The sequence below is a fragment of the Saccopteryx bilineata genome, chromosome 9 (assembly GCF_036850765.1).
Source record: "Saccopteryx bilineata isolate mSacBil1 chromosome 9, mSacBil1_pri_phased_curated, whole genome shotgun sequence".
NCBI lineage: Eukaryota > Metazoa > Chordata > Mammalia > Chiroptera > Emballonuridae > Saccopteryx > Saccopteryx bilineata.
In genome coordinates this window covers 22,074,900-22,146,988 of record NC_089498.1, presented here as the reverse complement: position 1 = coordinate 22,146,988, position 72,089 = coordinate 22,074,900, and positions in this window count along the sequence as shown.

Here is a 72,089-nt window from a genome sequence, read left to right as displayed (position 1 = left end):
CCTGACTGGGGGTTAAACCCAGATGTCCACACACCGAGCCAATGCTCTATCTACTGAGCCAATGGCCAAGGTGAGAATAGATTTAAAAAAGATAATTGTTTTAAGGTAATTATTCTGCATTTGAAGATAAATGTGTACTCCAGAAAGCATAGGTAGAGCTCATTTCTTATAATGCATTTATTATGTTATAAGATGCAACTGGGTCAGTATGTGCTATTTTACCTAATAAAGCCCTCTATTGTTTATTCTTGCAATACATTATAAGAATAACATACTTATAATGCTAATAATTTTGCTTCTTTTTTTTTAGTGGTCTTAGATCATAGCTCTTTAAGGAGATCAGGTATTTCATGAATAAGAACAATGGCAACAGAACTATTGTTTTACCAAAATAATATAGAAAAGAATGTTTGCAGTCAGTTTTCATGATTAAAAACATTAATGAGGGATGGGTAATGAGTACATTTAAATATTTTAAATACAAATAAAAGGTAAACAGGCACTCTACTTAATTTCTCCCAAACAAATAACTTCAAAAGCCACCCAAAACATACAATCCTTTCTTTTTTTTATTTTTTTATTTTATTTTATTTTTTATTTTTTATTTTTCTGAAGCTGGAAACGGGGAGAGATAGTCAGACCCTCGCATGTGCCCGACCGGGATCCACGCAGCACACCCACCAGGAGGCAATGCTCTGCCCCTCTGGGGCGTCGCTCTGTTGCGACCAGAGCCACTCTAGCGCCTGGGGCAGTGGCCAAGGAGCCATCCCCAGCGCCCAGGCCATCTTTGCTCCAATGGAGCCTCGGCTATGGGAGGGGAAGAGAGAGACAGAGAGGAAGGAGAGGGGGAGGGGTGGAGAAGCAGATGGGCGCTTCTCCTGTGTGCCCTGGCCGGGAATCGAACCCGGGACCTCTGCATGCCAGGCCGATGCTCTACCACTGAGCCAACCGGCCAGGGCCACATACAATCCTTTCTAAAGGGGAAAATGTACAAGAAATGGTAAGAGATTAGAATCAGAGATCTTCAATGGAGAACATGTGACATTGCACTATAGTAGTTACTATGAAAGTTACAATAGTAAATTTCAAGTAAGTTTAAGTTAATGATTATTCCACATTAAGTGATTAAATAAGGGTAGTTTGAAATGGTATAGCTTATGATTAGTTCATTTTAATGTATTAATTATTTTTCATCTTAATTAGTTATGAAAATGTGTTCCTTTCCCTTGAGGAGTACACACATATTTATTAAAAGAGAAGATAAAGCTAATGCCTAGCAATAAACTTTCTAATTAATATGGCCTCTCTCCTACCTCTTTAAATATAATATTACATAATAGCAATTCAAAAATGGGTAATAAGACAACATAAATTTCCTTTGGATTCTTACAGACCAACGATTTTCAACCAGTGTGCCGCAAGAATTTTTTTTTTAAGCTCTTTTTTTTTTTTTTAAGTTTTATTTATTCATTTTAGAGAGAAGAGAGAGAGAGACAGAAGGGGGAAGGAGCAGGAAGCATCAACTCCCATATGTGCCTTGACCAGGCAAGCCCAGGGTCTCGAACTGGCAACCTCAGTGTTCCAGGTTGACACTTTATCCACTGTGCCACCACAGGCCAGGCAGCAAGAATTTTTAAAACATGCAATACCAGACTATTTAGTCAGGGGCACTGACCTCTTTCCCTTAGATTGTCAAATAAAGAAATGACAACAGCCAATACTACAATAGCTCTTCAGTGTGAATAAATCAAAGTTATACTTATTTTTTTGTCAGATGGGCAAAAAATATACTTTTTGATGTGCCGCAGAATTTTAGTAATTAGTTTATGTGTGCCATGAGATGGAAAACATTGAAAATTGCTGTTATAAACCATTAAAAATTTGCTCAATCTTTATCACTTGACGTTATTAATCAGCCATTCCTGTAAATAAAGATCTCTTCCTTTTGCCCTCTATTGTTTTCTTTAACCCTCAGCTCTTTCTACTCAGTTTGCTGTCTCTCTCATTCTCATCCAAAGAACTAACCTGTTTTTGTTTCAAACATTGTTTCTTTCTGATAATCTAAATCTACTTTTACAGTCCTGTACTACTCTAAGATGTCTACTGCGTATTTCCAATTGTCTACTAAACAGCCATATTTAGCCATTCCGTGAGGAATTCTATTATGATATGTTTAAAGTTTATTCCAAAGGAATGCTTATGGAAGACTTAACTAAATTTGGGTCACTGTTCTGGGTGCTGGGCCTTATAAAGATCACAAGGCATAAGGAGTTCAGAATTAATGGGGGAGAGAGATCCATAAACAAGTAGTTAGGGTACAATGTGAAGAGTGCTGAGAATAGAGAAATGTACACAGTGTGCTCTGCATGCCCAAGAAAGCTGGCTAATTCTCTGAGACCCCCATCCCCTTACTTCTACTCATTGGAACTCAAGACACTACAGTTATCTTTGACTCACTTTTTCTGTACTCCATGTTGCCAAATTAGTTATCAAATAAATCCATTTGTGATGCTTCCAAAAACTCATAGAAATACTATCCTCCTTGATCCTCCACTCCTTGCTGTCCCTATTGCCACTGCTCTGGTCCAGTCTCTTTCAATTTCTCATGAATTGTTCCAATATCTCATTAACTAGACTCCCTGTTTAAATCTCTCCTGATCCAATCTTTCCAGTATTAAGATGTACTTTAATCATATTATTGTATTTCTTTTTTTAAATTTTATTTTATTTTATTTATTGGGTTTACATAGATTCTAGTGTCCCCTTGAATACCTCCTCCGTCCCCCGTGTTCCCCACCTCATCCCCCTTACCATCCTCCCCACAACGCCCTCCCCCTAGTTTTTCTTTTCTGCTCTCATCCCATCCTATCTTCCCCTGTCCCTCTGTCCGCTTTCCCTCTGGACCCTCTGATTCCGTCTATTCCGTTCCTCAGTTCATATTGTTCATTGTTCATTGGATTCCTCAAATGAATGAGGTCATATGGTATTTTTCTTTCTCTGCCTGGCTTATTTCACATAACATAATAGTTTCCAGGTCTATTCATGTTGTCGCAAAAAGTAAGATTTTCTTTTTTCATGGCCCCATAGTATTCCATTGTGTATATGTACCACTGCTTTTTAATCCACTCATCTACTGACGGACACTTGGGCTATTTCCATATCTTGGCTATTGTAAACAATGCTGCCATAAACATGGTGGTGCATTTCTCCTTTTAGATTATTGATGTGGTGTTCTTGGGATATATTCCCAAAAATGGGATGGCTGGGTCAAAAGGCAGTTCCATTTTTAATTTTTTGAGGAATTTCTGTACTGCTTTCCACAGTGGCTGCACCAGTCTGCATTCCTACCAGCAATGAAAGGAGGGTTCCCTTTTCTCCACATCCTCACCAGCACTTATTATGTGTTGTTTTGTTAATAAGCACCATTCTGATTGGTGTGAGGTAATATCTCATTGTGGTTTTAATTTGCATTTCTCTAATGATTAGTGATGTTGAACATTTTTTCATATGCCTGTTGGTCATCTGTATGTCCTCTTTGGAGAAGTGTCTATTCATTTCTTTGCCCATTTTTTGACTGGATTGTTTATTTTCCTGGTGTTGAGTTTTACAAGTTCTTTATACATTTTGGTTATTAACCCCTTATCAGATTTATTGTTGAATATGTTCTCCCATTGTGTGGTTTGTCTTTTTATTTTGTTCATATTGTCTTTAGATGTGCAAAACTTTTTAGTTTGATATAGTCCCAGTTGTTTATCCTGTCTTTTATTTCCCTTGCCGGTGGAGATAAATCAGCAAATACATTGCTGCAAGTGATGTTGGAGAGCTTACTGCCTATGTTTTCCTCTAGGATGCTTATGATTTCATGTCTTACATTTAAGTCTTTTGTCCATTTTGAGTTTATTTTTGTGAATGGTGTAAGTTGGTGGTCTAGTTTCATTTTTTTTCAGGTAGCTGTCTAATTTTCCCAACACCATTTGCTAAAGAGACTGTCTTTACTCCATTGTATGCTATTACCTCCTTTTTCAAATATCAATTGTCCATAAAGGTGCAGGTTTATATCTGGGTTCTATGTTCTGTTCCATTGATCTGTATGCCTGTTCTTATGCTAGTACCAAACTGTTTTGAGTATAATAGCCTTGTAGTATAACTTGATATAGGAAGTATGATACCACTCACTTTATTCTTCTTTTTCAAGATTGCTGAGGCTATTTGTGTTCTTTTTTTGGTTCCATATGAATTTTTGGAATATTTGTTCTATATCTTTGAAGCATGTCATTGGTATTTTAATAGGAATTGCATTGAATTTATAAATTGCTTTGGGTAATATGGACATTTTAATGATGTTTATTCTTCCTAATCATGAGCACGGTATATGCTTCCACTTGTTTGTATCTTCCTTGATTTCTTTTATCAATGTTTTATAATTTTCCGAGTACAAGTCTTTAACCTCCTTGGTTAAATTTACTCTTAGGTACATTATTTATTTTTTGTTGCAATAGGGAAGGGGATTGTTTTCTTAATTTCTCTTTCAGACAGATCATTGTTGGTGTATAAAAATGCCTCTGATTTCTGAGTATTAATTTTATATTCTGTCACCTTGCTGAATTCATTTATCAGGTCTAGTAGTTTTTTGGCTGAGACTTTAGTGTTTTCTATGTACAGTATCATATCATCAGCAAATAATGATAGTTTTACTTCTTATTTTCCAATTTGGATGCCTTTTATTTCTTCTTCTTGTCTGATTGCTGTGGCTAGGACTTCCAGAACTATGTTGAATAAGAGTGATGAAAGGGGGGTACCCCTGCCTTGTTCCTGATCTTAAGGGAATTGCTTTTAACTTTTGCACATTGAGTATGATATTGGCTGTGGGTCTGTCATAGATGGCCTTTATCATGTTGAGGTATGTTCCCTGTATTCCCACTTTGCTGAGAGTTTTGATCATAAATGGGTGCTGGATTTTATCAAATGCTTTCTCTGCATCTATTGATATTATCATGTGGTTTTTCTCCTTCCTTTTGTTTATGTGATGAGTTACATTGATTGATATGCAGATATTGTACCAGCCTTGCCTCCCCACAATAAATCCCACTTGATCATGATGTATGATTTTTTTCATGTATTGTTGGATCCGGTTTGCTAATATTTTGTTGAGAATTTTAGCATCTAAATTCATCAGGGATATTGGCCTATAGTTTTCTTTCTTTGTGTTGTCTTTGCCTGGTTTTGGAATCAGAATTATGCTCACCTCATAGAAGGAGCTTGGAAGTTTTCCCTCCTCCAGAATTTTTTGAAATAGCTTGAGAAGGATAGGAGTTAATTCTTCTTTGAATGTTTGATAGAATTCGCCTATGAAGCCATCTGGCTCAGGGTTTTTGTTTGTTGGGAATTTTTTGGTAACTGTTTCGATCTCATTTGTTGTAATTGGTCTATATGGGTTTTCTGATTCTTCGAGATTGATTTTGAAAGATTATATTTTTCAAGGAATTTGTCCATTTCACCTAGGTTGTCTAATTTTTTGGCACACAGTCCTTCATAGTGTTTTCTTACAATCCTTTGTATTTCTGTTGTGTCAGTTGTTACTTCTCTACTCTCATTTCTAAATTTTATTTATTTGAGCCCTCTCTTTTTTTCTTGGTGAGTATGGCTAAGGGTTCATTGATCTTGTTTATCTTTTCAAAGAATCAGCTCTTGGTTTCATTGATCCTCTTTATTGTTTTTTTAGTCTCTATGTCATTTATTTCCACTCTGATCTTTATTATTTCCTTCCTTCTACTTCCTCTGGGCTTTACTTGCTGTTCTTTTTCTAGTTCTTTTAGTTGCTGGGTTAAGTTGTTTATTTCAGCTTTTTCTAGCTTCTTAAGGTATGCCTGTAATGCTATGAACTTCCCTCTCAGGACTGCTTCTGCTGTGTCCCATAAATTTTGAGTTGTTGTATGCTCATTTTCATTTGTTTCAAGAAAGTTTTTTATTTCTTCCTTGATCTCATTGTTGACTGATTCATTACTTAATAACATGCTGTTTAGTTTCCAAGTGTTTGAGTGTTTTTCAGTTTTTCTATTGTAGTTGATTTCTAGTTTCATGCCATTGTGGTCAGAGAAGACGGTTGAAATGATTTCAATCTTTTTAAATTTGTTGAGACTCATTTTATGCCCTAATATGTGGTCTATCCTAGAGAATTGTACCATGAACACTTGAAAAGAATGTATATTCTGCTGCTTTAGGGTGAAAGGTTCTGAAGATATATTAAATCCAGCTGATCTAGTGTGTCCCTTAATTTTCCTGTTTTTTTGTTTATTTTCTTTCTTGAGGATCTATCTAGTGATGTTAATGGGGTACTGAAATCCCCTACTATTATACTATTGCAGTTGATTTTGCCCTTTATATCCATCAAAGTCTGTTTTATATATTTAGGTGCTCTTATATTAGGTACATAGATATTTATAATGGATATCCCTTCCTGTTGGATTGTTCCCATTATCATTATGTAGTGACCTTCTTTATTCCTTATTATAGTCTTTGTTTTAAATCTTTTTTGTCAGATATAAGTATTACTACCCCAGCTTTTTTTTCATTTCCATTAGCATGAAATATTTTTTTCCATCCTTTTACTTTCAGTCTATGTGTATCTTTTGTTTTGAGATGGTCTCCTGTAGACAGCAAATGTACGTGGTCCTGTTTTCTTGTCCACGTAGCTACCCTATGTCTTTTTATTGGAGCATTTAATCCATTTACATTTAAGGTTATTATTGATATGTAGTTGTTTATTGCCATTTTTTCCTTTAAATCTATATTCCTCTTTTACTAGATTTCTTTTTTGCTTTCTTTGTTCTATCCACAGCAGGCCCCTTAACATTTCTTGTAGCATTGGTTTGGTTGTGATGAATTCCTTGAGTTTTTTTGTCTGGGAAGCTTTTTATTTCTCCTATTTTAAATGATAGCCTTGCTGGATAAAGAAGGCTTGGTTGTACGAGTGCTCCCTTGTAGGTGCTTGCTTGTTTTTCTCTTGTAGCTTTTAGTATTCTTTCTTTATCTCTTAGCTTTGGTATTTTGATTATGATGTATCTTGGAGTGGGTCTCTTTGGGTTCTTTCTTAATGGGGTTCTCTCTGCTTCTTGAACCTGTGTGACTCTTTTCTTCATCAATTTAGGGAAATTTTCAGCTATAATTTCTTCAATCAGGTTCTCTATTCCTTGTTCTTTCTCTTCTTCAGGAACCCCTATTATGCAGATATTGTTTCTCCTCATATTGTCATAGAGCTCTCTTAGAGTTTCCTTAGACTTTTTGATCCTTTTTTCTTTTTGCTGTTCTGCTTCTGTGCTTTCACTTATCTTGTCCTCTGAGTCACTGATTCGATCCTCTGCTTTATTCAGCCTGCTTTTAATTCCTTCTAGTGTAGCCTTCATTTCTGATATTGTCATTTCTGTCTGGTTCTTTTTTGTGATTTCAGTGTTCTTTTTTTTGCTTGTTATCTCCTTATTTAGGTGTTCATTACGTCCATCCATTGTTGCTCTAAAATCTTTGAGCACCCTAACAATCATTATTATAAACTCTGCATCTGGTATTTGATTATTTTCATCTCACTCAGTTCAGTTTTGAAGATTTCTCTTATTCATTTGGATTACATTTCTTTGTTTTCTCATTTTGTCTGTATATACACTCTTCCTTTGGGTGTGTTGTTTGTGTAGCTAGCTGAGTCTAGGGTTGGTATTGTCTGCCTCCAATTTACAGTTGTGTTGCTTCTAGGTCTTCTTCGGTTGGCATCAACTGTTGTTTGTAATCTGCTATGGGCTACTTATCTGCTATCACTATTCTTTTTGCTGTTTGTGTTGGCATTTTTGATATCTTAGCTGGGTCAAGTGTGAGGAACCCTTCCTTAAGATACCACTCTAATAAGGTTTGTTAGGTCGTGGCTGTTGGATGTGCCTGTCCTGGACCTCCCTGGCAAGAGCCTGGTGAAGATCAGTGGGGGTCATTGCCTATGACTGGCTCTTATTTTTTGGAGCTACAGGCGATCCAGATCTTGTGGCTACGCTGGGCCCAGGTAAATATCAGCTGCACTCCTAGCCTAGCTTTTATCTACTCTTCGCCTGGGGAAAGTTTCTTTAAAAGTTCAAGTTCCCTTGAGATCTGCTTTCTGCTGCCTCTTATTGCTGGCTACTTGTTGGGCTCAGTACTGTAATTCAGTGATTTGGTACAGTATTGGATGTGGCTTGCCCCTTAGCCTCAGATGTCTTTCTAACCACACTTTTTATTTTGTTTTTTTCTTCTTTTTCAGCACTCAGAGGATGTGGTCTCAGGGGTCCGGTGGATGTAGTCTCTGTGCTCCCTATGAGTGATCTGTCCGCTGGCCCTGCTGCCACTGTTGCCACTTCTGTGGTGGCTGGGGCTTCTGCCGCCCCTGGTGGGCCGCACACGCCCACTCAGACCACTCACAAGGTCACCCAGGCCCAGCCACCGCCAAGGGCAGGTTCACACTGTGGGTGGGATTGTGTGTTAACTCAGACCTCCACAGCAGCTGCCATGGTTTCCGCCTCTGTGGGCAGCCCACGGCAGCTGCTCGGACTGCCTCCACTATCTTCCTGGACCCCCTCCGCCTCCAAGGGCGGGCTTACACTGCCAGCGGGATTGCACGTGAGCTCGGACCTCCGCAGTGGCTACAGTGGTTTCTGTCTCTGCTCCCACCTCTGTAGGCAGGCCCGCATGTGCCGGCTTGGACTGGCTCCGCAGTTGCCTGGGCTTAGCCATGGGTAGGTTTGTGTGCTCACTCTGACCCCTACAAGTGGCTGCTGCGGCTTCTGTCTTTGAGGGCTGGCCTGCACGCGCTTGCTCAGACTGCCCTGGATCCTGCAGCTGTGTGCCGCCACAGCCGCCCCTGGCCCACCTGCCCCCAGCGAGCACTCAGCAGTGTTGGGGTGGGGGGCAGTGTAGCTCAGACCTCAGCACTTACTACCTGTGTCCCTAACCTGCTGCCTGCCTCTAAGCACCTCTTTGTTGTGACTGGAGCAGGAGAGCCTCTGGTGGGCGAGGTAATTTCTTCCCTTTGCAGGTATTGCTGCTCTAAAGAAAAATGTTCACTTTAGATTTGGGGAGTGATTCAGCCCAGGGGTTAGGGTGTCCATCCATCAAAGTGTCTCCTCCTGTGCCTCTGAGACCACATTCTCCCCTGGCAACTCCAGTCCTCACAGTGCTCCCCACTCCCGGAGCCCTGGGCAGGCAGCTGTGAGCAAGGCTCTCCATGCGGTCCCTTTAATATGGAGCCTGGGTTCGGGAGTTCTTTCTCCTTCTCTCAAACAGTATCTAGGCTCCTTTTTCAGCCAAATACAGGCCATTTGTCCCTTCCAGGTTCCAGGGCTCTAGGCTGGGACTCCAGTTCTGGGGCTGAGGACCCGCAACCCACAACTTGCCAGGCAATCCTCCCCAACACAAGAGTCCCTCTGGGCCGCCGCTAGCTCCCAGGAGCAGGGCAGCCCTTTCCACGTCTCCACCTTTCCTACCAGTTTCAATGTGGGTTCTTTGGTGGTCCTTGGCTATAGAATCCTCTTAGTTTAGTCATAATTGGTCTTTCAAGATGACTGTCTTCAAAATTAAGTTGTAATCCACTTGGTTCTGGGATTTGGGAGTTGGAACGTCCGCCTACTCCGTGGCCATATTGTCATCCCTCTTACTGTATTTCTTATTGAAGCAAGGTCTACTACCTGATAGCTATAAATCTTACTCAAGTTTAACTTCTCTAGACCTCTTTTCCTAATCTATACAATGGCTTGTATCTCAAAGTTTACTTTTTTAAAACTGAAGTGTCAGTATAAAAATCAGTGCTTAGCACATGGTAAAAATGTAGCTCAGTATTCCTTTGATATTTCAATACATTTATAACATTTTTATATATTTTTGAAGCTTTCCTTATATCTTCTCTCTCCCTGTTAAACCATATGCTCCTTGAAGGCAGGGACTAAATCTTATTTGTCTTCCAGCATGACTTATGAACCAATATTGCTTGGCCTATGATTTGTCACCCAATAGGGGCTGACAGACTCCTGTTTGATTCAGAGTTTATGGGGAGAAAAAGCACCAGAGTTCAATTAAAATGATCTTGAAAGATACCTGATATCACTAAAATCTATGGAAGTATATATTAAATGGTCCCCAAAGAACCAGCTATTTCAAAAATTAAAAATTATTATGAAGAGCTTAATACATCATGTTATATCATATATCATATGCCATAAAAATGTCAGAAGTAGCTTTATTTTACATTACTGTATTTCTTGATGGTGATCTATCTGGACAAAATAGGCTTGCTGAATTTAAACATGGGTAATAAAGCTCAAACTCTAAAAAATGTTTAAAATATGAAATAGAACCAGAGATGGTGGCACAGAACTCCTTGCGAGAATGCAGTTGGGGGGGGAATGTCTTTGAATCTCAACAGTTCTCAATTATTTTCACAGCACATAAATGATTTAACAGTAACATAGAGTGGCTAGAAGTAAATATTTCCATTTCTATCACTGTGCACTTATAATAAGTAACCAGATACAATGTTGAATGGTTATATTGTTATGATGTATGCTGATCTGATCTGTTTTTTTTTCCCCTGTTTTGTGTTGTTTTGATTTCTGATGCCTTGGATCCTAGACAAATTATTAAGCAAGTCACATCCAGCTGAAGCTGGTTTGAACAGCTTCAACATAACTTGCAAAGGCCAGTTCATCAAAACTCTTAGGATCACACAAACAAGGGAAAATACCAAGGGACCTCTCCTATTTGTCTTTCTGGCTATCGGTGTTCCATGGGAAGGAAAGAAAAATAACACGAACAAAATTTAAATGCTCTGTTTTGACAGGTTATTAAGATTCCAACCACAACCTGTCTACTCCCCCAGAACAAGCCAAGTCCAGAAACATAGCAGAGTATCTCTAAAGCAGCTACACATATCCATATATATAAAACAAAATATGTTGGAAAGAAAGAAAGGGCAGAAAAATCATGTGAACATGAATAATTTGGTAGAGTTGAGGGGGATTTAAAACCAAGCCACATGCTAGTATCATAGGGTAGATCAGTGTAGTTGACCAGCACAAAAGTTCCTACAAAGAATTTAGATACTGGTGGCTGAAGTGCTATCAATCACATCTTGTTCTACTGTGTAGTCCAGTGTTTTTCAACCAGTGTGCTGCAGCACACTAGTGTGCCATGAGACATGGTCAGGTGTGCTGTGGGGAAATTAAACATGGGTCCCCAAACTATAGCCCGCGTGCTGAATACGGCCCGCGGAGGCTATATATCCAGCCTGCCGCCAGCCGCCTTCATCCGAACATAAACATTCCCCTCACAATCCCTCCAGCTATCAGCGACAGGAAGAGTGGAGGCACAGGGAACACTCACTGACCAATCACCTTCTAGGATTCATCCCGACCACTAGTGATGAACCAATAGTAGGCTGCTTCTCAACCACACCCAGGAAGGTCCCCACTCGGGCTGCCTCACACTTGTCATTGTGTGGCCGTGGCGAGTAGTTGAAGCTGCTACTCCTCCCCATGGACCCGATTTCTAATCCTGGTCAGGACTGGAGGTAAATGTTGCCACCACTAGATGAAGCCTCAGCCTCAGCTGGTTATGTCTATCCTGATGGTGTATATAGATATTTGACCTTTTTCTTTTTAAAAGAGGCCCCCGCAGAGGGTGATATACAATGCATCACATTATCTATATTGTATATGGCCTCCTGAAGGGTCTTCTTAAAAAGCTCAAATCTCTATATACACCATCAAAACAGACAGAACCAAGGCCCCTGAACCCAGCTGACCATGGGATTTGAACCCACAACCTCAGGGAGAACTCTAGTATTTTCAGAATCCTTACCTAGAAAACAAACTTCTCAATCTGACAGCAGAGATGCTCTGAGGAGTTATGATGTTACACAGTACCCAACATTTTCTAAAATTGATTTTGTCCAGTCTCTATATAGAGAGAGTATTTGCCAAATTGATTTGAACCCACAACCTTGATGAAAGCTCCAGCATCTATTAGCGGGACTGTATATATGAGGGGATACATGGGACTGTATATATGAGGGGTTACATGGGACTGTATATATGAGGTTACATGGGACTGTATATGAGGGGATGTTACGTGGGACTGAATTTATAAGGGGATGTTACGTGGGACTGTATATATGAGGGATGTTACATGGGACTGTATATATAAGGGGGTTATCCTTTTTTATTTAACTTTTATTAAATAAATGTAATTTATTTAAACGTTAAATAAATTCTAACAGTTAGAGTGTCATTTTGTGTCATTTTGGTAGGTGGTATGCCCCAGGATTTTGTAAATGTAAAAAGTGTGCCACGGCTCAAAAAAGGTTGAAAATCACTGGTGTAGTCAATAGTTCCAACTGAGACCTCAATGGGAGGCCGGGTTCTTAATCTCTGAAAGTAGAGCTCACCCTCTGTATGAGGTTTCCTACCACGGGGCCAGCTCTAATACAGGCAGTAGGGCACCAACTCTGACTTCTTTAAGGCTCTTTATAAACATTCTTTTAATACCACAAATTTTACTGTGACGGACACAGGCTTGGCTCCTTGTTTCACAGCTTCCTCTCCAAGGCTGAATTTAACACTCATGGCTCTTTTTTGTGTGCGTGTTTTTCTGAAGTTGGAAACAGGGAGGCAGTCAGACAGACTCCTGCATGCGCCTGACCGAGATCCACCAGCACGTCCACCAGGGGGCGATGCTCTGCCCATCTGGGGCATTGCTCTGTTGCAACCAGAGCCATTCTAGCGCCCAAGGCAGAGGCCACAGAGGCATCCTCAGTGCCCGGGAAAACCCTGCTCCAATGGAGCCTTGGCTGCGGGAGGGGAAGAGAGAGACAGAGAGGAAGGAAAGGGGGAGGGGTGGAGAAGTGGATGGGCGCTTCTCCTGTGTGCCCTGGCCAGGAATCGAACCTGGGACTCCTGCACGCCAGGCCGATGCTCTACCACTGAGCCAACTGGCCAGGGCCTAACACTCATAGCTCTTATCATAAGGAAAACTTCCTGTCAGACAACTAGATATCTACTATGTCTTCTACCATAGTTCTTTCCAAGTTGACCCCAGTAAAATTTATTAACTCAAAGGTTATAACTAAGTTGGGATTAGAATCCAGGATTTTTGCTTACCAGGCAAGTAGATTAAGCTTCTACTGTTGTAGAAGTTTGGTTGTTCAAGGCTCTACTTCTGACGGTTTTCTGTCCATCAAGACTATTGTGGAAGAAAACATTTGAAAAAGGATAAAAGAGTCATAAGGTAAGAAGGCAGTAGAGAGTAAAAAGGAAGAAGAAAGAGAGGCCATTCCAAAGACCCTCAACCAGAAGAGTGGCTTGAGAGTGGGTCACTCACTGCCCAGGAACTGTCAGAGAAAAGTCAAAGACAGATCCAGGAGAGGCACACTACAAATGCCCAAAATTCCCTAGGCTCAGATATTTGTCTTCAAATTATCCAGTTTCTAGCTTGAACTTGCTGAACGGCCACCTAGCCACCTGGGAATGGGCCAATGCCTCACCAGTGCTATAGTCCTCGCTCTGCCACATTTTCTCTACCTCATGAGGACATCTCTCTGCACTAGCCCCCAGGACACTGGATACCAAGGAGGGCAGAGTAAAGGAAAAGCCTTGGATATTAGATATAAGAAACGGATCTATTCATTAAACCAGTTTCCTTTTACTAAATATAAACAATTACTTAAGGATTCAAAAAATTTATAATTAAGAGTCAGCTAGATAAATAGATCAATACAAAGAGCTCAGAGACGGACCCAAGCATATACGGGAACCTCACATTTGAAGGAAGTGACTTCACAAATCTTTGAGTGAAAAGAACAGCTTATTCAATAAATGGCTTTGGACAACTGCCACCTATATGGAAAAATAATAATAAAAATAGATTTCTTACCTCAAAGTCCACACAAAATATTTTCCAGATGAAGTAAAGCCTAAAGGAAAAAACAAAAACTATTAGGGTTACTTCAAAGTAAGGAAGGCTTTCTTCAATAAGATGAAACCATAAAATTTGAAAATCATCAAAACTTCTATAAAACAAAAAATTTCAAAAGTTACTAGATCTGTGATAGACTAGAGGCTATTTATACCCTAACTTAAAAGAAAAAGGCTTGGTACTAAAGTATGTATAAATGTATATCTCCTATACATCTATGAGTGGAGAAATAACAAGCCACTAACAGAACAATGGCAAGGGAAATGAAACAGCAGCTCACAGAAGAATAAATCTGCATACTCCAAAAAATGTTTTCCCTCATTAAAAAATAATGTGATACCATTTTTATCCAGACTGTCAGAAATTTAAATGTCAGGCAATATTAAATGTTGGTAAGATTATGGGGACTTCATGCATCTCTAGAGGGAGTGTAAACTGGTACAACCACTTTGGAATGCACATGGCAACACCAATAAAATTTGGAAATGCACATCCCTATAACAGGTCATTCCTTTTCATAGATATGTCAGAGAGAAACTTTCATATATGTTCTGAAGGAGACATGTACATGTATGTTCATTGCGGCATCGATTATAATATCAGACATTTGAAAATAATCCAGAAATCCACAAAACAGAAAATATATGATGGAATTTTATACTGCAATGAAAAAGAATAAACTCTCAAATGGATATGACCAAAAAACAACATTGAGTAGTAAAGGCAAGAAGAAAAATAAGAGAGTATATTATATATACAGTATTTTAAAACATACCAAATAATTTATGTATTGTTTATGGATTTGTGCATATGAATGTATGTTAAGATATGAAAGAAGAATCTGAAATACAGATTTAAAGAAAATTGTAGTAGTTCGTCTGGAGAGAGAGATAAAGAATTAGACAGCGAAATGGTAGTTATAGAGACTTTAGCTTTATATTTTATTTTGTATTTTATTTTATTTAAGTGAGAGGAGGGGAAATAGTGAGACTGACTCCCACAATAGCCCCAACTGGGATCCCCTGGCAACCCCTGTCTGGGGCTTATGCTTGAATCAATGAAGCTATTTTTGGCAAATGAGGATGATGCTCTAGGACCAACCAAGCTATCCTCAGTGCCTGGGCCCAACACTAGAACCAATTGAGCCACTGGCTGCAGGAGGAGAAAAGGGAGAGAAGGGGAGAGGGAGGGGGAAAGAAGCAGATGGTCACTTCTCTTCTGTGCCCTGACCAGGAATCGAACCTGGGATTCCATACGCTGGGCCAATACTCTATCCACTTAGCAAACTGGCCAGGGCCTAATATTTTATTTTTTTAACATGGAATATAAGTGATTGTTATATGATTCTTTGCACTTTTCTATATTTCAACATTTCTTGCCCCAGAGTCTAATATGCTACTTTGAGAGAGGTTCACTTTTGGCTCCCCAACGTGTTGATGCAGACCCATAAAAAAAAAAAAAGAGGAAACACACAGTAAAAAGTAAACGTTATAGACTCTCTAAAGATGCTGCTAAAACTATTGTATAGCAAAATGTCTTTTAAGTGTTCTTTTTGAGAATTGTTTTACTCTTGCCATTCTGCTATGTGAATGGAACAATAAAATTAAAGAGACTTTGTTCTGAAGAAGGACCAGAGAGATCATTATAAAATAACACTTTTTTTTTTTTTTTAACAGATGAGAACACAAATGCCCAGAGACCCGCTGAGGGCCATACTACTTGTTAGCAATCAAGTCAGGACAAGAACTCCTAGACCACACTGAAATGTTATATAAACTATCTTTTCCCAACTATCATCTTTATTCATCTTACCTCCCCCTCCCCCTCTTACCCCGATAGAATTCTACTCCTCGCTTCCTATTCTTATTACAGTCAGCTTGCTGTTAAAGTTATTTATTTATGTCTACTTCTTTACCTAGAACATGAACTTTTACTCCTGGAAGTCCAGGACCACTTCTGATTTATCTATCTAGTTTTGCACATAGTAGGTGATCGATAAATAGTTGTTAAATATTCTAACTCGGTTATACATTTATGGTATTGGACAATATATTTAAAGGAATTTAGCACATAGATTTGTTATTACTCTAATAATGAAGCAACAGAACTATTTAATATCGAATCTTCACTTTAGAGATCACTCGATTAAGGGAGCTGAGCCATACCATCTCTGCCGTGTTTTGTGACATATACCTTATGGGAAAGATGTGTCTCAAGCAGCTGAACTTGCCTTATCACCCTAATGGTGTGTGACTCAATACAGCAGTAGGCAGGTTTTTCTCAGAGGGGTGAGCATGAGTGACCCCAGTTCTCCCTGGAATCATCTTAATCTTCTATTTCTTAACATTCAGCCCTGCAGCTGACGCATGTTTAAAAGATTTCCACTCACACTGTTTTGCCAAAGTGATAGATTTTATTCACCAGCTGGGATTTTTATGTGTTCTGTAGCTTCCAACAGCTTTTCACTGGGCTTGGGTCTTTCTGCTTCCCTCTATTAGTGATTCTGGAATAATGGAAAAGGGCTCAAAATCAAGCTGCATAGCAATTTAAATATCACTTTTTATAGTTTTCTCTCTCACATTTCCACAGCATCCTGTCCACTAATATTAACACCACAGCACCACAGCTTGAGGCAGGCACAGACCAATTTGCCTTTATGGATTCTTTGACCCCTAAAAGTCCTTGTTCTGTTTCTGAGCCATTCCAACATAAGCCTGGCATTTGCCCCACAAGCCTGTATTTACAAAGGGAAGTAAAGAGAGCAACCTTTTCCTTTTCCCTAATATTATAATGGACAAATTATAAATGTACATAGAGCTCTGCTCTTTTTTAGTAATTAAAGGTGGTAAATCTACCTATTTAGAGGACATGGGAAGTAGAAGATTGGATTTTTAAAAATTGAACGACAACATCAGGCTTTGGGAATGAACTTGATACGGACTTATTAAGGCCCTGGCTGAGTGACTCAGTGGCTAGAGTGCCATCCGGTCCCCCGTCACAGATTCCATCCCATGAGGGCACATATAAGAAGCAACCAATGAGAGCACAACTAAATGGAACTAAGTAGAACAAGTTGATGTTTTCTTCCCATAACCCCTTCCTCTCTTTCTCTTTCTCAAATCAATGAAAAAAAAAAAACTTATTGAAATCACTGTGCTTGACAGATATGAACAAACTTGAACTTCTATTGAGGTCTTTATGAAATCGGTTTTGCTTTTAACATAGTATAAATATTACTTTTGTTGAGGGGGTTACCAAAAATACTGCCTATTTCCTACTGAGTTCAGGTAAAATAGAACATTTTATTTTTACTTTTTTAATTTAAAATTTTTTTCTGAAGTGAGAAGTGGGGAGGCAGAGAGACAGACTGGGATACAGCTGGCAAGCCACTAGGCCCCTAGGGGATGATGCTCTGCCCATCTGGGCATTGCTCGGTTGCAACTGGAGCCATTCTAGCACCTGAGATGGAGGCCACGGAGCCATCCTCAGCACCTGGACCAACTTTGCCCAATGGAGCCTTGGGAGGAGAAGAGAGAGATAGAGAGAAAGGAGAGGGGGAAGGGTGGAGAAGCAGATGGGTGCTTCTCCTGTGTGCCCTAGCCAGGAATCAAACACAGGACATCCACACGCCGGGCTAATGCTCTACCACTGAGCCAATGAGCCACAACTTAGAAGAACATTTTATATTGAATACCTTCCTCTCTATCTTCTCAGCACCAAATGAATGACTAATTAAATCTGTTCTATGAAAACATCATAGCAGATGATCCCTCCCACTAATGAGTAAGTAATGAAATAATAAACATGCTGAAGAGAAAGGCATGAAAGACAGCTGATCAGCTGTGCAGTCAATAACTCATCTCAGGACTTCACGGCCAACCAAGGGGAAAGCTGTGGTGAGAGTAAGCGCTGACTCTCCTTTCCTTCCCTCTCCTGCTGGTCACCTAGTAATCACGTGATCAGTTCAAATGATGGAGTCTTTATTGTAATGTGTCACAGAAAAATACAATTCATTCAAGTGAATCTTAAAAGGATAATCTCATTTTTTAATATAGAAGCAACAGTTACAAGGTAGTAACAAATGGAATCTGGCAATGTATCACAATAATCCGGTATGAACAAAAACAGTCTCGTCCAGGAATAAAAGAGCATTTCAATATTAGGAAATCTATCAGTATAATTCATTACATCACCAATTCAAAAGGAAAAACAAAATTCTATCGGTGGGTGTTATAAAGGCATTTAATATCAATATAATTCAGAAATCAGTCTTAATAAGTAATAAGCGGAAGAAATCTATTTAACCAGGATGAAGGTGATTTCCCAGAAACCAACAGATCATGTTGTTCTGAATAGCAAAACTCTAAAACACCAGTTAAAATCAGGAACTATTTAGGAAGGTCTATTGATAGTAATTATTACTTTAACATTGTCTTGGAGATTCGAGTGACTGCAAGGAGCCAGAAAAAGTAAAGAAAAACATGCAGCGGCATTGGAAAAGAAACTATTGTACTAAGGCAGGTGTGCTGCTGCATTGTTCTAAGGTTGAAGAGAAGACAAAGGGAATTGTGTTGCTCAGAAGCCTTTCTCTTTTGTGCAAGAGTTGGCCAAATTGAAAGTCACACAAGACTTGGGAGGCAGAAGTGGAACAGTGGCCATTATCTGTGAAGATCTTCAGAGTCAGATATGCTGAAGGATAGATGCAGTGGTGCCCAGTGAACTCGTTTGTCATTGTTTTTCCTCTCTCCACGTCCAGCTCTACTTCCTGGCTGCCAGACCCACTGACCACAAGTAGCCCCAGGCTCACCACCAGATGGAGACCTGAGAAGTGGGAGCTGTGCAGGAGGCTGGCTTTCCAGAAACGTCTCTGCCGATTTCCCTTCAGGTTCCCTCTCTGGTTCCTGCATGCGTGTAGCTTCCCAGAGATCCACGAATGCACATTCAAGAAGGCTAGGTAGTGACTTCTGATCCTCCAAGTTCCCTTTTGGATTTCTACTTCCTAACATCTCCCACAGCTATGTGAAGTCTTGTTCCTGTAATTATACCCCATTTCATGATTACTTGTTCTGTTTCTCTGACTAAATTCAGACTGATATAATAAAATAACTTCTTAAGGAGGTTGAATCCAAGATAAATGTTAAAAACAGATGTCTATTTTAGCAATAAGGACCTAAAAAAAATGAAAAAAATAATATTTTGTTCACAGTGACAAAAACTATAAAATTACAAAGAAAGGCACAGAATTATATAAAGACAATTGTAAAGTCATACCAAAGGACATAAAACAAGATCTAAACAGTTGGACAATTCATGTTCTTGGGTAGGAAACCAAAGATGATAAAATGGTAATTCTCCCAAATTAATATAACAAACAGAAAGTACATTTCCAATTAGGATTCCAACATAATTTTAAAAATAGTTATTATTTTAAAATTCATATGTAAAAATCAATGTCCTAGAATAATCCAGAAAAGTATGAAAAAAAACCAGTGTATGTGTGTATGGGTCCTTTACCATATATATATATAACAATACATATATATAATAGCTTTTACAGTATAATCAATATGCTATCAGCATGAGACAAAATACATAGGTTGAAAGAATAGAAAATCCAGAAACAGACCATAACATATATGAAAATTTAACACATGAAAAATTTATAGTTCAATTTGGTGGGAGAAAATATATTTTACTTAAACAAGTGTTTGCATAGTTCATATATTGATCTATGAGCATGAAGAAAAATTCAGAAGGATGCATAAGGTTGATAGTGCAAGTTATTTGGATAGTGGATGTGAAACATAAGGCAGGAGTTGGGGGAGAAAAATTATAATCATTAAGCAAAATTAGAATGTATGATTTATACCATATATATATTTTTTAGTATGATTGCATGTAAATATGTATGGAAAAATATATAGGAGTGAGGAAAAGATGTACTGACTTGTAAGAATCTCTATGATCTATCAATGAAGAAATCAAGTTGAAGATTGACACATATAATTTGATTCTGTTTAGGTAAAAAAACAGACACACTGTATTAGAGTATGATTAGAGAAACAATCAGAGAAGCAGAATTTCTAGGTGTCATGCAGAATAAGGAATTTATGATAGAAATTTGACCTCACTCAAGGTGAAGGTGGGAGAGAAAGAGCTTAGATATGACTGTTGCTTATGTATCCGGTGTTGGGTCTGAAGTCTTCAGGGCAGGCTGTAGGAAGGGAAAGATGGACATGAAGTGACATGCCATTCCAAAGGTAAACTGGAAACTAGGAGGATGAGCTGGAATCCAAGGAGCTCTTTCATTTCCTCCAAACCACTGATTTAAATGATGTGGTGACCTGCAGGAGAAGCTGATGCCCTTGAGCATGGAGTGATCAGCTGACCCAACAGTAGGAGAAGCTGAAGGTGGAGATCCTGTGGGAACTGGTGAATCCTTAGGCCCTGCTGCTTCTGATGCCAACAAGGTGAGCCAGCAGATCTGCAAAAATGTGATCAGCTGCTACAGTACTTGACCCTTTACCAACCTTCTCAATCTAATTGTTCCTGCTTGTTCCTGCTGTTGCATTTGTGCCTTCCAAATCTCATGCAAATTTCTCTGTGGCCAATCCTAGCTCAGAACCATACAGGGAAGGCAATTCTGAGGAAAGGAGTTCTGGTAAATGTAACCACCGTATCACACACACACACACGACCCCTATGTAAATGTATGTATACCTTTATGTTGGTATGAATATAAGAAAAGCATGGAAAGATACACCCCAGGCTGTTAAGCCTGTTTTCATTAGGGAGATGGAAGAAGAGGGTTGTGGCCGGAGGTTAAATAAAACATGGTATATTTATCCAACACACCACTATGCAGCTGTAATAAAGACCAAGATGGGGGGACCCTGTCCAGTTGGTTCAGCGGTAGAGTGTTGGCCCAGTATGTGGGCATCCTGGGTTTGATTCCCAGTCCGGGAACATAGGAGAAGCGACCATCTGCTTCTCCACCCTTCCCCCTCCTCTGTCTTTCTCTCTCTTCTCCTCCTACAACCATAGCTTCAATGGTTCAAGCAAGTTGGATCTGGGCACTGAGGATGGCTCCATGGCCTCGCCTCAGGGGCTAAAATAGCTCGGTTGCCAAGCAATAGAGCAGCAGCCCCAGTTGGGCTGAGCATTGCCTGGTAGGGGGCTTGCCAGATAGATCCCAGTCGGGCACATGCAGGAGTCTGTTTTTCTGTCTCCCTGCCTCTCACTTAATAAACAAAACGAAACAAAAGAACAAGATGGGTCTGTATCTACATATATGGAAATACATCCCAATGTTATGATGTTAGTAGAAAAGTAAGTCACTGAAAAAGATCTAAAATGTAATCTAATTTATGGAAAAATAACCCAGTACGTGTGAAGATGCAGATTTAGATCACTTACTAGTTTTGTGACCTTTGAGCAAGTTATTTAATCTCTGCATACCTTATTTTCCTCATTTGTGAAATGAACATGGTAATAAGACAGTATCTGAATTGTAGAGTTGTTGTGAAGATTAAATGAGACCCATAAAGTGGCCAGAATAGTGTTTGGCAAAGAGCAAATGCTCAATAATACAGAGATTGTTTTTATTTTGGTTATTTCTATCTTTATTAATATATCTGAATGGAAATAATTTGCTTCCTTCTCACACACTATCAATTCAATTCTATCCTGTCAAATCAAGGAGAAAAGGAGGAAGGGAAGGGGATCTGATTTAAACAGAGTTGCCCCAGAAGGGTGTCACTGGCCTATGGGTCAGTGAGCTGTAACCCTGGGTAGTCATTAGAAGGATGTTGATGGTGAAAAGACACAAGGTCAAGCAATGCTTATTCAGAAAAAAGCCTGGGATTGAGTTAGGCAGTTCTGGCTGCTTTGGTGTGTGTGCATGTGTGTTCATTCTTATGTATTAGCCCAAACATGCCTGTATATAAATTGGAAAGAACCAATACAACACTGAGAATGCATGTTTTTAAATCATGCAAAGGTGAGTCAGAGTGCTATATATATATGATCTTATACATATTTTCTGATCATCATATGAGAGTTAAAAGAAAGAACTGCCAGCATACTCATTTATGTACCCTGAGCTCTGTAATTTATTTCACTGTATTTGACGTTAGCAGGGAAACATTTATTTATTTAAAATCACTCAGAATACAGCAGAAAGAGCTATTCTTTAGGTATGAAATGTGAAAACAAAGCAAAAAATAAATAAATAAATAAATAAACAAAAAACCCCTCCTGCACTTTTGACACATTGTGACCACAATAAAGGCAACATAAAGCTTTTGTTTCTAGATTCTGCTGCAGGAAATGAAACAATGGGGCATGAACATAGTTCTTAACCTTTTTTTCTGTGGGGGCTCACGTGGCTGACTAATGTTCCCTAGCACAATGCTCTTCTAAACGTAATTCCCAGCACATTGGCCATTACTTCACCTCATTCTTTGCCACCCAAGAGAGCATTTCAGGATACAAATGAGTGAGACTGACATTGGAAGAGAATAACCTTGGAGACATTCAATTTTTTAATTAAAAATGTAATGCATGAATATATTCTCATTGTAAAAGACCAAAACAATGTGAAAATATATATGATCGATTCCTGTACCAGCCCTCTCACACTCAAACTTCTCCTTTGCACAGAGGAAGTTAATGACTTATTAACAATTTGGTGTATAATTTTTGTATCTTAAATTTGCATTTATATACATTTTATGCCTGCATATGTTTATTTATATATCTATACCTATATCTCCACAATATTGATTTTTTCCATAAATAAGATTGCATTTAAAATATTTTTTGGTGATTTATTTTTTCCCACTTAACATCATAACATTTGGGTATCTTTCCATATGGGTACACACAGACTTTTTTAAAATAACAGCAGCATAGTATTATGTTGCATAAATATAATGTATATTATTTAATCTCTCCCAGTTGATGGATATGTTTCTTTTTCATTACTAAAAAAAAAAATGTTGCCCTTAGTATACCTGCTCATCTTTGTACATGGGTCTTTGGGCACAAATGTATTTATTAAGAACAGATACTGAGAACTGGAATTGCTGGGTCAGAGAGTACACCAATATTTGATCTATTTTAGCATTTAATTAAATGCAAAATGTCCTGAAAATTTATACTAATTTACACTCTCTCCAGTGGCATATTTTTTCATTCATTCAGAAAAGGTTTATGCAGCGGCTACTTATTTGCCTACCTGCCTACCTACCTACCTACCCAGCACCCCTCTAACATGGGGAGGTAAATAAAGCAGGTCAAGAGGTAAGAGGACCGACAGGGGCTGGTTCCATATCTAAATTAAAGGGTACAAGTATCTTCTAAAAAAGGTCATCTCTGACAAAAACCTGAAGGAAGTACTGGAGCAATCCACACAAATACCTGATGAAAAATAATTCGGAGAGGGAAGAGCAAGTGAAAGTGTCTGAGGCAGACAAAGAGCCGGTGTGTACTAGCTAAAGCAAGGTCAGGATGCAAGAACCGGAGTTCTTGCAAGGGGGAAAGTAGAAGAGAGAGGTAATGGGTATATAAGATATCTATCCATCTCCTCAAGCTACTTCTAAATTGGCCTTTCTAGTAGCTAATCTCACTTTCGTTTTTGCAATTGCATTCCTCCTGATTTCTAAAGAGACGGAGAATCTTTTCGCGGGTATATTGCTAAACAACAAGGCTGTTTTTGTTCTTATTTTACATTTGCCTTTTCATTTTTTTTTCTCCTTTTTGGATTTTTTTTCTTATTACTTTTAGGAGCTCTTTATGATTCTGGTGATTATTAATCCTTTTTCAATTAAACATATTACAAATATTTCCTTCCATTGGTCTCAATTTTTATGAAATCCAACCTGTATATTTTATATATGATTTTTGGGTATTGTTTTAGCTTCAAGAGACCCTTCCCACCATAAAATAGAGAAATATTTTATTATATTCTCTTCAGATAGTTTTATAAATTTGTTGTTCATTATGTTTACTATTTTAATCCATTAGGGATTTATATTTGTAAATGGTACAGTAAAGGTATAATCATTTATTTATCTAATATGTGCAAATGTATTATTTTTTTTACTCCCATTTCTGATTTAAAATACAAAATTTATTATATTAAAATTTCATATATATTAATCTGTTTCTGGACTCTCTAGTCTGTTCTATTATTTTATTTTCCTGTTAATACCACTCTGTTTCAATTATTAAAGCTTTATAATATATTTAGAAATGTGATATGAATCAATTTTTCTGTCTTTTAAAAAAATATTACTGGAGACTGTATTTCAGATGAATCAGAGAATTAACTTAGGCCCATTTTACTAGGATTTCATTTAAATGTATAGATAATTTGGAGAGAATCAATATTGGTAAATATTGAGTGTTCTTAATTTAGAGAAAAGATAGAATTTATCTTTCCATTTGTTTATATTTTCTTTAACAATTCTCAGTAAATTTCTACAGTTTTGTTTCATGTAGGCCTTGCATGTTTCTTGTTCATTTTATTCCTAGTTTTCTGCTCTGTGTTGCTGTTTATGAACGGGCTTTCATTTTCTACTATCTTGATTTAACATTATTAGATAAATTCAGCAAACAACAACAACAAAACAAAACCCCACAAAACCAGGCAGTAAATAAAGGAACAAGGGTACTTTACTCTGATTGTACTAATTTAATAACACGTTGCTAGTAACAGAGCATCCGAATTGATTCCCTCCTCAGGACAATCTCTGGGATATGACGAATTAAAGAGATTACCTTTAGCCGTTGTTTTGGGAGAGTATTTACTTGGGGAGAAGGCAATTAGGCCAAACCCTGAGGCTCACCTCTGTTCAATCATCCTAGAATCTGAGGAGAACAAAGCAAAGGGGCTGGGACTTCCTCCTCTTGCCAAGGGGCAGGCTGCTGCTGCTTTATTTTGACTTCCTTTTGTTTCAGGTCTTTATTTTATATGACGAAAAATTTTAAATTATGCAATATTTTATAAGCACAGAAAAGCACATAAAATAATATGACCTTAATTTAATATAACCCAGGTTTAATAGTTGTTAACTGCCAAATTTGGTTCAGAACACTTTTGCTTTTATTAGTGTTGAGGAAATAAAATATTATAAATACAGCTAAAGCACTAATCCCTTCTCTTCCCTTTCATTCTGACAATGGTGTGTTTTACTCTTATGTACATTGTTAATTGTGAAAAATATTTTTATGGTTTTTACATGCATCTCTAAGTTATATTTATTATCTTGTGTTTTTCATGTTTACATGGTTGGTATCATGACATGTGTAGCCTTCCGTAACTTGATAATGTGGGCTTTTGAAATTCATCCTTGTTGACAAGGACAGTTCCTTGAAGTTCCTCATAATATTTTTGTTTATATCCATTGGTCCCACTTAGCCATTCTAGTCACATGGCTATACCCAGGGTCAGGGAAACTGAGAGATGTAGCTTTTATTCCAGGCAACCATGAGCCTCGCTAAAAATCAGGGTTTGTATTTCTAAGAAAGAAGAGGGGAACCAGTAGTAGGATACAACCAGCCATCTTTGCCAAACATCTTTAATTTTAATGTTTATAATGGATTTCTGATCTATGCCTTTATTGGATTAAGGTGTTTTTTCTTCTCCTCACCTTGCAAAAGGAGTTTTAAGAATAGCTTTTAATTAGGAATAGGTGTTAAATTGCTTTTTAGGTATCTTTTAAGATGATTATATGGGTTTTCTACTTTAATCTAATATTGTAATATATTAAATTAATAGGTTTCTAATGTTAAACTATCCTTGCATTCCAGACACAAATTTTAACCAGTCAATGACCTGATTCTTATATTTGTTAAAAATGCATTATTTTGGCCCTGGCCAGTTGGCTCAGTGGTAGAGGGTCGGCCTGGCGTGCAGGAGTCCTGGGTTCAATTCCTGGCCAGGGCACACAGGAGAGGTGCCCACCTGCTTCTCCACCCCTCCCCCTCTCCTTCCTCTCTGTATCTCTCTTCCCCTCCCGCAGCCAGGGCTCCATTGGAGCAAAGTTGGCCCGGGTGCTGAGGATGGCTCCTTGGCCTTGCCTCAGGCACTAGAATGGCTCTGGTTGCAACAGAGCAACGCCCCAGATGGGCAGAGCATCGCCCCCTGGTGGGCATGCTGGGTGGATCCCAGTCGGGCGCATGTGGGAGTCTGTCTGACTGCCTTTCCGTTTCCAACTTCAGAAAAATATAAAAAAAAAATTCATTATTTTAAAAACAGTGTATTTTATTTACTTAAGATTTAAACATATGTTTATATATTAAATTGGCTTATTTGTTGCTATTATTTGTATGGATTTATAATCAATATTATGCTAGCCATATAGAATTAGTTGAGAAGATTTGTACTGTTTTTATATTCTGGAAAATTTATTTAACCTAAGATTTATATCTTCAAGTTTTAATATAACTTATCCATAATACCGTTTGGTCTCTAGATTTTTTTTTTTAATAATTTTATTTTTTTAATGGGGCAACATCAATAAATCAGGATACATATATTCAAAGATAACAAGTTTAGGTTATCTTGTCATTCAATTAATTATGTTGCATACCCATCACCCAAAGTCAGATTGTCCTTTGTCACCTTCTATTTAGTTTTCTTTGTGCCCCTCCCCCTCCCCCTTTCCCCCCTCCTCCCCCTAACCACCACACTCTTATCAATGTCTCTTAGTTTCACTTTTATGTCCCATCTATGTATGGAATAATGCAGTTACTGTTTTTTTCTGATTTACTTATTTCACTTCGTATAATGTTATCAAGATCCCACCTTTTTGCTGTAAATGATCCGATGTCATCATTTCTTATGGCTGAGTAGTATTCCATAGTGTGTATGTGCCACATCTTCTTTATCCAGTCATCTATTGATGGGCTTTTTGGTTGTTTCCATGTCCTGGCCACTGTAAACAATGCTGCAATGAACATGGGGCTGCATGTGTCTTTATGTATCAATGTTTCTGAGTTTTGGGGGTATATACCCAGTAGAGGGATTGCTGGGTCATAAGGTAGTTCTATTTTCAGTTTTTTGAGGAACCACCATACTTTCTTCCATAATGGTTGTACTACTTTACATTCTCACCAACAGTGTATGAGGGTTCCTTTTTCTCCACAGCCTCTCTAACATTTGCTACTACCTGTCTTGTTAATAATAGCTAATCTAACAGGTGTGAGGTGGTATCTCATTGCAGTTTTGATTTGCATTTCTCTAATAACTAACAAAGATGAGCATCTTTTCATATATCTGTTGGCCATTTGTATTTCTTCCTGGGAGAAGTGTCTGTTCATGTCCTCTTCCCATTTTTTTATTGGATTGTTTGTTTGTTTGTTGTTGAGTTTTATGAGTTCTTTGTATATTTTGGATATTAGGCCCTTATCTGAGCTGTTGTTTGAAAATATCATTTCCCATTTAGTTGGCTTTCTGTTTATTTTGTTATCAGTTTCTCTTGCTGAGCAAAAACTTCTTAGTCTGATGTAGTCCCATTCATTAATTTTTGCCTTCACTTCTCTTGCCTGTGGAGTCAAATTCATAAAATGCTCTTTAAAACCCAGGTCCATGATTTTAGTACCTATGTCTTCTTCTATGTACTTTATTGTTTCAGGTCTTATGTTTAGATCTTTGATCCATTTTGAGTTAATTTTAGTATAGGGGGACAAACTGTAGTCGAGTTTCATTCTTATGCATGTGGTTTTCCAGTTTTCCCAGCACCATTTATTGAAGAGGCTTTCTTTTCTCCATTGTGTGTTGTTGGCCCCTTTATTAAAAATTATTTGACTATATATGTGGTTTTATTTCTGTGGTCTCTAGATTTTTAAAGGGATACTATCTTTTACTACTTTTTAAATTTCTTCTATAATACTATGTAAGGTCGGTGGATAATGGGGGATGGTCACGTGGGGAACTCAGATCCGCGAACTTTGGTTAGGACCACCCACAACCAAGTGCACCAAAAGGAGGTTTCACAGGAACCGTTTGGAAAAAAGACATCGTCTGCCAGCCACTGGGATTTCACCACGTCATGTTAGCTCCACTTTCCTAGAGGGACCCTTTAAATATCTCCCACGCGGTTTAATCTGTGTAACTTCTCTGGCCTCCATCTTTCTTCAGGGCCAGGGAACCTTGCCGGGTGGATGTGTGCTCTGTACTCAATAAAGCCGTTTGCTATTCCACAGTTTGTGGCTCTGGCCTCTTCCTTCCTTCTCGGCAGGGAAAAATACCTTACATACTATGCTTTATCTTGTTGAGCCAATTTTTATGATATATTTTTTTCTAGAAAAATCAATCTTTTGAATTTAGATTTCCAGATTTGTTGGTGTTATTTAGACCTAGCTTTCTTTAGCACTTGGGAAAAAAATTTCATGTTTGTATTATGTTCCCTGTCTTTTGTTGTTTATTTATATCTGTAAAGCCTGTAGCCACGGCCAGCATCACAGCCACCTGGTCCATGCAGATTCGCATTTGATTCGGACAGACAGTAATGAAACAACAGAGCCAAGAACTGATGGGCCATTAGCTTTAATCCTAGCTTGCACCCAGCAGGCAAGAAATACACACAGTGGGAAAACACTTCCCTTTCCATTCAGGGCTCCCAAAGCCACTGACTTATTCAGGTTTCCCAGAATCAAAGGTTTCTAGCACGACAAGATAACCTGGAGTTGTTATCTTTGAATATATGTATCCTGATTTATTGATGTCGTCCCATTAAAAATAAAATTATTTAAAAAAAAAAAGGTTTCTAGCTCACTAGCCTTATTCATCTCTGTTCCCCATCTTCTTCTCTCTGCACAAACTGAACAAATTGGCTTCTCCTTCAGCACTCTGCCATCTTGGCTGCTTCTCCTCTCCTCCATATGGCCTTTCTCTGCTCTCTCCTCTAATGCTAATCTCAGGAACCGAGAGAGAGAGCAAGCTCCGGGTCTGCCCCATTCTATAGTGTAGAAATCAAAACCTTTAATCCAATATACAAACAAGGAAGTCTCTGATACAAAGTCACTTAGGGTGGGAAAGGCTTAGTCTTAAAACTAAGCCTTAGGGTATAACAACCCTGCCTGCTTACAGCCTGTCCCCCACACCCAATGCAAACTATAAGTGAGCAAACCTATATATCATATTTACAAACTTATTTGACCAACAGAGTCTCTTCTATTTTTTCTTGCAATTGAGTGGCTTCTCAGTTCACTATGACATCATCTATAACTCAAATCAAACTAATAGTCATGGGTGGCTTTAATTGGCAGTGTCATAAAAGTCATTATCATTGGCTTGTATTAACTGTATATACTAAAAGTAGTTGAGTTAAAGACAAGTGTGTGCACAAGTAGCAATATTCTGCTACGCATTCAGAAATATTAAAAGAATAGAAAAAGGGATACTACTTTTTTCGGACTCAATTTGTTTGATTTAAAAAATATTATTCCTTGTATTTTTTGTAGTTTGCTCTTATATGTTTGAAATAAAGGAATGGACAAACCTACAGACCACTTTACTTGATTATTTTCGCTTTAGCACAGATGTAGGTATCTTTTATAATTTTTTATTTTTAAGTTAGCTTTATTAAAGCATAACTTATATTCAATAAAATTCAGTCTTTTTTAGGTGTACAGTTCTATGAATTTTAGCAAATAAATACAGCTGTGTAAGTGGCACCAGAATCGGGTATCAAATATTTCTACCACCCTCCACCCCTCAGAAAAATGTCCTTATACCTGTTTGTAATTATAAGGTATTTTCCCTGCTGAGGAAGAAAGAAGGGCATAGCCACGAAGTGTGGAACTTTATTTAGTAGAGCGCTTCCCGAACGAGGTTCTCTGGTCCGCAAGACGGGGGCCAGAGAAGTTGCATGGAGGAAACCGCGCGGGGGGAAATTTAAAGAGTCGTCTAGGGTAGTCAAGTTAATATGACACGGCGAACTTTAATTGGCTGGCAGACAGTTGCTCTTTTCCAAAGGACTCCTGGGAAGTTTCTTTTGGTGTGCATGGGTGTGGGCGGTTCTAGCCAAAGTTCTTGGGTCTGGTTCTTCACATGACCTTCCCCCATTGCCCACCGAACTCACAGTAACCCCCAAATACAACATTTTGGAGGTTAATCAAAAGTTGAGTTGAGGTGTCTCAGTTGGTAAGCCAGGTTTTCTTGTAGGGGAGAAATGCCATGCAGGAGTCAAATGTGGACAAGCCACTGGCTTATTTTTATTCCCCCTCCCCCAAATCCCAGTTGTTTTCCCCAAGTGCCTCACTGATCTCAATGATTTTAGTAGGGCATCCCTGTTCCTTTTGCTTCGAAAATATACCGTAAAAAATTAATTGTGGGGGAATATAGTACTACTTTTTAATTCAACATGTCAACATCATTGTCTTCATTAAATATTTTCCAAATCCATAAGGTGCTTAAAATTGTTTATAGAAATAAACAAGAAAGGCATAGTCTTTATTCTCAAGGAGCTTTTAGATTGAGAGAGAGAATGAACATGGATGTATTTATACCACATAGGATATGGTCTATGTTAACCAGGAGGTGCTTAAGTATTTACCCCTCTCTTTTATTATTGCTAGCTCTGGGGAAGGGAAGGTGCAAGTGAGCTGGTTGAGTAGGAGTGACTAGGTTCAACATAAGGAAATAAACACAAGATACAGAGCAGCGTGGAGAGCACAGAACAGGGATTTAAACAGAGGTGGCACTGTAGGAAATATTGTAGTAAGGTACCAAAAAGCTGCAAAATTAATATTGATATTCTAGGAGGAAAGGTCAGGCTTTCCTATCCCGTCCCTCCTTTGAGGAGGGGAGGGAGAAGAATGTAGAAGTTTCTGGCTTGCAAGAACAATGGGTCATTTAGTTTTAAATCTAAAATAAAGGTTAACCGAGAAACTTCTTTTCTTTCAATGGGAGACAGAATTTACATACCATCTTACATTGATTGTAGTTCCTCCCCCTTCCTGGAATCCTGAGAATAACATACCTCTAGACAAAGGAGGGAAGATGAACCCTGAAAGATTGTAAATATCTTTGATTGTGTTACCTTGAAAGTCTTAATGTTTCTGTGTATCCCCTAAGCAAATGTTGTAATCTTGTGCCATGATGTCATATTCTCCCCCACCCACGTGTGATCAAGGGTATATAAACAGCCCCTGAGATGTATTTGGTGCACATGATTTGGGTCTGCAAATGCCCCGTGTCAGCCATATGTGGCCAGCATATTTAATAAATCTCCTCCTTTAATAAAACCCTTCAAAACTCATCTGGACTTGGTGCCTCTACAAAAACCTGCAAGAAGTGAGGTACAGTACTTATCAGCATCTGGGGTACAGTACTTTACAACAATACGACTGTTCTGGTTTGCTCCAGCTGAAAGACGACTTGGAGAGTGAATCCCTTCTTGTCTAGATGAGCAAACAGAACCAGAGAGGCACAGTAACATGGCTCACGGTCAACCAGAGAGGGTGTGGCAGAGCCAGGACTAGAGTTAGCCCTCCTAATCCTGTTTTGATGTTCATTTTACTGTCCTACATAGTTTATCCTAGCTGTGAACAGGAAGCAACTGGTAATTCCCCACTTATTCACACTTGCTTTATACGACCGCTTACACCCTACTCTAGCTCTATAATAGAAATACATGTTAATAGTGAAACTAAGAGACATTGATAAGAGTGTGGTGGTTATGGGGGGGGAGGGAGGAATGGGAGAGGGAAAGGGGGTGGGGAGGGGCACAAAGAAAACAAGATAGAAGGTGACGGAGGACAATCTGACTTTGGGTGGTGGGTATGCAACATAATTGAACGACAAGATAACCTGGACTTGTTATCTTTGAATATATGTATCCTGATTTAGTGATGTCACCCCATTAAAAAAATAAAATTATTAAAAAAAAAAAAAAAAGAAATACATGTTATCACCTGGGATGACAAAACATTGAAGATGCTGTCCCTACAGCCTTTCTTTTTTTTTCTTTTTCTTTTTAATTTTTATTTTATTTATTCATTTTTTAGAGAGGAGAGAGAGAGGAGAGAGAGAGAGAGAGAGAGAGAGAGAGAGAGAGAGAGAGACAGGTGGGAGGGAGGAGCTGGAAGCATCAACTCCCATATGTGCCTTGACCAGGCAAGCCCAGGGTTTCGAACCAGCAACCTCAGCATTTCCAGGTCGACGCTTTTATCCACTGCGCCACCACAGGTCAGGCCACCTACAGCCTTTCTTAGAGAATCCATCTCCACCTTTCTTTCTTAAGACCCCCTTGGCATAGTCCAGGCCGCCTTCTTCACTGGAGGCCACTGTGATAGTGAGTCAATGTAGGGCTAGCATGAAACTTTGACTCTCTTTATACCATTTCTTTGATGGAAAAAAAAGATATGTTACAATTTCAAATAATCAAATTAAACTTTCCACAAAAGACTGAATACTTGGGAACTTTCTATAAATTTATCTGCATATGTAATTTTTTTCTGTCCTCAAGAGAAATGACTTATACCACTCAAATCTGAAACCGTGACAAAGTATACACAGAATCATACACAACTCTACAGGGATTCTGGTAAAAACTGAATTCTTCCATTGATACAGCAGCTCTCACCCACAATTCTCAAAGTTAAAAAGAGCAGAGGAAAGTGTCTCATCATCTGGAAAATGGGCAGACTATATAAGAAAGCAGAAAAGGCACTGGTCACAGTGTCTTGATGTTACAATTCTTTGCTGAAATGTAGTTTTTCCATGCAGCATCTCTTAACAGAAAATGGGCTACCTGGATGCCAAGCTTAAGCCCACACAGGAAATTCAAATTAGCACTACTCTAAATGTAGCACTTTCAAATACCATCTGTGGGTATTTTCACCTGAATATTCTAAGTCCAAAAATATTCTGAAATGTTTATATGTGCACAATACTATGTGGTGGGGAATATAAAAAGTAGAATAACACTAGAAGATAGCACACGATACAGGGACAGCTGGAAAGCACAGGCTATAAGTAGTGTAGAAATTCAGAACCAAGAAATAGAACTGTACTGAGCAAGAATGGCTTCATAGAAAAGTAACTAAAGTCCACCTTGAGGGATGGGTAGAATCTGTACACATGGAGAGGAATAAGGAGCAGAGCTGATGCTCAGAGTTGGAGGTTCTGGTACAGAGGCACCTGCACTCACTGTGTGACTGGTGAAACCATTCTGAATGGTCGCTCTACCTATCAAACGAGGTGTGAGGTGTTCTGAAGATCACCCCAGCAGGCATTCCTAAATACAAACATGTAAGCGGCTATTGGGAAGTAAGGGAGCAATTCAACTTGCCCATGCCATCAAAAGGTAACAATTAAGTTAATCAGAAATGAGATTTGTGTATAATTGTTGCCATGTTTCAGCTAAGTCATATATTCTGTGTACATATTTCTGAGATTATACAACTATAATCTCGCAGTCATATTGACATCAGTCTTAAACTTCATTATCATATGGCCAGATGTATCAAACCGACAAACACACTCAATGAGTATAGAAGATGATGATTGTTTTTTTTACCAGAACAAGAACTGTCACAACACTCAGATCCAATTTCAATCCCTTCTCAATACAAACGTTAAAGGAATCTCATCAAGAAATAGCAGAGCTGGTGGGTCTTCTCTAGCAGGCACTCCTGCTGTTACACCTTTTGAGGTAAGTAGCCTCAGGGACATGGAACCAGTTTTCAGCTGTGATCTGCTATGATATTGAATTCACATCTCAATACCCTTATAGATAGAAAAGGAAGGTCTGATTCATCAACACTTTTCTTTAGGTCTGCAAACACTCAGGGAACAATTAGACTGGTTTATAAAGCCTTGGCACCTGGAATAGTACGAAGTCAATTTAAAAAGTATACTGAATATGTGGGCTTTTCCAAATTGTCATCAACTGTTATGACAAGCTATTAAAGAAGCTATTGTAGAAGACTGAAGGAGCAGCTGATTTCAAAACAGTAAATCAAGTCTTGGTCAAGAGCACAGATGAAAAGAGAACAGGATTCTTGCTGCGTTTATGAGTGGCTCAAGACAGCTTGAATGCACATCAATCACAGGTAGGCAGCATGCTCTGGTCAGAGCCCTGACTCTCGGTGTGACCTTTTGTGAGTCACAAGACAGCTTTCAGGCTCGGTTACTCAGCCGAAAACAAAGCCGAGGAGCAGAATCCTCAGTGAAAACCAGGCACTGCATCACTAATGAGATTTCCTGGGGAAATAAATTCCTCACCTCTACACCCCTTCCCCGTGACACTCTCCACTATGGACTGCCACATCTCCCACATTCAAGAGAAGGTGGACAAGTGAAGTGCTCTAGGCATGTGGCTGTGCTACAATCTCCACATTGGAAGAGTTTATCAGGAAGAATTCACTCTGCTTACTTAAAATAGAAAAGCCATGCAGAGAGATGGTCACACTACTTTGCTTTAGAAATTAAAGCACTAGCTTTGGGTTAGAAATCTCTCAATTAACTATGGTTTGCTCAGACACTTCAGAGGGCTGGCCAACGAATCTCTCCCTTGCAATTTGGTTCTGAAAAGTCTATTGCTGTATAAACAGTACTTGGAAATATTTCCACCTCTCTCGGCAAAAGCATTCATTATTGTAAAACTTTCTGCTAAAATCATAAAAGTAGAGTTAATTGCTTGAATGTGTAACCGTGACTGTGGATGAAACAAAGTTAGAAAGAGTGTCACAGGAATAGCAGCTTCTTAGAAAGGGTAGTAAAATAGGCTGAGGCTGGGTTGGGGTTTAGAAATGCCATCAGTGCTGATATCATGGTGCAGCAGGCCCCCTGCTACAGAGGAACCTCAGAAACACAGGACAGGCTCATGGCCCTGGGGAATGAAGTTGCGCTTTTGCTTTTTAGTTGGTCCCCTAGAGGTTGTGGTACACACGCAAGTGTCCGTCTGGCACCCAAGTGTCTCCTTTCTGAGGCTAGCACCGTGAAAAAGGTTCCACATGACTGAACACTACTGAATCAGTCCGTCTATTTTGTGGCTGGTAGAAAAAGCTGACGATATCACGGCTCTAAGGCAAGGCTGCCACCCCCAGAGCCTCAATCATAACTAATGGGGGTTTAAAAGGAAGATCAGAAAATATCATGCAGATAAGATACAGAGATAGGAGAAAAGACCATAACCTCAATCTGCAAAATGTAATAGTTTTGTCAAAATAAAAGCCGACGCTAAACTCTCCTGCTGCTGCATACCTCCCAGCTCGAGGGAACTGTTCAAGCAGAGAGGCATTTTCTATTAGCACAAACTCCAAATGCAGCAGGGAGAAACTCAGCCATAATATCTGCACAAAGGCTCCTCCATGCAAACACCATTCCAGTAATGGGAAATTTTAATGATGTAAAGCAGCAAGGTCACACGATATGTCCAGGCAGCCCTTGGAAAGACACTGCCTCGGCAGATATTACGGAGAGCTCGGAATTGCTCTTGGTTCATTAGGCTTTGCCTCAGGGTTTTTTTTCTTCCACTATTAACTACAAACAAGGTTGAGGTTCCTGTTACTCAGTTCCTTGTATGCAATGCAAAGAGGTGAAGGGCAGGGTTTGTAAATATGGAAAGGCTGACAGCTTAGATATGTTTTTACAATACTTGAAATATTCTCTGCGTCACCTTAAATATGAAAATTGTAAAAGCCTTATCAATGTTGCAGTGTTTTTTTTTCCTAACAGAATAACCTTTTATCTACTCATGTATAGATAAAAGTACTATATGCACATAAATATACACACATGGGGTGGATTGATTCCCTCTCCACCATATAGCACCACCACATCTTCTTACACTTTGCCTCCTTTTCTCAGCTTTATGACCCCATTGAGATCGCTCTTACTGTTTTCTTCCTCGTTACGTTTTGATATTTCAAAGCATGGCCTGAATCTCACTCCCATCTCCCCACTCCACATTATTAATGAATTGGAAAGCAGACATCATTAGTTTTCGGAGACCATTTCTTTTAAAATTTACAGACCCCTTCATCTGAATCTCCAGAGACAGTCTGCTGTTCTCATCTTAGAATCTTATTAGCATCATATCTTCTGTACCCTGCCATGCAAACTGCATGGCTATGCACTTTCTAGCACTTGACCCTTTTGCGGACGGAATTAATTTACTCTTTGAAGATGCAGCAGCATGCTGTTGTGCTTGTTAAAGAAAGAAAAGCCACGCAAGGAGATGGCAAAGCAAGCAAAGAGAATTCCTGGTCTAAAAGCTCTTGTAAGGCAAGTTAGATGGAGATTTGGCAGGAGAAACTAACAGCTAGTAACTACAGATAGAAAGAAGCAGGCAAATAAGCTGATTAGCAGGCATAGTTGAGAAGTTCTACATCCCAATGACTAGTAAGCATTGGAGCAAGATGACAGGAATTAGTTTGTACTAGCAACTTTTATTCTTAGAAAGCTCTTTGGTTTCATATGGCCCAGGTCAGCATGAGAACACAACTCAAGCAACTACTTTTGATGAGGGCAGACACCTGACCTATCTCCTGAAATCTTTCAGACTCATTTACACAACATTCACTGTGTGCCAGGTATTGTTCTAGGTACAAGAGATACAACAGTGAGTAGCACAACTTAGTTTCTAGTAAAGGAGCAAAAAAGTAGAAAAAAGACAAATAAGTAACTTCAGGTAGCTACCAGTGCTGTGAAGAAAAAGGAAGCCATGTAAAAGAAGAGAGTGTTAAGAATGATTTGAAAAGGTGATCGATCACAAGTTGACATTCAAGTTAGGGCTTTAATGATGTAAAAGAGCAAAACCTGGCTCTGGCCAGTTGGCTCAGTGGTAGAATGTCAGCCTGGCATGTGGAAGTCCTGGGTTTGATTCCTGGCCAGGGCACATAGAAGCATCCATCTGCTTCTCCACCCCTCCCCCTCTCCTTCCTCTCTGTCTCTCTCTTCCCCTCCCACAGCCAAGGTTCCACTGGAGCAAAGTTGGCCCAGGCTCTGAGGATGGCTCCATGGCCTCCACCTCAGGTGCCAGAATGGCTCTGGCCACATTGGAGTGGCGCCCTAGATGGGTAGAGCATCGCCCCCTGGTGGGCATCCCGGGTGGATCCTGGTTGGGCTCATGCGGGAGTCTGTCTGACTGCCTCACCGCTTCTAACTTCAGAAAAAGAAAAAAAAAAATTAAAAGAGCAAAACCTCTGAAGATCTCGGGGATGAGCCTTCCAGACAGAAGGTGAAGACCTTGAGATCAGAATAAGATTGGCATATGTTTAAAAATCTAAATATAGCCATGTGTCTGGAGTGGAGTAATGGGAGAATGTGGTGGGAGAAATAAACAGTGGCCAGAAGTAGACTCCATGATGAGTCTGAATTTTATCCTTACCATGATGGAAGCAATCGGAGGTTACATATTTGTTTCAAGATGTCTCCTGATGTTCTATAAATAACAGACTCAAGGGTGGAGATAGGGGAGCATAATGAAAGCAAGGAAACCAGATAGAAAATTATCAGAGAAGTCTAAACAAATTATTACGGTGTCTTGGACTTAAGGTGGTAGTAGTAATATGGTGAGGTGGAGGGATTTAGGATATATATATATATATATTTTTAATTTTATTTATTTATTTTTATTATTGGGGTGATATCAGTAAATCAAGATACATATATTCAAAGATAATATGTCCATGTTATCTTGTCGTTCAATTATGTTGCATGCCCATCACCCAAAGTCAGATTGTCCTCTGTCACCTTCTATCTAGTTCTCTTTGTGCCCCTCCCCCTCCCCCTCCTTCTCCCCCCTCCCCCCATAACCACCACACTCTTATCAATGTCTCTTGGTCTCACTTTTATGTCCCATCTACGTATGGAATAATGCAGTTCCTGGTTTTTTCTGATTTACTTATTTCACTCCGTATGTTATCAAGATCCTACCATTTTGCTATAAATGATCCGATGTCATTATTTCTTATGGCTGAGTAGTGTTCCATAGTGTATATGTGCCACATCTTCTTTATAGGATATTTTTTTTCCTGTATTTTTCTGAAGCCGGAAACGGGGAGAGACAGTCAGACAGACTCCCGCATGCACCCGACCGGGATCCACCCGGCACGCCCACCAGGGGGCGATGTTCTGCCCCTCTGGGGCATCGCTCTGTTGAGACCAGAGCCACTCTAGCACCTGAGGCAGAGGCCGAGGAGCCATCCCCAGCACCTGGGCCATCCTTGCTCCAATGGAGCCTCGGCTGCGGGAGGGGAAGAGAGAGACAGAGAGGAAGGAGAGGGGGAGGGGTGGAGAAGCAGATGGACGCTTCTCCTGTGTGCCCTGGCTGGGAATCGAACCCAGGACTTCTGCACGCCAGGCCAACGCTCTACCACCGAGCCAACCGGCCAGGGCTATAGGATATATTTTTAAGATAGAGCTACAGGACATGTTGAGGAATTGGATAAAGGAGTGAATAGTTATATTTTTAACACAGGCAGAGATGGAAGGGAGAACAGATTGAAAATGAAATAAAAAGCTTCATTTTGATTGGGTTAAATTTGAGATGATCATTAGATATCAAGGATTGGCTTTAGATGGGAGCAGGGACATGCTGTTCACTGTAACAGAAGTTAGAGGTTATAGTTGGAAGATCTAGTTGTAGGAAGAACCAGTTCTCTTTTATAGTTTCTAATTTCTCAATGAAAGAAGAGTAATACAAAGGGTGATGAGACTTATTGTGAAAAATTTTAAATAAGAACAGTCAGCATGATTTCCCTAGCTATGTTTAGTTGTTTAGGGGAAGAGTTGAGAGTAGGTGTTTGTTGGATTTACCAACACTGGGTGTACCAGTAAGCATAGTAAGAGGAAGAAGGGCAAGTGTGTATACAACAGGATTATAGTAATGAACCATAGAATATTGTACTGATGATATGAGACTTGGTTGGTAGGATGAAGAAGGTTAATATGAGGCTGAATCAACTGATGGGTCAATACAATGGATTGAAGAATTGTTGGCATATGGATACTTAAGTTTGAATGAACTGAAAACATTTTTTAAAAATGGGATTCGTAATTCCAGATTTTGGAAGGTATAGTGGGCATCTTAGAACAGTAATTTTCAACCTTTTTTTTTTTCATGGCACAAACACACACTAATTACTAAGGTCAGTGCCCCTGACTAAATACAACCATTTTCATCTCATGGCACAAATAAATTAGTGACTAAGGGAGAAGAGGTCAGGGCCCCTTTTTCTTTAGTAATTAGTTTATGAGTGCATGAGAAACAAAGGTTAAAAATCACTGTCTTAGAAGATATAGAGAAAAAGATTACTGGAAGTGAGGAAGTCAAAGAACTAGGTAGATGCTGAAGTCATGAAGAATGCTGAGAGGTGTCAAGAGCTCAAGAGGATCATCACAGTGAGCCAGGCACTGACAACCTAGAGTGCTCACCCAGGAAACCAAACCAATGACCACAAAAAAAAGGAAGAGAGGAGGTAAAGTCTATTGACATTTGATTCAAAATAATGGGTTGAGAAACAGAAAGAGAAAGGTGCTGAATGGGGCAGTGAGGAGAAATGAGGACATCTGTCCCTTCTCAAAACCCCAGGACATGTGGGAAAAAGCAGCTACCACTTGACAGGATAGGAGGAGAAGCAATCTTAAGGAGTAACCAGGTTTTAGAGCAAGAATTTGAAATAATATTTTTAAAATGAACTACCACGAGTTCTAGAAAATATATAGTGTGTCCGTAAAGTCACAGTGCACTTTTGACCGGTCACAGGAAAGCAGCCAAAGACGATAGAAATGTGAAATCTGCACCAAATAAAAGGAAAACCCTCCCAGTTTCTGTAGGATGATGTGGCAGCATGTGCGCATGCGCAGATGATGATGTAACACCGTGTATACAGCGGAGCAGCCCACGGCCATTCCAGTCAAGATGTGGATGGTACAGAGGAAAGTTCAGTGTGTTCTGTGGCTCGCTAAATTCGAATCCGTGACCAAAGTGCAACGTGAATATGGGTGTGTTTAGAACAAAGTGCCACCACATAGGAATAACATTACTCGGTGGGATAAGCAGTTGAAGGAAACCGGCAGTTTGGTGGAGAAACCCCATTCTGGAAGGCCATCAGTCAGTGACGAGTCTGTAGAGGCTATACGGGATAGTTACCTAAGGAGCCTAAAAAATCTGTGCGTGAGCCACATTGAACTGCACTGAATAGGTATGAAACTGGGAGAGTTTTCCTTTTATTTGGTGCAGATTTCACATTTCTATCGTCTTTTGTTGCTTTCTTGTGACCGGTCAAAAGTGCACCATGACTTTACGGACACACTGTAGTAGGAGGGTTTGGTGGGAACAGAAAGGGATGGGGAACTGTGTCAACTTCAAGGACCACAGAACCACACAGTGACAAGTGTACAGGTCATGATGATAACCTTAGAGCTGTACTGTCCAATGAGTCATCACTAGCCACACGTGCCTATTGAGCACCTGAAATGTGCCTGGTCAGAATTAATATGTGCTGTAAGTATAAAACACACACTGGATTTTGAAGACTAAGTAAGACACACACACACACACACACACACACACACACACTAGAATGGAACAAATCTCATTAATACTTTTATATTAATTAAATGTTGAAATAATATTTAGACATATTGGGTTAAAGAAATGTTATTAAAGTTGTTACTTTTAAAAACTTAAATGTGGCTACTGGAGAACTTCAAATTACATATACATATGTAATTTAATATATAACTTGCATTATATTCCTGCTTTCAAAGTGCTGCTTTCAAAGCTTTCATTTTGGATGGTGGCCTGAACAAGAATGTTAGATATGCTAAGATTAGATCTGATAGCTTCTTAGGGAAAGGCAGGCCAGCAGTTGCAGTTTTGGCTATCCTCTTGGGAGTGGTCTTTTCTATCCTAAGAGTATGGTCCTTGGACCAGAAGCACTGGCATGTCAGAAATGCAAAATCCCAGGCTTTGTCCCATACCTACTGAATCAGAACCTGCAACTTAACAAGATGCCCTAGGTGAGTCTTATGTACATTGAAGTTTGAGAGGCATTAGTTGAGGTAGTTTTCAGTGGTGAGGCTGGTGAAATTGAGAGTAGGGAAGGAAGAGGGTACTGAGAACAAGTCGCTGGGTGTGAAATGGTCTCACCAGTGGGATAATTTCTAGGTTGGAAGAGAAGCAGTTAGATCTTGGATAACTATGATTCTCTAGACAGACACTCTCTCATATAGTAGCTGATAGTCACACTTGAAATGTGGCTGATCCCAATTGAGATGTACTATACACACTAGGTTTTGAAGACTTAGAGTGAAAAAAAAATGAATGCAAAATCTCTCATTAATAAATTTCTAATGTTAACAACATGCTGAAAGAACAACATTCTGGATATATTGGGTTAAATAAAACATATCATTAAAATTAATTTTGCCTTTTTTGTTTTGTGAGAGAGACAGGAAGGGAGAGAGATGAGAAGCATTAACTCCTCCTAGTTGCAGCATTTTTAGTTGTTCATTGATTGCTTCTCAAATGCACTTTGACTTGTGGGGAGGTGGCCTCCACACAAGCCGGTGACCCCTTGCTCAAGCCAGTGACCTTGGCTTTGCCTGTTTGTTTCTTTTTAATGTAGCCATTAGAAAATGTAGCATTCGATGTGGCTCACATTATATGTATATTTTTATTGAGAGGACTGCTGCTGACTATATTAGAAGAGTAACGTCTCCAGGATGTTCCTGTACAGATAGACTCTAGAGCAGGGGCTGGCAAACTATGATCCACAAGCCAAATCTGGCCCACCACCTATTTTGTAAATAAAGGTTTACTGGAATACAGCCATGTTCAATCTTTTACATCGTCATAGCTACATTCATGCTACAACAACAGAGTTGAGTAATTGTGACAGAGACTGTGTGGTTCATAAAGTCTAAATTTTTTAGTACCTGGCTCATGGCAATGTTGCTGAACTCCTGCGGTAAAGGGCAGATGGAGAGGCCTTATTGTTTTCTACTTCAGGATACTACAGGATTTATATTCAGACTGGAGAATGTTTTTATTTACAGAAAGTTTGACTGTATCTAGAAAAATATTAATGATAGTAGTTGAAAATCAGGATTAGGATCCTTTTCCTTTTATAATTGTGTATTCAAATTGCACTATTCTTTTGTGTTATTGAAACCACAGTTCTGTTCTCATTTAAAGTATTTTTTAATAGGAAACACTTTTCCAAATTTATGAGGCTTCATTTATTAGCTTGGATTCTAATTGTAGCCAGATGCTATCAGGCTTTTAATCATTTAAATTGGTTTATTTTCCTTTTATTCTCCTCTTGCACACTGAGTAATCACTTAGTAATAAGGTACCAAATGCTAGAAGTGCATAGTAACTTTGAGAATGATGAAACCTGACATAGATTCAAATTAGTCTTTTGAATGGTAATGATGTGCTCTATCACAACATGGAAAAGAATAAATTTATTCAAATTATTATTACTTACATTATTTTTTCATTTCCATTCCTACTATACTACCCTAGTTTAGAGCTTTAATAAGTCCTGCATATTATGCCAGCACCCCACCCATTTACTTTCTTGTTCTTAAATTTTCCTCTCTAGTATGTTCTCCTTGCCACTTAGAGACTAATTTTTAAAACACTAATCTCTAAACCTCTCTTCTCAAAAATCCTTAGGATCTACTGAATTAAAAAAAAAATTCTTTGTTAGATTCATAAACTGGTCCTTAGACAATCTTGTAAGGACTATTTCTTATAAGAGTTTTCATTCTAGAGCACTTCCACATTGTCATAGGTACAGAGTCAGATTTCTCAGCGTGTTTCACTCTTCTACATTCCTCCATAATAAATTTGGTCACTTTAATGTCTTTAGCCCAGACTATAGCAATCACCCAATAACAGGTTTCACTGACTGGGCTCACTCACCACTTTAATCCTGGGGCCATACAACTGTCAGGGAATTTTCCTAAATCATAAAGCTTGTTATATATTGCCTCATGATAATAAGAAAAATAAACTAAAATAAATATCACACTAACATAGGAGGCTATTAAAGAGTGGTGGACGGAAGGCAGTCTTGATGAGATCGTTTTGAAGGTAATCAGCAAATAAAAAGGAACCCTTCAAAGATAAGCAGCAAAAAAAGAAATGAAGAAATTTTGTGGGGGTCAAGAAAATCAAACTACTAGCAGAAATGAAGGCTGTTGGGGCAGACTAAAGTCTGGAGGAGCCCCCCCCCCACTGGTTTACTTGATATAATAATTCTCCCTCCGCCCCAAATTTTGCTGAGACAGCAACAGTGAAGGCAGGTCTTAAAAGAATACAGAATTTGAATAATATTCTACATTCTTGAAGTATCTAGAACCTAGGATCCTAGTACAGTTAAATACAAAGATAAATGGAAATTACCTGCAACTGTAGGCCAAACTCTTCATAGCTCAATACTGAAACAATAAAAGAAATTAGTTTCTTAGTGGAGGCAGTCTGGGAGATTTAACTCTGGAGTAGTCAAGATGATATTAATCTTTATTAAAGCTGTAACTCAGTCACAGATTAACTTGACCTTGCATGAAGTTTGAATTATCACCTCTTCAACTTAGATGCCAGACATAGAAAGAGTTCACTCTTTTGGGGAAAAAGTAAAATAAAACAAAACAAAATATACTTTAGTCTCTATCTTTTTTTCCATTTGCAATGTCTGGCATGTAAAAAAATATCATGAGATAGGGCAACAGGTGCATGATGCACTGTGCAGATGATGTTTTCTTGAGTTGCACACCTGAATCCTGAACCCTAATAAATTTAATAAAAAAGCTATACCTAGCTTCTCATCTCCCCAATTTCATGAGACATGTAAGAAAGTAAGAAAGACCTAAATATAAGATCTGAAATAAGCCCTGGCTAGCTAGCTCAGTGGTAGAGCGTTGGCCCAGCGTGTGGATGTCCCGGGTTTGATTCCTGGCCAGGGCACACAGGAGAAGTGCCCCTCTGCTTCTCCACCATTTCCCCTCTCCTTTCTCTTTATTTCTCTCTTCCCCTCCTGCAGCCAAGGCTCCATTGGAGCAAAGTTGGCCCGGGTACTGAGGATGGCTCCATGACCTCCACCGCAGGTACAGGAATGGCTCCGGTTGCAATGGAGCAACGCCCCAGATGGGCAGAGCATCGCCCCTTAGTGGGCTTGCTGGGTGGATCCTGGTCGGGCACTTGCAGGAGTCTGCTCTCTGCCTCCCCACTTCTCACTTCAGAAAATACAAAAAAAATCTGGAACAATAAATTACATAGAAGAAAACATAGAAACTAAACTGATGGACCTTGGCCATAGAGAACATTTTATAAATTTTACCCCAAACTCAAGGAAAGTAAAGGCAAAAATAAATGAATGAGACTATATTAAACTAAAAAGCTTCTGCACAGCAGAAGAAACAGGCAAAAAAGCAAACAGACAGCCAACCAAATCGAAGATGATATTTGCAAACAATAGCTCCAATAAGGGGTTAATATCCAAAATATATAAAGAATTCACAAAGCTCAGCAACAAACAAAGAATTCAATTAAAAAATGGGAAGAGGACCTGAACTGACACTTCTCCCAAGAAGACATAAATGGCCAACACATTTACCAAAAGATGCTCATCTTTGCTATTAGAGAAATGCAAATCAAACTTCAGTGAGATTCCACGTCACAACTGGTAGTTGACTGTTACCAACAAGACAGGTAATAACAAGTGTTTGAGAGGTTGTAGAGAAAAAGGAACACTTATTCACTGCTGGTGGGAATATAAACTGGTATAAGCATTATGGAAGGCAGTATGACAGTTCCTGAAACAATTAAGAATAGAGCTACCATATGACCAGCAATCCCTCTACTGGGTATCTCCCCCAAACCTCAAAAACATTGGTATATAAAAACACATGCACCCCCATGTTCATCGCAGCATTACTCATAGTGGCCAAGACATGGAAATAACCAAAGTGTCCCTCCATAGAGGACTAGATAAAGGAGATGTGGTACATATACATAATGGAATACTACTCAGCCATAAGAAATGATGACATAGTGACATTTACAACAACATGGATAGACCTTGAGAACATTATACTGAGTGAAATAAGTAAATCAGAAAAAGCTAAGAACTGTATTATTTTACACATGGGTGGCATATAAAATTGAGAACTATGAACATAGCTAAAAGCGAAGTGGTTATGATGGGGGGAGAGGAGAGTAAAGAGGAACAAATATATGATGACAAATAATGATTTCCCTTTGAGTGATGGTCACACAACACAATCAACAGTTCAAATGCTATAGAAATATTTACATGAAACATGAAACCTATATATTCTTATTGATCAATGTCACCCTATTAAATTTTATTTCTAAATAATAAAAAAAAGAATGAATATTTTAGTCCATAGTGTAACCATTGTGGGATAAAAAGAAGTGATATACTTTAAAAGCCAATAGAAAAGATAAAAAAGTATACCTCCAACATACTTAATTCAAAAGAAGTTAGGGAAGAAGAAGCAAAATAACAAAGAGATGAAACAAATAGGGAACAAACAGCAAGATGGTAAAAATAAACTCAGTCATATCAATATTCACATTAAATGTAAATGACATAATATTCCAATTAAAAGTAGAGATGGTCAGAATAAAAATTTTAAGTAAAAGACCCAACTATTAGCCTTTATAAGAAATGTGCATAAATATAAGAACAATCATATGTAGAAATGGAAGAATAGAAAAGGACATGTAAAAAAATCATAAGAAAGCTGTGTAACTATCTTAACATCTGATATAATAGACTCCAAATGAGTAGTATTGCCATAGACAAAGGAAAACATTTTATAATGATAAAAGAGTCAATCCATAAAGTACATATAATAAAATTAAACATATGTGCCTAGAAACAGAACATCAAAAGTACATGAGCAAAAATTGATGAGACTAAAGAAAAAATATTAAAGGTTTAAAACAGATTTTTCAAGTACACATGGAATATTTGACTAGATATATCATAGGCTGGTCATCTAATAAGTTTCCATAAATGTCATAAGATTAGATCATATAGAGTATTCTACAATCACAAAAGAATTAAATTAGAATAACCAAAGCTATATGGAAAAATGTTCTAGACATATGTAACTTAAATAATCAACTTTTAAATAACCCATGAGTTAGAGAAGAAAAAAATAAGAAAAATCAGGAGATATTTTGAAGTGAACGATAGTAAATATACAATGTATCAGGACTTGTGGAAGACAGCTAAAACAATCCTTAGAAAGAAAGAAAAATAACAGATTTAATGCTTACTTAAGAAAAGAAAAAGTCTTAAAATCAAGGATCCGAGATTCCACCACAAGAAGCAAAAAAGTGCAAAGTAAGTAAAATCAAGGAAACCATAAAGAATGGAAATCAATTAATTAGAAAATAGACAATAGAGGAAGTCATCAAAGCCAAAAGTTGGTTATTTGAAAATATTTAAACAGTGATAAACCCCTAACAAGAATTATAAAACACATAAACAAGAACAAATGACCAATATCAGTAATGAAAGAGGGGACATCACTACAGATTCTAAGATAATAAAGGATAATCATGAATGACTCTATGCCAATATTCAACAACATGACTAAATCAAAAAATTCTTTGGACGGGACAAACACATATTTTTTTCCATGCAATGCCTCCATTTACTGACTCCTTTGAAGCCTATCAATAAAACTTATGTAGTAGGTGGTAGCACATAGGCGTCAGAGTAAGAATTACTGGTTTAAAAAAGTAAAGTAAAAATTTCTCTTGATATAAAAGCTTTTGACCTAGTCTATCTATTTGTTCTCTTTTATAGCCACTCCACAAGTTTCAATGTACAGTATTCACATCAATTCCTTCCAGTTCCTGCCTGACATACTCATTCCAGAACTTCTTGCTTTCATACCTTTCTGTGCATGTCATGATTTACACATTTCTCTGCTTTGGAAAATTCCTTTTCAGCATTTAAGACCAATGACTCTGGTGTGAAACTTTTCTGGATTCTTCTGACAGGTTTTCTTTTGTGTATGATCCCTTAGAACAGCAGTTCTCAACCCCAGCGGGGGGTCGAACGACCAAAACACAGGGGTCGCTTAAAGCCATCGGAAGGCGACTCCTGTGTTTTGGTCGGTCGACCCCCGCCGGGGGGGTCGCGACCCACAGGTTGAGAACCGCTGCCTTAGAACTTTCTTTCCATCACAATACTTATCACACTGAACAAACTGTGTGTGTCTCATAAGATATATATTTTTTGTTTTCTTACCCAGTTCAGGTTATGAGTTATGTTTTGTTTGTTTTTTTGACAGAGACAGAGAGTCAGAGAGACAGACAGACAGGAAAGGAGAGAGATGAGAAGCATCAATTATCTGTTGCAGTACCTCAGTTGTTCAATGATTGCTTTTTCATATATGCCTTGACGGGGGGAGGGGGGTGGTGGCTCCAGTAGAGTGAGTGACCCCTTGCTCAAGCCAGCAACCTTGGGCTCAAGCCAGTGACCTTTGGGCTCAAGCCAGTGACCCCACACTCAAGCTGGTGACATGTGGGTTTCGAACTTGGGTCCTCTGCGTCCCAGTCCAATGCTCTATCCATTGCGCCACCACCTGGTCAGGAGTGAGTTATGTTTAAAGGGCTTATGTATAAACTAAAACAAGAAAAAAACCCCCAATAAGTGAATGGACATCATGTTCAGTACTGAAGCATGCTGTCTTTAACTGTATTAGATACTTTGCATTTAGCTGCTCAAACTTGGTGGAACCCAAAATATCTATATTGAACAATCACTTGTAAACTAATATAACTTTTGTGCTATACTGATACCATTCAGATTTATACTTGTTGATTGTATAGCTATAACATGTCATGAAAGAAATATTTTCAAATATCTATTTTATTTTTAAAATGCTCTCTCTATAACATGACTTTAAAAATACAATTACTTTCTCACATATTGTAAACACTTCAACTTACCTCTGATAAACAAATTAAATATGTTTACCTTTCCAAAACACCTGCTTAGTAGTATCCTATTGACAGTCACTTGTTATTTTAGGATGATCAACAAATTTGGATCACTTGTATCATTTTTAAAGCAAAACATCACAAATAATCTTGAAATTCTACAACTTTTGAGTACTTTTTGCTTGAAGTTACAGGAGAACCTGGGGTTTTTAAACAAAATTGTCACTCTTCATCTCATTAAAACACATGGTGGGCATCCAAGCAGCTGAAGACAATGAGGACTGTGCTGTAATCAGCCTCTCAAACCACCCCGTCTTCAGTGATATAAAATAAGTTCACAACTACAACGGACTGTTTATATGAAAATAACCACAGTATGGTCTAGTATTTAGCCAATTTTTCACTCGACCATACCTTCGGGTGTATTGTGAAGCATCTGGAGGCTCCAAGTATAGGTTTTTCTGTTTCTGGTTGAAGATCTTGTTGAGTTTTGGGGGAGATTTATCGGTATCGCTTCCTACTCCGCCATTACTCTGACATCATCTCCCAGTATGGTCTAGTATTTAAAACCTAAGTAAAAGGAAAATGTATGACAACAATACCACAAAGTCTGGAAAGGGAGGGATAGAAGTAATTCCTTGTAAGGTTTTTATACTATTCATCAGGGGTCAGGAACCTTTTTGGCTGAGAGAGCTATGAATGCCACATATTTTAAAATGGAATTTCATGAGAGCCATACAACAACCTGTGTACCTTACGCATTATCCAATAAAAATTTGGTGTTGTCCCGGAGGACAGCTGTGATTGGCTCCAGCCACCTGCAACCATGAACATGAGCAGTAGGAAATGAATGGATTGTAATACATGAGAATGTTTTATATTTTTAACGTTATTATTTTTTTTATTAAACACTTGTCTGTGAGCCAGATGCAGCCATCAAAAGAGCCACATATGGCTCGCGAGACATAGGTTCCCGACCCCTGCTATACATGAAATAGTACACTATCACATGATGGTAGTTCATGATAAGTTAAAAATGTATACTGTAAACCTTAAAAAAACCCACTAACATAAAAAGAAATCGAAGAGAAATAACTAGTTAGCTAAGGAAAAAGATAAAGTCGAATAATAAAAAATACTCAATCCAAAAAAGCAGAAAAAGAAGAAAAAGTAACACATAACAGCTTGAAAAAACATAAAACAAATAGATAATAGATTTAAATTAATTATAACAATTACATTAAATTTAAATGGCCTCAAACCCTAGGTGAATGGTAGAAATGGTAATATTAGATAACAAAATAACATTCAACTAATTGCTGCCTATAGAAAGGCACTTTAAATATAAAGCCACAAATCAGTTAAAAATAAAAGACTAGAAAAATATATAACATGCTAACACCAATCAAAAGAAAGTTGGAGTAGCTTTATTAATATCAAAGAACATTTCAGAGCAAGTAAGATAATAGTAAATAAGATTATTTCAGAGTGATCAAGTCAAATCATTAAAGATATATAATAATCCCAAACATTTATGTACCTAATAATAGTTATAAAATGGATTAAACAAATGCAAAATAAATACATGGAGCACAAATTGACTGAACAGCAATAGATCAATTACAGCCAGAGATTTAAATACCCCTTTCTCTTTTTTTAAATTTTAAAATTTTTTATTTTTTGATTTTTAGAGAGAAGAGAGAGAGAAAGAGAGAAAGGAAGGGGAGAAGCAGGAAGCATCAGCTCATAGTAGTTGCTTCCTGTATGTGCCTTGACCAGGCAAGCCCAGGTTTCCAACCAGCGACCTCAGCCTTCCAGGTTGAAACTTTATCCCTAGGTCTACACTTTATTCACTGTGCCACTACAGGTCAGGCAAAATACCCTTTTCTCAATGATTGTTAGACCAAGTAAACAGAAAATCATTAAGGATTTAAAACATTTGAGCACTATCGAGTTGATCTAATTGGCATTTACAGAACACTCCACCCAACAATAGCAGAATATACATTTTTTTTACAGACACATACAAATAGAAATATTTACCAATATACCTACCTATTTACCTGTGGGCCATAAAACAAGCCTCAATAAATTTGAAATAATTCAGTTGACCCAAGGTATGCTTTCTAATCACACTGGCATTAAATTGAGAAACTCATACCAGAAAGATATTAGAAAATCCACAATATTTGGAAACTAACCCACTTGTTAAAAAACCTGTGAGTTAAAAAAGAAATCCAAAGGGAAATTTGAAATTATTTTGAACTGAATAAAAATGAAAACACAACATACCCAAATTTGTGGGATATCTCCAAAGGAGTATTTAGGAGCAATAATATGAAATTCCTATATTAGAAAAGAATGAAGGTCTTGAGCAAAAAACCTTAACCTTAGACTCCACCTTTAAAACAAGAAAAGGAGCAGCAGATGTAACCCAACATAATGAAAAGGAAACAGCTCATAAATATCAGAGCAGAGTTAAATAAAATAGAAAAAGAAAAATAATAAGAAAATGGAAAAGACCAAAATCTGGTTCATTTGAGAGATCAATAAATGTTTAATCAGACTGATTATGAAGAAAACAGAAAACCATCAACTACCAAAATCAGGAATTAAAAAGGTGATATAACTACATATGCTACAGGTATTAAAAGGATAGTAAAGTAATATTATTTTTAAAACTTTATAGCAATAAATTCAACAACGTAAATATAAAAATTTCTTGAAAAATACAGCTAGCAAAGAAAAAATAACTCAAGAAATCTATAGCTATTAGAGAAATTATATTTTTACCATTTTTCTAGAAGGTAATCTATGTATTCTGAAGGAAATTTATTCTATTTTATTTAGTATTTCTAGATGATTATAACATGAGGGATTTTAGGTGGTCTAGTTGATCACATTGCCAGAATCAGAAGTCCTCTAAGTCCTCTCAGCTTGTACTTTATTTCCTACTACTGACCGTATTTTCTATCCACAGTTCGGAATCCACATCTGTGAAGGGCCAATTTAAGTTATATGTGGATTTTTGATTGCTGCCCCTACCTAACCCCCACCTTGTTCAAGGGTCAATTGTATTCCAAACCCATATCCTCTGCTTTGGCTAGGCTTTTCTTCTTTCTAGTCCATCAATACACATTGTTCTTTAAGGATTCTGGCTTCTGCTCATGCTATTTTACTGACCTGGAATACCCACCCTCTCCATTGCCTGCCCTAATTTTTGTCTTTAAATGTTTACTTAAACTTCATCTTTTCCATGATGCTTCTTATCCCTCCAGTCATCATTGACTTCCTTCTTCCCCAAATTCTTCTAGAATTATAGTCTGTATTTGTTCTTAAATTACTGTGGTCCTTTATTATTTGCTTTTGTTTCTTTTGTCTTATTTCACACTCAATTTCATAAAATAGAATTTGAATAAATATGATCTTTATGCTGACTAAAGCACTAAAAAGACCTAAAATATTTAATATGTTATGGTTCCTATAACATGCTAAATTATAATTAATAATAATGTAGAAAATCTATAATTTGTGCAGACCTCTACTTTGAGAATATGTAAATTTATATATGTTATAAATTTTTTTCTGTTAAATATTCAAGATAATTTTATGTACTAAATCAAATGTTATGTCATAAATTTCTGCTGAATAGAATTCTACCATCAAATTTCATTTGTGACTCTTTATAGTACATATTATGTTGTAAACCTTTCAAAGGAAAGTCTACATTCTTTTATATGTGGAAAGTATAGATCTTTCAACTTAGAAAGTTTTGGAATCAGCAAAATATCTGAGAAAGAGAAAAGCTAAATAAAAATCTAATATACAATTATGTTGTGATGTAATGTCTCCTTAGACAACTGATAGATGAACAAATTTACATTGTAGATAGTTTTTTTTATACTTGTAGAACTTAAAACCTAGGAGTTACCAATCATTACATTTATTTTATTGGAAATTTCTTAAATTTTAAATAAGATTTGCCATATATTGCAACATACTGATTGGGGAGGTAATTTCATCTCCTAAAATGAGGATTCTTGAATTAAAGAAAAGTTGTGTTGTCCCCATAGTACCAGAACATTCCCACTCTTGTGTAATCCACACTGAGATCTGCAGTGAGACTCATTCGAAGGGGATTAATCAGCTTTGGAACAGCCAGTGCTCATGCCAGATACAGACTGGCAGGAAGCTGATGAGGCAGCACAATGAATGATCTACCATAAAGGCCATGGGCAAGAGGTGGCCATTAGTCTAGAGCTCAGTAATGCACTCTTCAAGTACATTACTCACCAATCCATCAGGCAACCTGCTACAGGACTGAGAGATTCCAGCACTTTTAAATCTGTAATGCGATGGCTGCCAGCCTGCTCTACATGCCCTAGGTTACAAGGGCACAGTAGTGTGGGAGGAAGGCAATTCATTTGGTGTCATAGCCAGTATTTTTTCTATTCTTTCTTCTGTGTGTACTTAAGAAATGGACTGTCCATTATCCACAGATTAATAGCAGAGAGAATTCTCTGGTGCCTCGATTAGCATTAACTACTGGCAGATACTTTCCCAGTACCTAATTGGCATAATTTTCATTAGCAAAAATGAGTAAAACTTGTATAGAAAAATATCTTATTTTTATCCCAAAGCTACATAAATTTTCTATTAAAATAGACTATCAAAACAAACCCAACTTAGTAAATAAAAACCACGGAAACATAAATATGCCAAAACTTCATCGTAAATCAAGAATGACTTTTTTTTATTTAGTCAGCACTTTCCAAATTTAAAGGCTCTCAGTGCATATGTGATAATTATAGTTGTAAGGGAGTGTTTAGGCAAAAGTGATGGTGTTTACTAATGAAAAATTTCCCCATCTGTAATTAACAAAGATATGCAATGAAATAAACTATAGTCATAGATAAAGAGAGAAGTCACAAATTTAACTTAATTATGGTAGCCTTATTATTCATCCTGAGATTATAACTTTCTATTTTTTTTTAGTGTTTCAATGTATTTTATAATGATAGTAGATGTCACTATATAATTTAGAATGTTCTTGCTCAGTAATATAAAAGGTGGGCAAATCTATGTTCCAATTTTTTTAAGTAGCCTGTAAGATCTAAAGGAGTGAGAAGCACTTGTCCAGAGCATTCAGTGAGTGTAGTGAAGGAAGGGAGACACTCTTCCCCAGCAGCACTGATGTCCTGAGGACCACCTGAGAACTGAAGTCTCTGTGGGCTTACTGTGGTGATAAACTGATGGGAAAGTAGGAAATTAGGAATTCTTGCTTGAGAAAGGTAGGATCATCTGTAATTTGCCCCTCTGACAGTGGTGACTATCAAGTTAGGCCATGTCCTCTCCCAGTGCTTTCCAGCCTGTGCATGAAAACCAGCCATACAGATTCGGATACACATAGATCATAATAATGGACAATAGTCACTGAATCATGTACTAAGTGGTAGAAACTGTTCTAGGTTTTCTACTTATAGTAGCTCATTTAATCCTCACAAACTTTGAAGTCATTATAACTTTTCAGAGATGAGAAAGTACAGAGAGTTTAAGCACTTTACAAAATTATAGGAGTCCAGATTTGAATCCAGGCAATCTTGCTCCCGAGTACAGACTCTTGATTACTATAGTGCTCCCATACCCTTCTGAAAGGTCCCATATCTAGGCTGTTAAGGTCTGGCAAGGGGGTCAGGTATCACATTTTTAAAAGCTCCACAGGCAGTTCTGATGCATTGCAATGTCGAGAACCACAGGTCCAGTTAATTTATTTAGCATGTCCTTCCTAGGACTGGGCTCATACTTCTGTTTTATACCACAGGAAATGCTTTGGTATATTATATTGTCATGTGCAACCATGTCCTAAATGGGGTTGAAGGATGGGATAGTCCTGTTCTCCTCTGTTCTGGTCATATCCCACTTGAAGTACAGGGTTGTTCTGGACATCATAGGTAGACAAAATTAGTCAAAGAATATGTACCACACTTATGGGGAACATAAACTATGTAAAATAATAACTAGTTTAAGAAACCAAGGATATTGTCTTTAGAAGAAATGACTTGGGAGGTATGATGGTCATGGAAAGCTGCCATCTAGGAGAGGAATAAGACTTTTTTGAATGCCTTAAGCATATAATTAGGCTCTGTGCATGGTAGCTAAAGGAAAACAGACTGTAGTGTCTAATGCAAGAAAGGATTTTCTAGGGATGAAAGGTGTTCAAAGATAGACTGGTTAGTACAAAAAGTTCTTCATTCCTTGTTACTAGTGATTGAAGTGATACTTTGTGGCACTGTTAAACAGAAGGTTCAAGCATTGAATGTAGTTGGTTAGAACTCCATTTTGGGGTTAACTACAACCTCAAAAGTCTCATTCTGCATGTATCCATGGAATAGGCTGGGCTGATATGCAGCTGATAGAACAGGCACAGTTTAGAACAATAGTTATAAGTTTTTATGCCCATGCAGTAAACCTCAGTGATTAATATTTTATTTATTTATTTTGTATTTTTCCATAGTGAGAAGTGGGGGGTGGAAGACAGACAGACTCCTGCATGTGCCCGACCAGGATCCACCTGGCATGCCCACCAGGGGGCGATGCTCAGCCCATCTGGGGCATTGCTCTGTTGCAACAGGAGCCATTCCAGTGCATGAGGTGAAGGCCACAGAGCCATCCTCAGTCTCCTGGCCAACTTTGCTACAATGGAGCCTTGGCTCTGGGAGGGGAAGAGAGAAATAGAGAGGTAGGAGAGGAGGAAGGGTACAGAAGCAGATGGGCGCTTCTCTGTGTGCCCTGGCTGGGAATTGAACCCAGGACCTCCACACGCCAGGCTGATGCTCTACCGCTGAGCCAACCAGCCAGGGCCAATCAGTGATTAATATTTTAAAATACTGCCACTGGTGTATGGGTATTCATTCAACTCAGCAATCATATTTTGAGCATATTCTCAGGCACTAAATTAAGAAACAAAAGTAAATGACACATGGTCTCTACCCCTAAATCTAGTGGGGTATAAATATACACAATAAATTTAGATTGAACCATATGATGTTGCTGATATTTAATGATTTTTGATGGATAAAAATGATGATTTAACATGGTTGAACATAATACAATTCATGGTGTTATAACAGATATGCAAAATGCTATGAGAACACAGATGAATGAGTTATTCTGTCTGAGAAAGCCTATGGAGAAGATAGGATTCATAAGAGATTTTAGAAATGCAGATAATATTTGAGTTATATTAAAAGAATAAGATAAAAATTTTCAGATAAAAAAAAATCTTCCAGGCAGATAGAACAAAATGAAAAAAGGGGTGGAGAAATAGAAAGCATTCTGATTTGGATATTTATCAACACCCAAAATACTAGGAAGGTTGTAATAGGTATCAATGCAGCAGTGATTTCTCCCATGAGATGAGCATACATAGATTTTTATGATAATGAAATAGCAGAATGCATATAATTGTGCCAAGTTGCCTATGTGGTTATGGGTAGGAGTATTATAGACAGGCTAGCTGTATGTGGCTTCCAGTATCAGCTCTACCACTTACTAATAGTGGGCCATGGATAAGTTCTTTAGCCTCTTGGTCCCTCATTTTCTTCATCTATAAAATGCATATAATAAATCTTTTATCTTCCAACTGGGATGTGTCTATTTCCTTTTTTAGAAAAACAAAAGTGATTTTTCCTTTATGCTTTCAATATGTTTCTGGAGAATATGAAATACTAAAAGATAATTTTGGGGGGACATTTCTTCCTTCAAGTAAATCGTCGTATTTTCAACAAAATGGGACATGTTTCAGCTCTCAAGTAGGAACCTGCTCTATAAAATGTCTGGACTATCTCAACATCAGAGAAATAGGCTCTTCCAATACTATGTACAATTAAGTCAGGATGTTCGAGGAGGCCAGAGATTTTGTTCCAGGGGGAAAAAATACTACCTGCAACTAAACAACTAAATATTCTAAATAAAAGATTTACAACATCTTTTTAAATATATAGCTGCACTCACAATAAAGTAAAGAAAATCCTTAGAGGCAAAGAACTAAGCAGAAGCATGAATCCAGAGAGGTAGACATGGTAAAGCCGGTGGCTGCCCTGAGGGCATCTTCCAATCCCCAGAAACCTAGAGCTTCTCATTGGAGAAGTTGGAATGGAAACCCGACCTTAAAGTTAGGATACTGGGAGATACACCTTCAGTGAAAGAGTGAACTAGAAAATGTCGCCCTGCAATAAGGGAAACAAGAAATCCTCTGTTCAGCCTTTGCTATGGTTGGAAGAAACAAAAAGTTTGTCAACTTAATATTCTTAATAGAGAAACATATAGTTTATAATTCAAACAGGGAATCTTCTGAGAGTGGAAAAAGGTAATTATTAATAATTACATCAAGACAAAGGGCATTTTAACTGGGACTGTCTTGGGAAAATCAGGATATATGAGCGTCCAATTCATAACCACAGGTTAGCTGGTATGTAGGTATTGGGAATGAAATTACACTACCTATAAAGGCTGAAAAATATCCAAGCTGAGAAATTAAAGTAATCCTTGGTTGATAATTCTTTCCAGGCACCTAGCAGGAGAAAATTCAAATCCATTCTAGAAGATGCATATTCAACCTTGGCCTCATAGAATGTGCTCAGAAAAACTTGCAGTTTACATGATCTTATGATGGAAAATAAAAAGAAAAATCACAAAATCCATGAGGTAACAAGATACTATGAGTGGTAGCCAACAGAAATAATAGAGAAAAATCTTATAAATACTGTACTTCAGTTATTGGAATTATGTAACTCAAAATATTAAAAATGTTTAATATGTGTAAAGAAATAAAGGAGGGGATGGGAAAATAAGCTAGATATAAGGGATACAAAATATGACCAAACAGATTTTTTAGAAAATATTCAATTGATTGTTTATAGAAAAATAATTAAAATGTAAAATTCAATGGACAGATAAAACATCAGATTTGACATAGATAAAGAATTTGTGTACTAGAAGATAAAACTAAAGAAAGCCAGATTAAAGCACAGAAAGAGATAAAAAATATAAAAAATAAATTATGATATGTGAATTGAAATAAGCAGGTCTAACAATCATCTATTCATAGCTTTAGGCATGATAAAAAAGACAGATATTCCAGGAGATAATCATTGAAAAATTTCCAGAATTTTCCAGGAATACATAAATCCTTAAGAATAATTATCTTGAGCAGGATAAATATAAAGAAATCCACACATACGTTTTACCTGACTAGAGTGAATCTGCAAAACACCAAACAGAAAGAGTTCTTAAGAGCAAAGTGAATGACAATTTACCACAAAAGAAACAACACTGATTTCTGACTTCTCAAGTACAGCAATGGAAAATAGAAACCAGAAATAGAATATAATTAAATTAATGAGAAAAAATAATTTGCAACCTAAAGTTGTATTCTAAGGAAACTATGTTTTAGGATGAGGCTAAAATAAAAATATTTCAGACAAAAATTGAGTTTATGAGCACCTGACCCTCACTGAAGAATTCTTCAGGGCTATCGCTCAGGAAGTAGGTAAATGACCTCAGAAACAAGGTATGTGGGGCAATAAGAAATGGCAAGCAAAAACAGACAATCAAAAAAGGGATGTATTAGATATGGGTATTTCTAAGCCAACAGTGCTATATAAAATGATAAACTATAGTCTTTACTTCAGGCAACAGTGAAGTAAATGCTATCCGGTAAAGCTTTATACAGATTACAATGATAAATTCTGGGAGATATATATCTGTCTCTATATATGTCTGTATATATTTATAGACATACATCTAAAAATTAAAATTATCAAGTAAAAAAACATTCAAATTGTACAGTACTTAAGACATGTATATTTTACTGTATGCAAATTATAGCTAAATAAAACTATAAAATATTAAATTCTGGTTAATGGGCTTGCTTTCTGTAATGGTATGAGTTAGCAATTTGAAACTAACTTCTGTGAATTCTAGGCTAGAGCAAATGAATAAATATATTGGAGATAACAAAAGCCAGATTTCTTACTGTTAAAGAAGGGAGTTAAAAGGGAGAAGACTAGAACATAACTGGAATGTGAGTTATGTTCAAGATAAGTACAGTTTTGATACAAAAATAAATATAGAAGTAGGTGTGGATATGTATACGAAATATGTAATATTTTAGAAATATCAAAACATATTTCCTGGTTCTACCAGTTGAGAGAGCCTAGATGCAATGGCATGCCAGTATCAATGAACACACTTAGCATACAGATCTTGGTTTCAACATTTTATTGTCCACTAAAAGCAATTAGGCTCCATGAAAAAATGGCTAATTTTAGACTGGAAGAGGTAAGTACAAGTTGAGCCTGGAACATTTTGATCTAGCAAGTGAGGAAATGCTTAAAGAATGGTTGGGACACATCAAAGAGACACAGGCATGTTTAAAGGGCTTCTATTTGACAAATCTGGGGTAATGCATATGTCAAAACAGTAATGATAATATAACCTATAGAATGACCTATAGAGTAAAATGTGTCCATCAGTCCATTCTTGTCTTACTCAGTGCATGCTGCTATAACAAATGATAAACCAAATAGGCCAAAGTGGAAACAATTGAAGAATTTGGGTAAGGCATATATCGAAATTCTTTGTACAATTTTTGAAAATGTTATGTAAGTATGAAATTATATAAAAAGTTACAAAAATATCTAACTTTTATGATTAAAAGCAAGATAGGACAAAGACACTGAAAAATAGCAAATATAAAGGAAGAAGAGATTGAATAAAAATATTCTAAAATTCTTGAATAGTTCTAAAAGGGATAAATGTTTTGATTGATTTTAGGTGTGAAATATACATGCATTTTAGAATTTAAAATGTAACCATTAAAGTAGTAGTAATATAGCATATAATTGATAAACCAGTAGAGGAACAAATTGAAATAAGATTCAATTAAAAGAAAGATAAGAAAGTTTTAAAAAGTGGAGCAGCACAAAATAAGATGGTAGAAATAGAAACATATTAGTAACTATAATAAATGAACTTAAACTCATCAGACAAAAGATGAAGATTTCAGACTAGAGTTTCAAAAACTCTGGTAGATGGTGGTTACAAGGAAAATATCTAAAATATAAAGCCACAGAAAGATAGATATTTTTGGTATTTAATAAATTCCTAAAACTTAATAAGGTAAATAAAACAGAATTAAAAAAATGAACCAAAGAAATAAACAGTTGCTTCATAGAACTGGAAATTCAAACGGACTATAACCTTAAAAAGACGCTCATCTTATCCAGTAATCAGGGAAGTGTAGGAAAGCGTATGGAAAGTGGAAGAAAGAATTTGTTCTTGTCCCCCAGTATCCTTTATCCTATTTGGTCACAAGGCCACTGATTTTTGGCTAGACATATAGTCACTTAGAATAAAGACCTCATTTCTCACTAACTCTTTTAGCTTGGTGTGACTATGTGATTAAGATCTGGTAGAAAGTTTATAAATTAGTAATAGGTTGCTTAAATTCTAGAAAATGTTCTTATAAATGTCAGGTGAGGAAGCATGAACTTCATTTCCTCTTCCTTCTTCTGAGGGGTTGAATGCAAATATGATGTCTGGATATCAAGTAGCCTCCTTATATCAAGAGGTGAAAACCGCATGTTGTAGAAAGGAGACTGGGACTCTAATGATCCTGGAGCCACCACATTGCAATGCATTGCTTACCTCCATACTTTATCTACATGAAGAGAAATAAACTTCCGTTGTTGTTGTTTAAGCCAGTTACTCATGTTTGCTTCTTTGATTTTGTCAGACATAGCCAAACCTAATTTGAAATATACAAAGAAGTAAAAACTGCGATGGGAATGTGGATTAGTATACCCACTTTGGAAAACAATTTGGCATTATCCAATAAAGCTGAAGATGGAAATATCCTATGACCCAGGAATTCTACTCCTGGATATATAACTTAAGAGAAATTTGCACATAAGCCCTGGGAGACACAAACAGGAATTTCAGAGCAGCTCTGGTTTTAATGACAAACTAGAATAAAAACTATCCATGTGTGTGAAAATTCATAAAGCATATTCATGCAATGAAATATTCAACAGCAAAACAAATGAATGAAACCTACATAAATCAATGACAATCTCAAAGACAAAGTTGACTAAAAAGAGTCAAATCACTAAAAAATACATCAGTATAATAGCATTACATTAAAATAAAAAACTATGCTGCATTTACTTGGGGTAGAAAAACCTCTGGGCACCAGAAACAGAAATTATTTAAAATATTGGTGTAAGTGTTGAGGACAAGGATAACTTCAATGTCTAAACCAGCATGATTCAATAGTACTTTTGACAACAACGGAAATATTCTATATCTGCACTGTCAAATATTGTAATTGCTAGCTACACATGGCGTTTGAAACATGGTTGTGGATATGATTAATTTGAAATATTAGTGCAACTGAGGAACTAAATTTTAAATTTTACTTAATTTTAATTATTTAAATTTAAATAGCCACATGAGGCTAATGGCTACTGGTCATTACAGGTCTACACAATAAATCTTCCTACAAGTATGGTAGTTTGCCAACTCTTTGCTTATATATTTGGTAAATAATTCAAAAGGAGTTCAAAGAAAAATGACATTGCTATAATAAATCTCTATTTCCATCTATTTACTTATGTAAACAGGTCTTATTAAGGCTTACATCAGCAAAACAAAAATATAAATAAATATTGATTCAGTCAACTCAATAGATTCATATACAGATGATTAGGGGAAAAAACTCCTATGCAACTCATAAATGGATGTGTTTTTGATAAAAATTCACCTTTTTGGCCCTGGTTGGCTCAGCAGTAGACCATTGGCCCTGAGTGTGGAAGTCCCGAGTTTGATTCCCAGTCAGGGCACAAATGAGAAGCAACCATTTGCTTCTCCACCCATCTCTCTCTCTTCCCCTCCAGCAGTCATGGCTCAAATGGTTCTAGCAAAGTTGGTCCCAGGCGCTGAGGATGGCTCCATGGTCTCCGCCTCAGGTACTAAAATAGTTTGGTTGCCAAGCAACAGAGCTGTGGCCCAGACAGGCAGAGCATCACCCCCTGGTTGGCTTCCCCAGTGAATCCCGGTTGGGGAGCATGTGGGAGCCTGTTTCTGCCTCCCCACCTCTCACTTAATAAAAAAAAAAAATTCACTTTTTTGTTTAATAATTACTTATCAAAATTTGGGTATTATACAGTATTTAACTTGTTTTGGTAAATTGTGTACAAAAAATAATTGTATTGTTAATTTGATAATTTTAATGCCCAGAGCAAAAGATTCCCAAACTTTTTCAGTTCATGAGGCCCTTAAGTGTTGCATTACTTTTTCTAAGGCTCTCTCTCCTAGGCTAAAAAAAGTTCCATCCTAACAGTGGTAGTTCAGGTCATGCCCAACAGATGTCACTGTGCTTCTCTCCAAAAATGTAAAATATCCTGCAGTGCCCCTGTGAGCTGACTACAATGCCCAGGAGTGTCTCGATGCACAGTTTGGCATCCATGGACATAGAGCCTTTTGGGTATAGAAAACGAAACAACTGGCAAATCCTGATAAAAAAAAATGTAGCTGTATCTTATATTTCCAATGTTTAGGAGAAGTTTTCAAGAGTCACTTAACTAATGGAAAAATACAGGACACACAGAAAACAAAAAACAAAAAACAAAAACAAAATCCAGATCTTCAGAATTTACAATTGTAACTAATTAGGGGGCAGGTTAGTAGTGAATGGTATGACTATCCAGGGGCTCAAAAATATATTTTGAAGTTTAGATTAAATATCTTACAAAATAAGTGAATAGATATGCATATATATAAACATATCAGTACATATTCCACGGAAAAGATATTTGTTAGAGGTGTAAAAAGCTGTATTTAACTTAGAAAACAAGCCTCTCTCAGTTCACATCCTATCTTCCCACAGTGAAGGCTGCTTGTGGCCACATATCAGGGAAATTGTCTGATTAGCTATTGCTCATTGATTGACAAGACCACACTAAGAAAATAGACCCACACTGGGAAGGTTTAACTGAATGAGACAGACAGAGTGCTGTGCTGTGGAGTGGGGGAAAAAGTACAGTGACTGGAAGACAATGTTACAGAAGGTTTAGGAGGAAGAGGAGGGTTAAAGGTTAAGGTTACCACGTGCTTCTTAGAATCTACAATAAAATGAAGGTAGTTATGCTTTCCATGTTGTATTTATAAATTTATTTTCTCTCTGGCATTTTCTAGAAATAGTCCCTAGCTACAGCTTAAGTCAGTAGTTTATTGAAAAACAGAAGTTCCTTAAGAATAGCAGGCATAGCAGTCATAGCAAAATAAAATATCTCCAGCTAAACTGATACATGTATTATGAGTTTTTGATAAAAATTCACCTTTTTGGCCCTGGCTGGTTGGCTCAGCAGTAGACCATTGGCCCTGAGTGTGGAAGTCCTGGGTTTAAAGCGTTAAGACAGTTAAAGTGTTAAGACAGTTTATTCACCATTCAACCCACCCATTTTCTATAATACATTTGGCAGAATTTGAAGAGAACAGATGTCTTGATTTGCTTCTTACTGCTCTATATTATGAAAAACTAAAGAAAAATTTCCATAATCAGCAGGGATTTGAGAGCAGAAACTCCCGTCTTTAAAGAAGGCCTATGTGGGCCCTGGCCTGTTGGCTCAGCGGTGGAGCGTCAGCCTGGCGTGCGGGGGACCCGGGTTCGATTCCCGGCCCGGGCACATAGGAGAGGCACCCATTTGCTTCTCCACGCCCCCTCCTTCCTCTCTGTCTCTCTCTTCCCCTCCCGCAGCTGAGGCTCCATTGGAGCAAAGATGGCCCAGGCGCTGGGGATGGCTCCTTGGCCTCTGCCCCAGGCGCTGGAGTTGCTCTCGTAGTGGAAAGGCGATGCCCCGGTGGGGCAGGGCATCGCCCCCTGGTGGGCAGAGCATCGCCCCTGGTGGGCATGCCGGGTGGATCCCGGTCGGGCGCATGCGGGAGTCTGTCTGACTGTCTCTCCCCGTTTCCAGCTTCAGGGGAATACAAAAAAAAAAAAAAAAGAAAAAAGAAAAAAGAAAAAAAAAAGAAGGCCTATGTGGAAATCATTTTCCCCAATTACACTGTAAAATTTAAGAGACTAGCATGATATACTCTCAAATGTCTTCCTTATTCAAATTTGGTATTTTTTCTCACACTTCGTAATTAAAAAAAAAAGAAATTTAGACAATTAGCCTTTCTTTCAGTTCCTCATTAGTATGAAGGGGACATTAACAATCATCTCACTGAGTTGCTACGGCAATAAAAATACTGTCTGGGCAAGCCCTGTAGGATCCTACAATGTCATACAATGTAAACTATTGAAATTTCTCTCTAGACTCTCTCTCTTACTTTGGGTTAAGTGAAACACTGTGTCCTTAAGTCTTTAGCACAGACTGGAGTTCCACCTGGATAGATATTTTTAGGTGAATTCATGGCATTGTGGAATAAATGAGAACTTGGAGGTTATACAATTCCTTCCAACTCTCTCTGATGTGTCCATCACTAACCCAATTCCTATAATTTTGGTAATTTCCTAAGGCTACAATCCAAACTTCTTACTTCTTTGACACTTCCCTTTGGAAAGTTCCAGATTAGGTTTATGGCTTCAGATGTTACCAATTTGGGCTACAAATACACACTCCTTACCTTCTTTCTAGTTCCCTATCCACTACTTCCCACAAAATTTTTAACTTAAATGCCAGCACAACTTCTGAAACACGATAAACAAGCTCATCTGCCCCAAGAGCTATTTTTACAAATTTCCCCACAATTATCAACACCTTTAGTGCAGGCTCACAACCTTGGTATCACTTTTTCCCTTACTTCTGTTTAGATCCACAATTATAAATTCTGCTAATTATTTCTTTGTCATAACTGTGAGATTCACTTTTCCATCAACATCATAGTTTCACCACACCCCTCACTCCCAGTTCCCAATTTCTCTACTTTCCAACTCTCTGGCCTTCACTAATCCCTGTGTGGATTACTGCAATGGCTAATTAGGAATTCTCCTCATTATTCGATGTTTTCCACACCAATCCAACTTTGAGAATATTTGTACAATATTATTTATTCTTCAGCACAAGTATCCACATTGGCTGCCTATTCTTCATTTTCTAAAGTCTAATTAGGAAGTACCACTCAAGGTACTCCCTTCATCAGAACCACAACTTTACTTCCGTAAAAGATATTCCACTATAACTCCTCTGCTAGTGTGCCATCTTCAAGCCTGACTCTCCTACCTCCCATCCTTTCTGGTCTGTCATAGGTAAACGAATGCCGAAGAATATCTTCATTATTGTGATGAGAGGGGGTGAACATCCAAAGGGAAGGGAGAACTTCTGCATGTGATCATTTTGTTCTGCAATTAAAAAAAAAAAGAAAAGGAAATTGAACTGCATCTTTTTTTTTTCTTAATAGCCTAGAATTTGACTTTATACCACTACTCTCTTTAATCTTTCAAGATTCATAGTCTTCACCCTTTTCAAACTCCAGTTCAGACTTTAACTTCAGAAATCTTTCCTGAACTGACAATACACGGATAAAATATGTCCTCTACTTGGTATCGGTGCTTTGCTAGAATTTTTCAGTATGCAGTTTTTGATATAGTTCAGTACATACATGTTTGTTATATGCATATATACATTATTTCTTATCATCAGTTTAGGACACAGAATAATGTTATATTCCTCCTAATTTTCAAATTAAATGCTTCTATCTTGTTCTTCTCTCCTAGGGATGCTCACTTCGCTTAAACTCTTAAGACCTCTAGGGATGCTTATTTAGATTTATAGGTCTGGTTACCATTCTCTGCTTAGTCAACCAGGGAGATGTATTCTTTTCAGCTGTTATGAATGTCACTGGCACCAGATACATCCTCTGAAACAAAGACAACTCAGAAGCCCCAGTACAGTATTTGTTGCAGCTATTCCAATATTCTGGTGCCACACTTCTTGTTCAGTACTGGTTAAGCCATAATAAATTGGACATGGATCTCTGCTGAAAACCTGGCCACCTGCCCAGTGCAAGCACATCCAGCTGAGAGCCTGTGAGTACCTCCCAATGCATGGAAGGAGCTCAGCTGCACTCACCACCTTGTTTGGCTCAGAGTCAAGTCTTCATGTACGAACAGATGAAGCTCAAGTCTTTGAGGCTGGCACACACATAAAGACACATATCTTCTCTCTAAGGCTGCCTGTAGTACCAGAATCAATCTGAAAAGATTTCCAGACTCAGCTACTACTGTGAGTTGTACTACAACTCTCATTTGTTCGTTTTTGCATATCTGTGCCAAGAACAAAAGAAATGTCCCCTGTTGTTTCTGAAGACCATTCCCATTTTCTGCCCCAGGATAAGCAACAATGTTTTCAAGGGAAGACCTTGCCTTGTTACATTTATATGCAGGTAGTGTTAGGGACCAGGTAATCAATTTCTTTTCTCTTCTTTGTTCCACTGTGATAGGTACTTGTAGAAACTGGTTTGATTGACTAAGTCTCTAATCTCAAAGTCATTTGCCCATTTCTACTGAAAGGGCTAGAAAAACCAAACACAAAGTTTCCCCCACAATCTGAAAGTACACCATTTCTATGAAACCTTTTCTAAACTGATATGGCATAAAGTGAAGATATGGTTACCGTTAATTTATATGGAAAAATTTTTGAGTATTCCCAGACCCCCCAAATAACCTAACCAATTGTACCAAATAACACATAAAATACATGCAACACTTTGTACACACATCAATCTACTCAAGCATTAGAGTTTCTATTTTATCCATTACTAGATACCAACCAAAAGAGACTATGTACTTTGCCCTGGCTAGGTAGCTTAGTTGGTTAGAGCCTCATCCTTATTCATCAAGGTTGTGGGTTTGATCCCTGGTCAGGGCACATGCAAGAATCAACCAATGAATGCTTAGATAAGAGAAACTACAAGTTGATGTTTCTCTCTCTCTCTCTCTAAAACTGATCAATCAATAAAAATAAAAATATATTAAAAAACATAAAAGAGGCCACTTTGCTACTAGCAGAACCAATAGTAACTTAAGCAGCTTTCACACTTCTGTGTATAAATTAGCATGAAATGTGGACACAGGCAATTTCAACACACGCATGCTATCTTAATTTTGTTCACCGTGGTAGAAATTCTTCAGGTTTTTTTTAAATTTTTATTTATTTATTTTTTACAGAGACAGAGAGTGAGTCAGAGAGAGGGATAGACAGGGACAGATAGGAATGGAGAGAGATGAGAAGCATCAATCATTAGTTTTTCATTGCGCGTTGCAACACCTTAGTTGTTCATTGATTGCTTTCTCATATGTGCCTTGACTGCGGGCCTTCAGCAGACCGAGTAACCCCTTGCTTGAGCCAGCGACCTTGGGTTCAGGCTAGTGGCCTTTTTGCTCAAACCAGATGAGCCCGCGCTCAAGCTAGCAACCTAGGGGTCTCTAACTTGGGTCCTCTGCATCCCAGTCTGACGCTCTATCCACTGTACCACCACCTGGTCAGGCGAAACTCTTCAGTTTTATTCTAGGTGTAACATCCTTATGGCCTCTGTTCAGCTTTTCTGATACCTCAGGACACATCTTTCTAACAGATGCACAAAATATATTGAGGTACAGTACATATGCTCACAGACACAGTTAAAATCTATGGTGTCTTGATACTGAGATCCTGAGTGTACTTCCTGGATGAAGGAGGGTCATTCATGGTGTTTGGAGTGTGTGCTGCCTTTAAAAGGGCTCGCTGCAAAACAAACACTGAGCATTACTTTTGTTTTCTGCTTTTTGTGTGTGTGTGTGTGTGTGAAAGTAAAAATCCTTTTTGGATTTCTTTTGGCTTTAATGTAGGTCTTTTCTAGAAGCAAAAGTGGCATAAAGCAAATTTCAAAACCAGGGCAGGGGGTATACTTATACTAGCTTTTTAAGTCTCTCATTAGTTCTAACTACTTAAGCCTCTCATTACTTTTAACTACGTACTTAGTTAGACATAGAAATATCCTGGAGAAAAGTGTGAGATAATAATAATAAAGAAAAAGAGCTGCATCAAACCTCAGACAAATAGAACTCCTTTTCTAGTTTTATAGCTGTCTCTGAAGCTATAATTTAAAAACAGCATTATTAACAAATCTATTCTTGTTGAGCTTGCCATTAAAGGTCATTGCCCCATCACACTTTGCCATATTTTACCAAATCTCTTTAAGCGAACAGACTAGTCACTTGTTGCCCCTAGAACACACTTTACACTTTCTGACTTTAAGCATTTTTTTTTAGCTCATGCCATTCTTTGCTTGCAGAATTCTGCACCTCATTATGGACAACAGTTTTTTTTTTCCTTTTCAGCTTTACTGAGGTATAATTGACAATAAAATTGTATACATTGAAGGTGTCCAGTGTGATGATTCGGTATAAATATACATTGTGAAATGATTACCACAACCAAGTTAATTAACACATCTATCACCTCACATAGTTTAGTATACTTTGTTGTGAAATCACTTAACATCAACTCTCTAACATTTCAATCATTGCCACGCTGTACAAAGGATCCCCAGAACTTACTCATCTTATAACGGAAAGTTTGTTCCTTTGACTATCTCCACATTTCTCCCACTCCCCAGCTCGTGGTAACTATCATTCTACTGCATCTGAGTTCAGCTTTTTTTTTTTTTTTGTAGATATAAAGTATGAGTGAGATATAAAGTATTTGTCTTTGTCTGGCTTATTTCACTTAATATAATTCCTTCAAGTTTATCCATGTTTTTACAAATGGCAGGATTTCCTTCTTTTTTTATGGATGAATAATATTCAAGTGTGTGTATGTATCATTTTCTTCATCCATTCGCCTGTCAGCACATATTTTAGTTATTTTCATATCTTGGCTACTATGAATAATGCTGCAATGAACATAGGCATGCTGATATCTTTTAAAGATACTGATTTTGTTTCCTTTAGAGATATATACAGGGTGGGGCAAAAGTAGGCTTACAGTTGTTCATATGAAAAATAATCCAATATTTAATAAACAATAATACAAGAATAAACTGTGTTTCACATATTCACACTGTAAATCTAACACACACACACACACACACAAAAGTGGGATCATCTGGTAGTGTTTTAAGTTTTTTGAGGAACCTCCATACTGTTTTCAGTAATGGCTGTACCAATTTACATTACCATCAACAGTGTGTAAGCGTTCACTTTTCTCCACATCCTTGTCAACACTTATCTCTTACCTTTTTGATAACAGTCATTCTAACAGGTGTGACGTGCTATCTCATTATGGTATTGACTTGCATTTCCCTGATTATCAGTGATGCTGACTACCCTAATATTGAATTTGAAATTTTTTCCATTGCCATGATATAGACATGTACTCCAATTCACCTCTTTATATCTTACCCAAAACTGGCTTGGGAAACACAGATCACTTATTGAATATAATTTACAGTTACAAAGTTAATTCTATTTCAACCAAGTCTCTTAATAGTCTATATTTTAAAATTAAGAAATTCAACATTTAAGAAAATGTTAAACATAAAAACACAGTAAAAAATAGAATGATTGAAGTTTCTATAATAAGGACCTATATAGGGACAATTAATATGTGTAAAGATTTCTAAACCAGAATGGAATATATTTTTAAATTTTAATTTATTGTGTTTAGATAGATTTAAGTGTCCTATCAAATATATCTCCCTCTCCCTCCACCCCCGTGTTCCCCTTGGTACCCCTTTTGCCCCCTCCCTTCTTTCCTCCAGGATTTACTGTCCTGCTCTCTTTGTCTCTGTGTTATGTATACATAATTTCACAAATCCCTTTCCCTTCTCTGATCCCATCCTCTCTTCTTCTTTCCCTCTGGTCTCTTTGACCCTGCCTCTGCCTCTATTCTGTTCCTTACTTCACATTGTTCATTAGATTCCTCATAATAGTGGGGTCATATGATATTTTTCTTTCTCTGCCTGGCTTATTTCACTTAGCATAATAGTCTCCAGGTCCATCCATGTTGTCACAAAAGGTAAGATTTCCTTTTTTTTCATGGTCGCATAGTATTCCATTGTGTATATGTAGCACAGCTTTTTAATCTACTCATCCTCTGATGGTCACTTGGGCTGTTTTTAGATCTTGGCTATTGTGAACAATGCTGCCATAAACATGGGTGTGTATGTATGTCTCACACTGTAAATCTAACTTTTGAATCAGTGATTTGGTATTCTTAGGATATATTCCTAAAAGTGGAAAAGTTGGATCAAATGGCAAAATGGATCCATTTTTAATTTTTTGATGAAACTCCATACTGTTTTCTACAGCAGCTTTATAAGACTGCATTCCCACCAATAGTGCAGGAGGATTCCCTTTTCTCCACATCCTTGCCAGCACTTATTATGTGTTGTTTTGTTAATGAGTGCCATTCTGACAGGTGTGAGGTGGTATCTCATTGTGGTTTTAATTTGCATTTCTCTGATGACTAGTGATGTTGAACATTTTTTTTTATATGCCTATTGGCCATCTGTATGTCCTCTTCGGAGAAGTATCTATTCAATTCTTTTGCCTACAAAATGGAATTTTTTGAAATGACAGCACAGTTTGAGTCTGATCACTAATCTAAATGACCATTACTCGCTGATAGCACTACAAATGGGAACTAGATGGACAGAGACTAGATTGTCTATAAAAGACAGATGGTAACTTGGCAATCAAACAAGAAGAGTTAAGGCTGGTGCATTAAAGGTGCTCAAGTAAAACACTGTTTATCAAATAAATTTTATTTAGAAGGAGACAATGCTGCATATGCAATGTTTCTCAGCTGTAAGAAAATACAGACCTTTTGAAATGAAATTACTCAGAATCTTAATGTTATATTATTTAAATATGTACAAACATAAAATCTAAAATTAGGCATAATGCATTTTTCTTAAAGTCCTATTACTATAAAACAAATACAAATATACAAATTAAAAATCCAAAAATATTTAAATAAAAATAATTTAATGATAAATTATTTTGTTTTAATAAAACTAACTCACTAATGTTGAGTTTATTATAGGGTGATGTTTCTTCAGTTCTGGTGCTATATTTAATGTGTTTTGGCATTTTTAAATATTAATATTACTAATGTAGATACTGCCTCTTTACAGAAATATGCTGTTTAAAATGGCCTTAATGTTCACTGAACTGCAAACTATAAATTTCCGTACTTTAATGTATATATGTAAGTTAAACATTAATTTAAGGTTTTTTTTTAATTTTAATTTATTTTATTTTTATTTTGTTCTTTTATTCATTTTTAGAGAGGAGAGAGAGAGGGAGAGAGAGAGACAGAGAGAGAGAGAAGGGGGGAGGAGCTGGAAGCATCAACTCCCATATGTGCCTTGACCAGGCAAGCCCAGGGTTTTGAACTGGCGACCTCAGGATTTCCAGGTCGATGTGTTATCTACTGCACCACCACAGGTCAGGCCATTAATTTAAGTTTTATAATTTAAAGGCTTTGTTTGAGAGCACAGTGTAACCAGATTTATATTTAACCAACCCCTTCTCATAAATAATCTTTGAATGCCTATTTTAATATGGTGTCATTATTAACATTGTAGAGCTATCTTCTACTTGAAGATATGTTTAAATATTCTTGTTATTTAAATCTACACAAGCCCTGGCAAGATAGGTTGGTTACAGTGTCACTATGAAGTACAGAGGTTATAGGTTCGATCCCCAATTAGGGCACATAAAGGAACAGACCAATGCTCCTGTCTCCCGCTCTTTCTCTCTCTCTAAAATCAATAAATAAAAATTAAAAATGAATCTACACTAAATAATCTGATTGATGAGATTTAGAGCAAAGTATTCAACAGTGTACAATTATTTCAAGGAGGTTTCTATTAAGATAGAGTCTGTGCAAATGGCAGTTTCAAATTCAATATGGAACCAACTGCTGCAATATGTGATCTTTTGGGTCCATGTGCCTTTACTATCATGCTATGTTATAAATCAATTTTCTTCAAACCACTGTGACACCTTCATTTTAAAATTGCACCATGACATTTCTTTGCATTCTACTAAACAAGAATATGAGAGAAAACAGAACTATAAATAACTGCTCTGAAATCACAAGCTAGTACTTTGTTATAAAAAACCATTAAGATTATTCAAGATACTATTCATAATCAATAAAAAGAAAGTATAATTTAAAGTTTCAGAGAATTTTTATAGCACTTTTCACCTTCTAAAATGTTACATATTTAACCTCTGTTTATTATCTATCTCTACCAGAATATAAGCTGATTAAGTCAGCAAATATACTTTCCCCCCACCATAATGTATCCCTGATAAGTGCCTAGAATACTGTGCAGCTCAGAATAAGTACTCAATAAATGTGTTAAAAAAAATGAAAAACTTGTCATTAGATGATATCTGAGGAGATCCGAATCTTTCAGGATTCCCAGAGTGAGAAATATTGGCATGGAGGAAAAGCTTTGGATAAGGAGTTTAAGAGACCTGAGTTTTAATCTATTTCTTAGCCATTATCTCTTATTCTGATGCCCACCAGCTGCATGACTCTGGGAAAGTACTTAAATTCAGGGAGTCTGTTATTATTTCTTTTTTTTTTTTTTTTTTTTTTTTTTAATTTTTTCTGAAGCTGGAAACAGGGAGAGACAGTCAGACAGACTCCCGCATGCGCCCGACCGGGATCCATCCGGCACGCCCACCATGGGGCGACGCTCTGCCCACCAGGGGGGGGTGCTCTGCCCCTCCGGGGCGTCGCCATGTTGGCGACCAGAGCCACTCCAGCGCCTGAGGCAGAGGCCACAGAGCCATCCCCAGCGCCCGGGCCATCTTTGCTCCAATGGAGCCCCGGCTGCGGGAGGGGAAGAGAGAGACAGAGAGGAAAGCGCGGCGGAGGGGTGGAGAAGCAAATGGGCGCTTCTCCTGTGTGCCCTGGCCGGGAATCGAACCCGGGTCCTCCGCACGCTAGGCCGACGCTCTACCGCTGAGCCAACCGGCCAGGGCTGTTATTATTTCTTTAATAAAATGTAAAGTCTGTTTAAGATGAGAAAAAAAAATGGCTAGTACATAAAACACCAGCATATATAGATCATCATTAGTAGTAGTCT